The sequence below is a fragment of the Pongo pygmaeus genome, chromosome 15, assembly GCF_028885625.2.
Source record: "Pongo pygmaeus isolate AG05252 chromosome 15, NHGRI_mPonPyg2-v2.0_pri, whole genome shotgun sequence".
In the NCBI taxonomy this organism is placed as follows: domain Eukaryota; kingdom Metazoa; phylum Chordata; class Mammalia; order Primates; family Hominidae; genus Pongo; species Pongo pygmaeus.
In genome coordinates this window covers 105,466,696-105,538,784 of record NC_072388.2, presented here as the reverse complement: position 1 = coordinate 105,538,784, position 72,089 = coordinate 105,466,696, and the positions used below count along the sequence as shown (strand labels likewise).

At 40.9% G+C, this 72,089-nt stretch overlaps 2 pseudogenes and 3 gene segments (V, D, J or C); all 5 read left to right on the top strand.

Moving 5' to 3' along the window:
- The first annotated feature begins 7,986 nt into the window (after nucleotides 1-7,986).
- Nucleotides 7,987-8,610, top strand: LOC129012400 (immunoglobulin heavy variable 2-26-like). The segment is given in 2 exon segments: nucleotides 7,987-8,033; nucleotides 8,120-8,610. Coding segments are annotated over 2 exon segments (537 nt in total).
- Nucleotides 8,611-24,813: 16,203 nt separating this feature from the next.
- LOC129013247 (homer protein homolog 2-like) lies at nucleotides 24,814-25,418 on the top strand (annotated as a pseudogene).
- Nucleotides 25,419-43,347: 17,929 nt separating this feature from the next.
- LOC129013251 (immunoglobulin heavy variable 3-11-like) lies at nucleotides 43,348-43,968 on the top strand (annotated as a pseudogene).
- A 10,471-nt stretch (nucleotides 43,969-54,439) lies between these two features.
- On the top strand, nucleotides 54,440-55,063 carry LOC129012399 (immunoglobulin heavy variable 3-49-like). The segment is given in 2 exon segments: nucleotides 54,440-54,559; nucleotides 54,663-55,063. Coding segments are annotated over 2 exon segments (447 nt in total).
- Nucleotides 55,064-71,307: 16,244 nt separating this feature from the next.
- LOC129012398 (immunoglobulin heavy variable 1-3-like) overlaps nucleotides 71,308-72,089 on the top strand; it is an 8,070-nt gene continuing 7,288 nt past the window's right edge. The window contains 2 exon segments of the V gene segment in view: nucleotides 71,308-71,353; nucleotides 71,440-71,760. Coding sequence covers nucleotides 71,308-71,353; nucleotides 71,440-71,760 — 367 coding nt within the window.

Sequence of the window (72,089 nt, the reverse complement as noted above, 5' to 3'; positions counted from 1 at the left end):
ATGTTTACTGATGGAGTCAGAAGGGGAAAAATTGTACAGCCCAGCGGTTCACTGAGACTCTCCTGCAAAACCTCTGGTTTCGGGTTTACTGGGTACAGCATGAGCTTGGTCCAGCGTGCGTCACAACAGGAATTGGTGTGGATAGCAACGGTGAGAGATCATATGGGAGTTCTCAGGGTTACTCTCCATGAGTACAAATAAGTTAACATTCCCAAGCGACACCCTTTCAACTGCAGTCTACCTTACAATGACCAACCTGAAAGCCAAGGGCAAGGCCGTGTATCACAGTGAGGGACACAGGAGAGGGAAGATCTGTGTGAGCCCAGACACAAAAATCTCTGCGGGAAGACAGGAGGGAACTGCGTGGTAGCTGCTGCTCAGAAACACCATGGGGCACTCAGAACCACCATGGGGTGGTCAGGAAACAAAGGGGTGCTTAGGACCTCTAGGGAGTGCTCAGGACGCCAGGGAGTGCTCAGAACCACTACGGGATGCTCAGGACCACCAGTGGGTGCTCAGAACCACAAGGTGGCGCTCAGGACACTAGGTGGCGGTCAAGACAACACTACTGCGCTCATGTCACCACGGGGTACTCAGAACCACCAGAGGGCTCTCAGAACCACCAGGGGGCACTCAGGACACCAGGGGGCGCTCAGAAACACTCGGGGATGCTCAGGACAAGAGGGGGTACTCAACCAACAGGGGGCGCTCAGGACCACGAGAGGGCGCTCAGGACCACCAGTGGGTGCTCAGAACCACAAGGGGGCGCTCAGGACACTAGGTGGCGCTAAAGACAACAATTCTGGGCTCTGGTCACCAGGGGGTACTCAGAACCACCAGGGGGCGCTCAGAACCACCAGGGGGCACTCAGGACACGCAGATTCTCTTAGGAGGCAGCTGCACATCAGGAGCTTCAGAGGCTGTGATTTCCTTTTAGACCCTGGAAATTCCTGACCTGGTCAAGCAAAAGTCTTCCCCAGGATGTCTGACAGTTTTTTCCTTTTAATTCCATGATTTCTTTTACCTACAAAACACTAACTTAGAACAGGGATGTAATGCAACTTTTATTGCTGCGTATTTTCTGAGTAATACTAGCAATGATCTCTCAGGACAATTATTAAAATAGGTTATTTATATATTTTAATTATTAAAAATAATACTATTATTAAAATAGTAAAATTTTAAAAATCACACTTGTAATCCCAGCACTTGGGGAGACTGAGACAGACAGATTACTTGAGCTCAGGAGTTTTAGAACAGCCTGGCAACATGGTGAGATGCTTTCTATATATAAAAGAAAAAATAGCTGAGATTGGTGCAACCACCTACTTGAAAGGCTGAGGAGGGAGGATTCCTTAAGCCTGGGAGGTTGAGGCTGCAGTGAGCTGTGATTGTGCCTCTGCACACCAGCCTTGGTGACAGTGAGACCCTGTTTTAGAAAAAAAAATGCATATCCTCAATACAAACTATTTCCATGAGTAGAGTTTTGTGGTTTTGTGCTGTAATAGTCAAATGATTGTATATGTTTTCTAACTTTAACTCAGCATATGCATAGTGTTTTGTTTCTTTTTCTTTCATCTGCTGTTTGTGGAAAATAAATAGCACTTTAAAGGCTCTGTTTCTCCACTTTGTTTGGCTTCCAGTGTCCTGTTTTTCAGACTGTTTCTCCACCTTCCCTTCTTCTTTGAAAGCCTTTTATCTTCCTCAGTCTCCATGCAGAAAAAGAAAGTCCCTTTACTTTCTGTCTTCCAAGTCTGGTGAATCAGCTCCCTTCTCTTCATAATCACTGAAGCCAAACAAGTTTAGAAGTATAACAATTCTCCTTAGAATATGCTCATCTACCTGCACTCTCTGCCCTCCTCATCCTTTTCTAGGTCCCTGCAGACATCACCCTCATCCCATATCCTCCCTTCCTTAAGTACCACAGAGTGGGCTCTTCACCTCCTGCTGCCCTCTATGTGCTCAGGCCTGGGGCTCACTAGTCCTTTGATTATGAAGTCCAAATCCCCATGTGCTTGCACACTCTCACGCCACCCTCTAGAAAGCTGCCATTGTGAGAGAGTCCTGAAAAGCATGGGCTGGGTTTAATTTCATAATGCCGGATGGTCTCTATTATAAAGGCATATTGGCAAATAAAGACTAGAGTTTGTATTGAATATTCATGCCCAAAATTTCTTTTGCAAAACTTTTCAAATAAGGAATTTTTATCCTGCCTAGTTTGAGAACCACAATCTAAAACCAACAAATAATGTAATACAATTTAAAAAGTGATGCTTGCCTTATTAGTTATTCAATTTATTAATAACAGGCCAATATTTAAAATAAATACCATTGCACATTGAAGTGACATATTTGACAAGAATGGCATTTACATACAGTTTTACCAAAACATGTATTTAAGTGTATTTGTTTTTTTAAATATTGGAATAGGCAGACATACACATAGGAAAACATTATTTTGTACTACAATCTCAAACTGCAAACACAATTTAAATGCCATTAAATAATTAGAATAATATGAAATAAATGGGCATGGTGTTTTGGTGTTTAAATATACATTCATTTTGCCTGAGCGTACTTATGTGTCTTTGCTGGGCTGCTGTGCATGTATGTGTATTTGTATGACCATGAAGTTTTCAGATACATCATTAAATTACATAAAGTGCTACCATGCACTTCCCTCTTTTAGGGGACAAAGTAAATCTTTCAGGAAAATCACAGGGAAAATGTGTGGTTGGATCTTCCACACAGAGTCCCTACCATGACATTGCCAAGTGGAGCTATGGAAGGGGGCTACCAAACTCCAGACCCCAGAATGGTAGATCCACAGGCAGCTTGCAGCTCGAGTCTGGAAAAGCCACAGGTACCCAACTCCAGCCCATGAGAGCAGCCTTATGGGCTGCATCAGGGAGGTCACAAAGGTAGGGCTGCCCAAGGCCTTGGGCACCCACCCTCGTACCAGGTCACAAGACATGGAATCAATGATTATTTTAGAGCCTTAAGATTGAAGGACTGTCCGACTAGGTTTTGGCCTTCCATGAAAATCTTTACCCAATTTTTGGGCCAGTTTCTCTTTTTAGCATAGGACTCCTCACCCAATTTCTGACCCATGTACTTTCGATGTAAATAACTTATTTTTGATTTTCCAGTCTCATAGGTGAAAGGAACTTTTCCTTGAGTCCGAACTTTGGATTTTGAATTAATGCCAAAACAAGTTCAGATTTTCAGGGACTACTGGGGAACAATTATTGTATATTGCAATGTAAGAAAGATATAAGGGGCAGAATGATGTGGTCTGGATGTGTGTTTTCTCCAAATCTTATGTTGAACTGTGAACCCCAATGTTGGAGATGAAGTCTGCTAGGAGGTATGGCATTAGGAGCATATCCCTCATGAATTACTTAGCGTCATCCCCTTGGTGATGAATGAGTTATCAGTTCACATGAGAGCTGATTGAAAGAGCCTGGTACCACTCCCTTCTCTTATCTTCCCCCCTATTGTCATGTGACACTCTTGCTCCCCTTCAACTTCTGCCTTGACTGTAAGCTTTCTGAGGCACTCAACAGAAACAGATGTCAGCACCACACTTGCTGTACAGCCTGCACAACTGTGAGCCATATAAAACCTATGTCCTTTATAAATTACCCAGCCTCAGGTATTTCTTTACAATTCAATAATGGACGAACAGAGGAAATATTTAATTGTGCAGCAAATTAGGGGTGTGGAATCATTAAAACGGAATTAACGCCTGTAGAGGTAAAGACACCAGAATCTCTCTCTCTCTCTCTCCTCGAACCCTTCTCTCTCTTTACATACACACACACACACACACACACACACACACATGCTCCACGTGAAGATGTCATGTGACCAAATAGCGATATGGTGGCTGCTATGAGCCAACAGTAGAAGCCTCAGAATAAAACCTATCTTGCCAGCATGTTTATCTTTGAATTTCCAGAATTGAGGAACTGAGATAAAATTAAGGTTGCATAAGTTACCAAGTATGATCGTTTTTAATCTGTTTGAACTGACTAAAGAGAATTTGGGATGAAGAAGTGGAGTTCTGATGTCACAATTATTTCAACACTGTGGAAAGTACTTTGGAATTGGGTTATGTGTAAAAGGCTGGATAGTTTTGACACGCATAAAGAAATTTATATATTAAGGGTCATTCTGATAGATTAAAATGAGTAGAGTGCTATTGGAAACTGGATAAATGGTGATCTTTGTTATAAAGTGACAAAAAAAACTTGTCTAGACTATGTTGTGATATTTAGTAAAAGAGAACTTTGAGCAGCGAAATTGAATATTTAGCTGAGAACACTTCTAAGTAAAATGTTGAAAGTTTAGTTTGGTTTCTCCTGGGCATTTATAATAAGAAATAGATGAATTGAAAATGAAATTATAAGGGAGAAAGTATCCAAACTTAAAGGCTTGGAAAATTCTCAATCTATCTGTGTTGCAAAAATCAGAAAGTGTTTTCTGAAGAGAACAGTGAGTATGAGGCTGTAATATCACTTGATAAAGAATTTATTGTATTAAAAGAGAATAAATGCAGGTTTTAAAGAACAAGGATGGAGATGAGACAAAATGGACGAATACTGTCAGATTCTTCAGATTTAAGAGGATGGAGCTACTTGGTTGCAAATGTGCACCATTCTTCCAGAAGAAAGAAAAATAAACCTTGAATTTATTTAGAAGTAATCATGACCACTACCTTGGTTTCAACAGACCAGACCATCCATGCTTAAAACCTTGAGGAAAAGACCTCCTGCCACTGCCTGGAACTTAGGAACTCCCAGTTAGCCTTGTCTGTAGGGCTGCATGGGGTCTTTGGGATGGGACCTTAACCCAGCAGTTACCCGTTGGTGCCTCTACCTAAAGCATTGGAATTAATTCTGCTGCTGCAGTGAGCTGGGAAAGAAGAAGCTTGGCCCAGAGAAGATTCCACTTGAGCCTTAAGGCCAATGGTAATTTGTTTTGTTATGCGTTGTACTTGCTGGGGACATGTCACCCCTCTTTTCTTTCCTATTTTTCTCTTTGGGGGAGAAAATGTCTATTTTATGCCTAACTCACCACTGTATTTTGAAATCAAATAACTTGTCCAGTGCTATGGACTGAATGTGTATGCAACTCCAAAATTAATATTGTGGAACCCTAATCCCCAATGTGGTGTAATTGGGGTGTGGGCCATTTAAGGGGTGATTACGTGAAAAGGGTGAAGCCATCATAAATGAGATTAGTGCTCTAATAAAAAGTCATGAGAGAGCTTTTCTCTCTTGCTTCCCTGTCATGAGATGATACAATAAAATTACGGCCATCTGCAAATCAGGAAGGAAACCTTCACATACACATGATTGGCTGTCTTGAGCTTCCCAGCATTCGGCACTGCACGGAATAAATATGTCTTGTTAAAGTCATGCACTTGATGACACTTTGTTAAAGCAGCCCCAATAAAATAAGATATCTGGTTTTACTGGCTCAGAGTTGGAGAGAAATTTGTTTCAGAAATAATTGTACCTCAAATCTTACCCATGTATGGTTTAGTTAATATTTAAATTGTGTTTTAAACTTTAGAGTTTAGTGTTGATGATGAAATGAGTTAAGAGTTTGGGGACAGTTATGATCAAATGAATGAACTGCGAATGTGTAAATGCCATGCATTTGGGGGATGTTCTTTTCTATTCTGGGTCTTTCATGCCTACGTGTGAATTGTAGGATTGCTTTTCTTATTTCTGTGAGGAAGGCCATTATTATTTTGATAGATAATTTATCTAATCTGTAAATAACTTTGGGTAGTATGAAAATTTCAATACTATTAATTCTTCCAATCCATAAATGTGGAGTATCTGGGATATATGTCCTATTTATGTGTGTCCATTTCATTTTCTATTACCAATAATTTATAGTTTTCATCTAGAAATCTTTCTCTTATTTGGTAACATTTATTCCTAGGTATACTTTGCAGCTATTGTAAAAGGAAATGCTTCATGAATTTCATTCTCAGGTGTTTTGCTGTCAGCATATAGAAATGCCACCAATTATTGTATGTAGATGGTGAATCTTACAATTTTACTTAATTTGCTTATGAATTCTAATAGTTTTTGAGAAGGCTTTGTTTTTTTTTTAATATGAGATCTTTTTGTCTGCACACAGGAAATCTGACTTCCACAATTCCAAATTTGAGGTCATTTCCTTTTACTGCTAACTAAATACTCTGGCTAGCATTTCAGTACTATTCTGAATAAAAGTGATAAAAATGGGCATTTTTGTCTTCTTTCACTTCTTAGAGGAAAATTTCCCAGTTCTTCCATTCTTCGTGTGATGAAAGCTGTGTTTTTCTCATATATGCACTTTATTTTTTGAGATATCCTTCTTGTACACCTAGTTTTTGAGAATTTCTATCAGGAATGAATGTTGAATTTTATTCTATGATTTTCTAAAATATCTTGACTACAAAATAACACAGTAATATGCAGGTCAATACATCTCAACTGAATTTCACTTAATATCATCCCAACTTCTAGTATTTATTTTTTAGTATTAGAACATGCCTATTTCCATATTATATTTGCTCACAGGTATTGGTACACATTTTAGCTAATTTGTCATTATTTTACTCTAAGAAATAACTCAAAAAATCATTTTTATTATGAATTGAAAGGTAACATTGGCAAAATTTAGCCCAATCTTAATCTTTCCCAGACTATGAAACATTATTGAAGACAATGAGAGGGGAAAGTCAGCTTTAGTTGAGCTTCGAAGGGGTCAGTGAGGTAAAAACCCAGGGCTTATTGGCTACGACTTTGAATGTTACTGTCTTCTTTTCCATGAGCCACATCCAGACCATTTTCTAAATCTAAGAAAACTAATTTTATCTCTCTGCCTCTTAGTCTTGTTCCCTGCAGCTGACAACCAAAACTCTCAGCAATAGAGCCCAGTGTAAATCACCAGCCTTTAATTATTGCAGAACTATGATTTTACAACAACATTGTGAGTTACATAACGATCTTACTTTATGGCCGCAGTGCAAATGCTTAACTTCCACTAAATCACAGAGCTCAGAATGTCTAGCATGGAGGTGTATATGTATACGTGCATTGTTCTAGAAATTTCCAATTACTGTACACTATTGTTTGCAGTAATTACGTCAATCTGAACTGACAAAAGTCTCCATGGCCTTATGAGCACAGAGACCACCTCCAGGGCAGGTGGAAATCAAGGCTGGGAACAGTCTGCCAGCTGCTCCCCTGGGATTCCTCCAATTACCCTGTTTAAAGCCTCTGCTCACTCATGCGCTGGAAGAGGGATGTCCGAGATGCAGTCTACTCTTCCTAAAGGGCTGACAGGGCGTAAAGACAAGATTGATTATCCATGGAACATTCCTATAGGAATGCACCTATGTGCAGACACACTAATAAGCAGTGTGTCTTGCAGTGTGTAAATGGCTGAGATGCCATTTACACTTCTTTACACAACACATTTTTAAATGTTTTGTTGATGTATTCTCTATCATTTAAAAAAATCATCACTTTCCCCCTAAACAAAGAGGATTTTTATCAGAACACTTATGGGAAGCCCCTTGCTCTCCCAGATTCCCACCCTTATTTCTCCTGAAGGAAGAAAGAAAACCATCTCTATTGATTTCCACTCCCATCCTCTAGGACTAAAACCAGAAAGCTGCACGCTCCCTGGGTGAGCCTTAGAGAAGACCCTGTCTGTAAGAGCAGGAATCTCAGAGCCTTGGCTGAGAGGCACGGTCCTGAAATGAGATGGAGTCCCCCATGGAGAGCACACGTGGACGCCCACACCTGAGGGCTAACTGCTCCTCACCACAGATGCACTCCCCTACTGAGTCCTGAGACCTGAGTGCACCCCATAGAGTAGGACTCAGATGAGGGGATGCAAATCTCCACCAGCTCCACCCTCCTCTGGGTTCAAAAGCTGAGCATGGGGCCTTGCTCAGTGACTCCTGTGCCCCACCATGGACACGCTTTGCTACACACTCCTGCTGCTGACCACCCCTTCCTGTGAGTGCTGTGGTCAGGGAGTTCCTCAGAAGTGAAACATCAGTTCTCTCCTTTGTGGGCTTCATCTTCTTATGTCTTCTCCACAGGGGTCTTGTCCCAGGTCACCTTGAAGGAGTCTGGTCCTGCGCTGGTGAAACCCACAGAGACCCTCACGCTGACCTGCACCGTCTCTGGGTTCTCACTCAGCAATTCTAAAATGGGTGTGAGCTGGATCCGTCAGCCCCCAGGGAAGGCCCTGGAGTGGCTTGCACACATTTTTTCGAATGACGAAAAATCCTACAGCACATCTCTGAAGAGCAGGCTCACCATCTCCAAGGACACCTCCAAAAGCCAGGTGGTCCTTACCATGACCAACATGGACCCTGTGGACACAGCCACGTATTACTGCACACGGAGAGCACAGAGACACAGCCCAGGATGCCTCCTGTACAAGAACCCAGGCTGCGTCTCAGTGGTCTCCCTCCCTACCTCTGCAGAACAGGAAAGTGTAACTGAGATGCCATTTCCTGCCAGGGCTTGTGTTTCCTATAGCAACCAGACCCAGAGCCCTTTCTGTTTTCCTATTCTGTACTATTAAATGGCATGTTCCCTGTTAGTGATTCATGTAAGCAGAGGCTGTATCCTGTTTGACAAAGATTGAGCATGAAAGATTCCTGTTACCTGGGCCACATGCATCACTGATATATGGCCACTTATTTCTTGAGCTCATATCCTTCCAAGGGGCTGAATACAAATATCTATAACATATGGCATTCTTAAATTGCAGGAAATAATGTTGGAGAAGAATGTGGAGATAAAATAGCAGGATGATTAATTAAAATCCAGATACCATCTTTTTTTGCAGAGAAAAATTTACACTAATAAAGTAATTTTATGAAACAACAAGAAAGATGGAATGTGTCCTCATCATGGAGTGTCTCACTTGCAGTGCACAAATAAATTTCTAAAAATTTTATAGGGAAGGTGTGATAGATGAGGCTGATTTCCACACAGGGAGTGATTAAATACCCAGGTAAGTATAAAATCCAACACTTGGAAAGGAAAATGCCTCAGCTTGACATCAGAAACCCATCTCAGTAAGTCTGAGGAGCAATGTGGAAAAAAAATGAAAAATTCGACAACACTCTTCTTATGAAATCCCTAGCTCATGTTTGAACATGAAAACAGAATTGTCCACAATTTTAGGAAAGCCATCACATGACAACAAACCACTACAATGATAGGAGCATCACTGAGTCAACGGAGTTCAAGCAGTGAGCAGATCAGTACTGAGGCCCCAGGAGAATCAAGGCTCTTGGGTACATTTTACAGAACCCAGAACTGAGCCACATAATCTATGGCCAAGTGATCTTTGACAAAGTTAACAAAAATTAACCAACATATACACCAGGGAAAGGACACCCCATTCAATAAAGGGTGCTGGGGAAATTGGATAGCTATATGCACACGAATGAAACTCGACCCCCACCCTCAACATGTAAATAATTAACACAAAATAGATTAAAGGTTTAAATGTAAGACCTCAAACTGTAAACGTATTCAAATAAAACATGAGGACAACTCTTCTGGACATTGGACTAGGTAAATAATTTACAACTAAGAACTCAAAAGCACAAGCCAAAAACAAAAAGACAAAAAGCAAACAATAGACAAATGGGACTTAGTGAATCTAACAAGTTTCTTCACAGCAACAGAGTGAACAGACAAAGTGCAGAATGATAGAAAATATTTGCAGACTGTGCATTTGACAGAGTACTAATATGCAGAATTAACAAGAAACTCAAACAACAACAAAAAAAGAAAACAATAACCAAATAACCCCATTAAAATGAGCAAAGAACATGAGTAGACATTTTTGCAAATAACACATAAAAATGGACAATAGATATATAAAAAATGCTCAGCATCACTAATCATCAGGGAAATGCAAATTAAAGCCGTAGTGAGATGTACCATTCACAATGGCTATTATTAAAAAGTCAAAAATAACAGATGTTGGAGAGGATGAAATGTAAAGGGAACTCTCAGACACTGTTGATGAGAATGTGGACGAGTACGACCTCTATAGAAAACAGTATGGATTCAGTATGATATTGACTGTGCATTTGTCATAAACAGCTCTTATTATTTTGAGATACATTCCATTAATACCTAGTTTAATGAGAGTTTTTAGTGTGAAGTGTTGAATTTTATTGAAGGCCTTTTCTGCATCTATTGAGATAATCATGTGTTTTTTTTTCCATTGGTTCTGTTTATGTGATGGATTATGTTTATTGATTTGCATATGTTTAACCAGCCTTGCATCCCAGGTATGAAGCCAACTTGATCATGGTGGATTTGAAAACCGGCACAAGACAAGGATGTCCTGTCTCACCACTCCCATTCAACATAGTATTGGAAGTTCTGGCCAGGGAAATCAGGCAAGAGAAATAAATAAAGAGTATTCAAATAGAAAAAGAGGAAGTCAGACTGTCTCTGTTTGCAGATGACACGATTATATATTTAGAAAACCCCATCATCTCAGCCCCAAATCTCCTTAAGCTGATAAGCAACTTCAGCGAAGTCTAAGGATACAAAATTAATGTGGAAAAACCACAAACATTCCTATACACCAATAATAGAAAAACAGAGAGCCAAATCATGAGTGAACTCTCATTCACAATTGCTACAAAGAGAATTCTCTTTGTAGCAATTGTGAATGAGAGTTCACTCATGATTTGGCTCTCTGTTTTTCTATTATTCCTAAATACCTAGGAATCCAACTTACAAGGGATGTGAAGGACCTCTTCAAGTGTACTACAAACCACTGCCCAAGGAAATAAGAGAGGGAACAAACAAATGGAAAAACATTCCATGTTCATGGATAGGAAGAATCAATATCGTGAAAATGGCCATACTGCCCAAAGTAATTTATAGATTCAATGCTATCCCCATCAAGCTACCATTGACTTTCTTCACAGAATTAGAAAAAAACTACTTTAAATTTCATATGGAACCAAAAAAGAGCCCATATAGCCTAGACAATCCTAAGGAAAAAGAACAAAGGTGGAAGCATCACGCTACCTGACTTCAAACTATACTACAAGGCTACAGTAACCAAAACAGCATGGTACTGGTACCAAAACAGATATATAGACCAATGGAACACAACAGAGGTCCCAGAAATAATGCCACACATCTACACCCATCTGATCTTTGAAAAACCTGACAGAAACAAGCAATGGGGAAAATGATCCCCTATTTAATAAATGGTGTTGGGAAAACTAGCTAGCCATATTCAGAAAACTGAAACTGGATCCCTTCCTTACACCTTATACAAAAATTAACCATGATGGATTAAAGACTTAAACGTGAGACCTAAAACCATAAAAACCCAAGAAGAAAACCTAGGCGATACCATTCAGTACATAGGCATGGGCAAGGACTTTATGACTAAAACACCAAAAGCAACGGCAACAAAAGTCAAAATTGACAAATGGGATCTAAGTAAACTAAATTGCTTCTGCACAGCAAAAGAAACTATCATCAGAGTGAATGGGCAGCCTACAGAATGGGAGAAATTGTTTGCAATCTATCCATCTGACAAAGGGCCAATATTTAGAATCTGCAAGGAACTTAAACTTACAATAAAAAAAACAAACAACTCCATCAAAAATTGGGGGAAGGTTATGAACAGACACTTCTCAAAAGAAGACATTTATTCAGCCAACAAACATATAAAATAAAGTTCATCATCACTGGTCATTCGAGAAATGCAAATCAAAACCACAAAGAGACACCATCTCACACCAGTTAGAATGGCGATGATTAAAAAGTCAGGAAACAAAAGCTGCTGGAGAGGATGTGGAGAAATAGGAATGTTTTTAAACTGTGGTTGGTAATGTAAATTACTTCAACCATTGTGGAAGACAGTGTGGTGATTCTTCAAGGATCTAGAGCTAGAAACACCATTTGTCCCAGCAATCCCATTATTTGGTATATACCCAAAGGATTATAAATCATTCTGCTATAAAGACACATGCACATATATTTTTATTGCAGCACTGTTGACAATAGCAAAGACTTGGAACCAACCCAAATGCCCATCAATGATAGACTGGATAAAGAAAATGTGGCACATATACACCATGGAATACTATGCAGCCATATAAAGGATGAGTTCATGTGCTTTGCATGGACATGGGTGAAGCTGGAAACCATCATTCTCAGCAAACTATCACAAGAACATAAAACCAAACACCGCATGTTCTCACTCATAAGTGGGAGTTTAACAATGAGAACACAAGGACACAGGGAGGGGAAAAATATCACACACCGGAGCCTGTTGGGGAGTGGGGGGCTGGAGGGGATAGCATTAGGAGAAATACCTATTGTAGATGACGGGTTGGTGGGTGCGGCAAACCACTATGGCCTATGTATACCTATGTGACAAACCTGCACATTCTGCACATGTATCCCAGAACTTAAAGTATAGTTAAAAAAAAAAAAAAAAAGAGAGAGAGAGTGAGGAAACAGTATGGAGACTTTCCAAAAAATGAGAAAGAGTACTGGCCTTTATTCTACCAATCCCACTACTGGGTAACTACCCAAAGAGAAAGAAATCATATTTCAAAAAGATACCCACACTTCTATGTTTACCACAAATCTATCCTCAATAGCACATATGACAACCTGAGTGTCCACCAACAGATGATTTTATAAAAGAATATAGCATATATGCACAATTTAATACTAGTCAGCCACAATAAGGAATGAAATTGTGTCTTTTGCAGCAAGATGCCTAGAACTGGGGGACATGATAATTAGTGAACTAACTCACAAACAGAAAGCCACATATCACACATTATTACTTATAAGTGGGAGGAAAACAGTGTGTACACAAGGATATGGAGAGAGGGATTATGGACATCGGAGACTTAGCAGAATGGGAGGGTAGGAGTTGGGAGCATGATGAAAAATCACCTAATGGGTACAATGTACGTTACTTGGGTGTTGGGTACACTAAAGCCAATACCACTGTGTAATATTTCCATGTAACAAAGTTGCACCCATAGCCCTTAAATTTATACAAATAAAGATAAAAGCAATTACAATTGAAAATATAAAATTATTAATAGTTGACCAAAGATCTTGAAAATTAAAGTTTAAATCATGATCAATAAATGAAATTAATATCAGTTGAACTTCATTTAACTTAAAATCCTTTTGTACTCAAGTGATTTTAAGAAAATGAATGTCAAGTTTTAGATGAGGAGATTTGCAAATCATATCACCACCTATGTAATTATAGTAAGAACACTCAAAACTCAACAGTGAATAAAAGAAGAGGCAACCCATGGATAAAATAGGCAAAGGTTTGTGCAGGCATTTCATTAAAGAAGATGTACAGATTACACATAGGCATATAAACAGGATCTCAACAGGATTTTTCATCAGAGAAATTCAAATCAAGACCACAATAAGATACCCAAACACCCTTTTTAGAATGGCTGAAATTAAGAAGAAAGATAAATCATACCAATGCTGGTGAGCATACCAGGTTTCTAGAGTCTAAAACATTGCTAATGGGAATGCAAAAAGAAACAGCTACACAGGAAAATAATTCTTAGTTTCTTGTAAAATTATATATGCGCTTAACACATTACCTAAAAATCCCCCTGCTGAATATTTGCGTCAGAGAAATACAATTTTATATTCAAACAAAACCTCTATGCAAATATTCAACATAGTGTGTGTGTGTGTGTGGGTGCGTGCGCACGTGTTAGAAACTAAAAATAACATGAATGTATGAAAATTCGAATGGGCAAAGAAGGTAGGCACCATCTATACATTGAATATCACCAACATAAAAACTGACAAATGACCGATACACAAATGATTACAGGTGAACTCCAGACATTAAGCTAATTGAGACAAGCCAGTCTCAAAGACCAAAGGGACACAGTTGTAAGAAACACTGCCATTCTCAGATATCAGTGGTTTGGGCTGAGCTTTCTCTGTCTCTTTCCTGACCAGGCCCAGATGTTGCATTCCACCACTTGCAGATTGAAAATTCTGTTCTTTTCAACAATGCACTAAGGTTTGAATTGCATCACAGACTAAACCAGACAAAATTGGGCTCGTTTGAAGAGTGTCTGACATTTGTTCTGACCCCAGAAGAACTCCTCCAGGTCTCTCTCTCCTTGGTTTTCTCCAGCCAGCCAGCCAGCCAGCAGGCCTGCAGTTTAGCCATTGTCTCCCATGCATCCTCCCGTTTCTTTCCAAGGGCCTTCCTTTCACCACAGCCTCCAATGTTTTGGAGAGCACACTCAACCTTTGAGCTTTTCCACATTCTATTGCAAATGAATGCAGGTAGTTTAAGACCAGATTCAAGATTCTGTATTATGGCTAAATTCCAGCAGCCCCTCTTTCCTGGGACAGAGCTCCTAAGTAAAGTTCTGCAGGTGGAGACAAAGTTGAGCCTTTTTCTCCCTCAGCGTAGGCGCTGAGTGCTCAGTGGAGGGTTGGGGAGAAGCTTCCCACTTTATCAGCATGCAGTTCCTGCTTGGGTGGACTCTCGGCCATAGGAGCAGGGCTGGGAACCAGGGACCCAATGTCCTCCGTGGTGCTGCACCCAGGGAAGAGCCTCCAGCCATGAGTGGGGCTGTGTGGAAGAAGTGAGTCTCTTATCAGTAGCTCTTGTCCAGAACTAAAACCTCAGCAGCTCGTTCTGTCGGCAGGGTCAGAGGGCCAATGTCCTGGTTCCTAGGGAGCAGCATCCTAAAATGGGAGCTGGCATATTTGAGAATAACAAAACCTACAAATTCAGAATCCCTTTGGTTTTCTTTTCAGAAAATATAATTTCATTTTTTGTGTGTGTAGGAGAACACCCTAGCAAACCATATACACACCCACATTGATGTGTACAGGTCTATGACACTTTTATCTCTGTAAGTAAAAATTATTGATCACTGTGATCTTTTCTGCAACTTCACCATTTCCCTGAAGGCAAGGACAGGTCCTTCTGCACGGGTTCAAACAAAAGGCCCAGAGACCACCTGGTAAGTGAGGAGCTCACCTGGTTCTGGAAGTTTGGTCTGTCTCTTCCCCTCTGTTGCCCCACGTACGGTCAGCCCACTCTTTCCAGGTACTAAGAAGAGAGCTCAGGTTTGTCCTGATTATATGACTCACCCAGCTTCTGATGACTATTCTGTTACCAACATCCATGGATGCATATTTCTTATGTAATTCACTAAACTAATATCAAATACCAAGTTGCAATGCCCCACACCAGAAGGTATGTTCATGCAATTCAGTGGAGGAGAGGGCCTTTCAGAGACAGAGGGATCAAGATAGATTGGTCAATATATGAATGAGGACAATAGACTTGAGTCTTGTTGTCCTCAAGTCCCCGTGTCACAGGTGTGATCTGTCAGGGCAGGACCAGAGTTCTTTGTGTGCTCAGATGGGAGGGCTCACGGAAGTTCTGCCTGGTTCCCAGGAAAGGTAAGTGAAGTAATCTTGGTGATAAGACTATTCTCCAGTTATGACCTATCATAGAGTTTACATATGAAATTGTCACTGCAGTCCTCCATGTACATCTTTTAACATGAAAGTGTACAGAAGTCAGGCCACATCCTCAGGATCACACGTTGAGGAGAATGCAGATAGGCCCCACTGCTTTGTCCGAAGATCTTCAATAGATCCCAGGGTTCAAAACTGCTCAGAATGGCAGCTCTCAGGTGCTTCAGGTAAAACCATCCACTTCCTGGGACTGGAAGTTTCCCTTCCAACCAGGATGGATAAAAATAAATCACACTCTTGATCTTGTCCACACATTCAAAAATTCCTAAAGGCAGAGCTGATTGATGTCCTCACAGATAGACCACTGCCTTTCAGAGGTGACCTTGGTATTCAAGTTCCAGCAATTCTGAGAATTCAAGGACACCTCCATCTCTCCAGTGCTTTGCACCTCACATAAAAACAGCTTTCTCATTGGAGTGTCTTGTGTTTCCTGATGTAAATATGTCACAAAATTATTTTAAATAGAATGAGAAATAAAACCCAAATTTATTCAAAACACCAATTCCTTGGAAATTATTTTGAGAGTTGGGAGTTCATGAAGAACTCCTAATTGTTATTCTAACCCCTCATTGCCATTGTCAGTCTATGAGAAAATCAGCACCACAGGCCAAATCAGTAAACCAAAAGTCTTCCATTGAAGATCTTAGGATCTCAGGCAGGTGCTGAAGACACTGTCTCTGGAGCAGCCAGCAGATCTCAGAGCTTGTCCATGTGACCTGCTGGACACTCACATGGGACATCCAGCTGTCACTTCATGGGAGCCACCAGTGGGCTGTGCTAGTGCCTGATGAAGCCAGGATGAGGCAAAGGCATCTGCTCAGTGTCATAGACAGTAATGGTCCCAGAAATGATCCCAATTGTCTCCATGCTAATCAAATGTGGGTTCACTGTGAGGAGCGTGTCCTATGGGTGCTTGTTCTTCAGTGAAAGGACCTCTGTCCACAAAGTGTTTGGAAGTGGAGCAAGGCATGCATTTCCTCAAGTGAGATTAGGACTTAGACTGTCAGCATCTCACTCTTGGATGGCTGATGTGTCATTTATCCTCCCTTTCTTGTCTGGGATCAGGTCTTGAGTTATGAAATTCTATGTCTCATGAATATGCAAATAACTTGAGATCCACTGAGGTGAATATGGAAATGACGGTGCCCTGAGAGCATCACCCAACAACTACATCCCTCCTCTAGAGAAGCTGCTGAGAACACAGCTCCTCACCAGGGACTGGACCTGGAGGATGCTTTTTTGGGGGCAGCAACTACAGATAAAGGACCACCTAGTCCCAGGAATGAGAAGGGGACTCTTTTCAGTCAAAGAGAATTTCATCCACTCCTGTGTCCTCTCCACAGGTGCCCACTCCCAGATCCAGCTAGTAGTCTGGGGCTGAGGTGAAGAAGCCTTCAGCCTCAGTGAAGGTTTCCTGCAAGGCTTCTGGATTCACCTTCACCAGCTACAATATTCACTGGGTGTGACAGGCCCCTGGACAAGGGCTTGAGTGGATGGGCGGGATCTACCCTGGCAATGGTAACACAGGCTATGCACAGAGGTCCAGGGCAGAGTCACCATGACCAGGGACACGTCCATGAGCACAGCCTACATGTTGCTGAGCAGCCTAAGATCTGAGGACATGGCCGTGTATTACTGTGAAAGAGGCATAGTGTGAAAACCTACATCTTGAAACCCTGAGGGAGAAGGCAGCTATGCTGTGGCTGAGGAGATTTACAGGGATTATTTGATTAAAGACTTTTTTATAAAGTGAGGTTAAGTCAGCCGGGCGTGGTGGTTCACACCTGTAATCCCAGCACTTTGGGAGGCCAAGGTGGGTGGATCACGAAGTCAGGAATTTGAGACCAGTCTGGCCAACATGGTTAAACTCCATCTCTACTAAAAGTACAAAAAATTAGCCAGGTGTGGTGGTGTACACCTGTAATCCCAGCTACTCTCGGGGCTGAGGCAGGAGAATCTCATGAACCGGGGAGGCTGAGGTTGCAGTGAGCCTCACTGCACCCTAGCTTGGGTGACAGTGCGAGACTCCGTTTCAAAAAAACAACAACAACAACAAAAAGAAAGCGAGGTTGAGTCATTGAAAAAAAGGAAAATATAAATGTGTATGCACTCTAATTATTTGGGAAATTTTCCATACCGCTTGTATTCTGTAAACAAAATTCAGGGAGTGGAAAACAAATCAAATTAATAAAACTGATATAAGAATTCCTCTGAAGATATTAGTGTGAGCACTAACACACACTTTTGAATGGGTGTTGTAAATATTTTGGAACACAGCTGTTAGATCACATTTTAATTCTACATTTATGTAAATTATATAAAATATCAAATTTTTTTAATGTCTCCATTTTGTGCAGTTATAATTTTGGTTTCATGCCAGCAATGCATGATAGATTCCGTTCTTCCGCATCCTCGTTGCCATGTGGCACTATAAGTATTGTGTATTTTAACCATTCTAATATATTGGTAGTGATAGCTCATTGTTGTTTAAATGCACGTCTCTAAAATTTTATATTTAATTATTTTACATAATTGTAACGAAGTGTCTGTTATGGTATTTGGCTCATTTTTGATAGCATTGTTTATTTTTGATCAGTTGTAAGTTTCTTTACATACCCATTATATAAGTCACTTAAAAAAGTACTTAGCTGGTCATGAACCCCAGGATGAAATGCAGACTGTATAGAAATCTCTAGCAATGTTACTCAGTGTGGGCAGGGATGGCAAGAGATACAGGGAATAAAGAATAAAGTAACTTTCTCCGTTTGGATATAAGATGTGTCCATTCACTAGAGAGTTTTCTTTCAGCAGGTTCCCACGTGAGCCAGTTTCCTTCCTGACAAGGAAATCACTCAGAGGATTCTCATAATCTCTTAATTGAGAAAAGTTTTCCTCAAACTCCAGCTCAGTCTAGCTCACACTGTCTCTAAATGGGCAATTACTTTCAGACATGTACACACATCTGTCCCAGTGTGGACTCCTCCCTCAGACAAGCACACACATTGCAATGTGGACTCTTCCCTCAGAAAAACACACATGCCCCACAATGACTCCTTCTTCACATAAGCATATATGCCTGATGCTGAACTGCTGTGTAGCAAAATTAGCTCAGAATACAAGCACTTATGGACTCTAGCCATAACAATGTGTAGATCTGCATTTTATTTTAAATTCTACATGAATATTTTGTCTTGTTAAGAACAGTGGTTACAGCTCTACACGCAGAGACTACAGACAGATATATGTTTCCTTTGGGAAAAGTTTATTTTCATGTAGTTTCTGGGTTATTTTGTTGATAAACATTCATCTATAAAGACACCTGAAAAGTGCCCTCATTAGAGAAAAAGAAAGTGTAGTTTGCAGATTAACTCTGAGCATCCAATCCCAGGAACCCTTTGATCTGCCCTCCCTGAAATCCACAGGTGGAGGGGGGATGATCGCTGCTGAGTAGCAAACACATGTTCACAGGGAGGAAGACATGGAAATGTGGTCACTCCCACACTCAAGAGGAGCAGCTCACCCCCTGTCCCTAGTGGTGCTGGTGAGAAGCCACCCAACACCTGTGCCTTCCTCAGTATCCATACCATGGGGTCTGTGCTGATCTGGGCTTCCCTTCTCATCACTCTCAATATTAGTGTCCTTGTGAATCAGGCTCAGCTGTGGCTGCTCCAGATGAGGCTGTTCTCAGTCTGTTCCCTCTGTGTTTGCAGAAGTCCTGTGTGAAGTTCACTGGCGGAGACAGAGGAAATAATGGTACAGCTGGGGGCTATCTGAGTCTCTCCTGCAAAGACGCTGGATTCACCTTCACTGATTGCAGCCTAAGCTTGGTCCAGCAGGCTTCAGGACCAGGGTTGATGTAGGCAGCAACGGGGAGAAATTGAAGAAGTTCCCAGTGGTGCCCTCCATGAATACAAAGAATCTTCACAGTCCCCAGGACACCCTTACGTGCATGGTCTCACTGACATCTTTACTTCCTTTATCACTTTTGTTCTGTAAATCACAATGAATAGTGCATTCTTCATCTATTATATATTTGTTGTCTTTTTTGGTGTCTTTAAAAAAACTGATAACTTTATAGTATGTAATATCCTTGTTAAGTCCTGAAAGTGTTTTTTGATGTCTACCTTGTCTTAAATTTACACAGCTACTATAGCTTTTCTTGGTTCATGTTTTTATAATCCATGTTTTCTCATATTTATCTTTTCTATTTGTGAATATGTAGAGTAACTTTCTTGTACATAGGTAATAGTTGTGTATTGCTTTTTAAAATCAACTATAATAAATTTTTTTTTTTTTTTTTTGAAAAGGAGTCTCGCTCTGTCACCCAGGCTGGAGTGCACTGGTGCGATCAGGGCTCACTGCAAGCTCTGCCTCCCGGGTTTATGCCATTCTCCTGCCTCAGCCTCCCGAGTAGCTGGGACTACAGGTGCCCGCTACCATGCCCGGCTAATTTTTTGTATTTTTAGTAGAGATGAGGTTTCATCGTGTTAATGAGGATGCTCTCAATATCCTGACCTTGTGATCCACCTGCCTCAGCCTCCCAAAGTGCTGGGATTACAGGCATGAGCAATAAATTCTATTTTTAAACCAACACTATTTTTTTCAGTTAATTTTTGTTTAAATTAACATTTTATAATGACGTTTATTTCTCTATTAACATGGTATTTAATTCCCTTTTTATAAATATTGTATAGTTACCATAAGATTTAAAATAAGAATTGTATGTAATTAGATTCTAATGTAAGTCCTGTGATGGCCTTGATATGAAGAACAGAGACAGTGTGACTGTGTGCTTTGAATTCCTCCTCTCACCTTCTTGCTTGTTTATTTGCAGTTTGCACTTACATATGCTGTAAAATACAATATGTAAATTTTTATTGCTTTATACAGTTATATCTTATAGCACTTACAAATGTTAAAAACTGCAATTCATCTTGATTTTTCCATTTTTACAGTCTTTATTTCTTTGTAGAGATTTCTATTTTGAGTGCATATCACACGGCTACTCGCAGAGAATCTTTGTAAAATGTGCCCTGAAACATGAATGTGCTACAACACATTTTCTCCAGATCTTTTTTCAGACAGAATTTTATTTGCCGTTCACCTTTAATGAAATTTTAATGCATGTAGAATTTCAGTTTGCATTTCACCTGTAATTTATTTTCTTGTAATTATTATTATTTTTTCCTGGAGATGATCACACATTACATTCTGCTGGGCCTTTATTAACCACGTTTCTGTGAACCTAGTCAGGCTTGGGTTTCAAGTGTATGGTTGCCATGGCTATCAGAGTTGAAATCAGCTTCTCCTGTTCACAAAAAACTTCAGGTTCCTCTGGTGATAACTGTGTTTGTGCCCCTGTTTGGCTTTGGGTCTTCACACTTCATTCTCCCCAGAGAAAGGTTGTCTCTTTCAGCTGTGGCAGGTGCATCCTGCTGACACATTTACTTGGTGATTCTTTGTGGGGTGAAGGGGCTTGGACATGGGCACGTTTTCCAACCTTCTGACTGAGCCTCCTTTTTCGCTATGGGTGGTGAGACTGGCTCTGATGCATGATCTTCCAAATGTTCCTGTTCCTTCCCTTCCCCAGTGTCACAGTGTCTCTTCCCAGCCACACTGTTTTTTCGTCAGTGTCCTCAGCTTCTGACCCACTGTCCTTACCCCACAGACTCAGGATTTCATTCCTCAGGAAAGAGAAGGGAGGTGATTCTGGGTAGAGTTTCCTTGAAGTCCTCTGTTTCCTTGTATTCTAGTTGATTCTACCAGTGCCCACAGGACACAAGATTTAATAAATGTCTCCTGCATATAGTGAAGGGGGATTCTGCATTGAACGGAGCTGCTGTTCTTCCTCCCCAGTCAACACCACAGGACAGCTGGTGGGTGAGTTGTTTGGGGATTTCCCCAATTCTGTAGGAAAAGCCTGCAAGTGCCAGGAGTTTCACACTCTCACACCATTAGCACACACATCCTCAACAACTCATAAAACATTTCCAGGTTAGCTTTTTCCTATCTTCAATAACATGCCATGAGCGGACACCTGCCCCAGGTACTCTAATAAATGCGCCCTAGTTCTCTCCGCAGGCCCCTATTGTCTCAGATTTCAGGGATATTTTTTCTCTCTGTGACATCAACTCAGATATGGTGAGGGGTTTATTTTTTGTAGTTCTTCATGTTTTTTGTTAACGAGGTCAGAATATCATTTTCTCAATTTTTACATTCTAATGCTTAGTATCTGATTTCTAAATAAAATTCAGAAACTAAGACAACAAATGAAGTATCCATTATTTGGTGCATTGTTAAACAATTTGAGAAATATTCACGTACTGAGATACAATGAACCACTGAAATCAAGGCATGCCTCATTCACATAAGAACATGAGGACATTATCAAATAATTTTGCTGAGTGAAGGAAGCTAAAGAATTCACCGTCACTTTCATGTGATTTCATTTGTACAAATTGTAGAAGATGCAATATTCTAAGTTAACATAGACAAGATCTGAATTTTTCTGAAAATAGGGTGGGGAGAGTAACAATGTGGTGAAATAAAATTACAGACAAGTGAGATAAAATATTAGAGGTTAACTTAATTGCTAAAACATGATTGAAGTGCTGATTCAATGACTGCACACATATATCAACATTTTCCAAATGCTGCACTATCAATTTGATTTCATTATTGACTTTTTTTAATAAAGCAGTAACAAAAATGAATATATTGGCTGAGAAACAGCAAGAAATGGATAAATATTGACACTTGAATAATCAAGGACTCCTGAAAATACACACATGTGAACACTGATTGTAGATTTCAGGTAAACACTAGAAAAGGCAAAATTACACAAAGTTGTTATGACAGGAGGGACATCCTGAAAACCTCTCTAGACATGTCCCACACCACCCTGGAGTTGTCTCAGAGGAGCAGTCTCCTCCAGTGTTTAGAGGCACAGGCACAGATAATAGGGCTAACTCTGGCCAGATGTGTGATATTGGACACATTGCACAACAGCTTTGTTCTGTATGTAATTTATCTTCTCTAAAAATGTAGCACTGACACTTGCATTAAATATATTCTGCAAATATGTAAAAGTTAAAAAAGCTGATGTCTGCTAAATGATTACCAAGGCACAATCACATAATCTGAAGTTATATTTTCCAGAGAGATAGGATTACCTCCAGTGTTTTCCAGGACACTCTAATCCGCTCTCGGCACTGCCTTCTCCTCAGCCATCCCACCCCTGAGCTTGCTATATAGCAGGAGACATGCAGATAGGGCCCACTCTCTGCTGATAAAAACCAGGCCAGCCCAAACCCTGCAGCTCTGGGAGAGGAGCCCGCCCCAGAATTCCCAGGTGTTTTCACTCGGTGATCAGCACCAAACACAGAGGACTCACCATGGAGTTTGTGCTGAGCTGGGTTTTCCTTGCTGCTATTTTAAAAGGTGATCTATAGAGAACTAGAGATGTTGAGTGTGAGTGGACATGAGTGAGAGAAACAGTGGATATGTGTGGCAGTTTCTCACTGGGGTGTCTCTGTGTTTGCAGGTATCCAGTGTGAAGTGTAGCTGGTGGAGACCGGGCGAGGCTTGGCAAAGCCTGGGTGGTCCCCGAGACTCTCCTGTGCCGCCTCTCGATTCACCTTCAGTAGCTACTACATGAACTGTGTCTGCCAGGCTCCAGGGAATAGGCTGGAGTTGGTTGGACAAGTTAATCCTAATGGGGGTAGCACATACCTCATAGACTCCGGGAAGGGCCAATTCACTACCTCCAGAGATAACGCCAAGAACACTCTTCATCTGCAAATGAACAACCTGAAAACCGAGGACATGGCCCTGTATTAGTGTACTAGAGACACAGTGAGGGGAGGTCAGTGTGAGCCCAGACACAAACCTCCCTGCAGGGCCATGCGGGTGGTTTCCTTTCTCAGCTGCAGGAGGCGGGCTCATTTTTGCAGGACTCTGGAGTCTTATTAGGTTGCGATATTTTACTATGGTTATTTATTATGAACTTTTTTATTGGGAATTGTGTTTTATTAATTTTTAATTTATTTGTAAGGTTATTTTTTAAAAATACATACCTTCAAGAAATAATTCTTCCTAATAATTTGCACTTGTTCTTTTAGAGTTTTGTTAACATCCGTTTATATCGGCTACTACATAGCTATAGGGACATTAATTTACATCTATAGACATATGTGTAAATACACAAACTTATACATATATGTGTAGTCTTTTATATTTAATATTATAATAAAATTATAATATATAACAATTATAAAATATGTCCTAAACAATGAAACATACAAATTATAGTAATCCATAACTCCTTTCAATCATTGCCTATAGTATACATAAACTGATGTCTATTTGTAACCTTAAACATAGTGTATTGGTCATTTTCAAACAGCCAAGAACAAATTTCAAATGTCCTTGTCACACACACAAAAATAAAAATTTGAGGATTTGAGGTGATATATATGTCAATCAGCTCGATTCAATTATTCTATATTGCATTCATAAATCATAACATAGCTTTATTCACTATAAATACAACCAAAATTTCTCAATTTTCAATGTAATTTTAATTATACATATTTTATCTGTCCTAGGTCATGAATGTTTTTCTCCCTGTCCGGATGTGATTAGATTGTCCTGAGAGGCAAATTCAGCCTCCTGCCTCCTGAAGGCTTCAGGAAGCAGCTCCTAGATGGGGAGAAGCAGGCAACCCGTGTGTGTCCACAAGACCCGGAGCCTCTCTCTCCTGTATTAGGCCCCCTCCTCAGGATTACAGGGCTCTTCAGTTTTCTCAAAATGCTGTTATACCAGAGAAGCACAAAACACTTAACTTCATTATACTTTGCTTCAGTTTTTCAAAACAACACAAAGGTAATAATTTTAACAATAAACATATTACAACCTACCATACATGAGACCCTTCCTGTGCTTCGAGGTTTCTTCAATTGTATGTATTACATATTTTCAGTTTTTTTCTGAGATGGAATGTTGACGTCTCCTTATTACAGATTATTCTTTTAATTTGTCTCTTAGAATGATTTTTTCCAGAGCCCCTGCCCGCCCGCACCTGGCGGAATGGGGCGGCGCCAGGGCTGAGCCAGGCGCGCAGGGGCCGCCGCATGTGCCGCGCGGGGAGCGGATGCCCAGCGGGCGTAGAGCCAGCGCCAGAGGCCGGGTCGGAGCGGCCGCCGGAGCAGCGTCAGAGATGGGAGAACAGCCCATCTTCACCCCCAGAGCGCGGGTCTTCCAGATTGACCCCAACACCAAGAAGAACTGGATGCCTGCAAGCAACAGGCGGCCACCATTTCCTGCTTCTATGATGTCACAAGGAACATCTATGGGATCGTCAGTGTGGACGGAGCCAAGGTGACCATAAACAACACAGTCACACCGATTATGACCTTCACCAACACGTCACAGACGTCTGGGCAGTGGGCCGACAGCAGAGCCTGCACGGTGTTTGGTTTGGAGTTTTTCTCTGAGCAGCAGCTGACAAAGTTTGCAGATAAATTCCAGGAGGTGGAAGAAGCGGCCAATATAGCCAAAGACAAGAACCAGGAGAACATGGAGCCCTCGAGTAATCATTCCCGAGAATCCGGGCATGGAGCCCCATCTTCTACTCCGGCATCCAGTGTCAACGGGACGGACGACGGAAAGGCCTCTCAGGCCGCTGCAGCCGACACGCACCTGCAGTCTGAGAACCACAAGCTGAAGACGGCCTCAACGCAGAGCGCTGCCCGCGGGAAGAGGTGGGAGATGGAGCTGCAGACCCGGCGGGAGAGCGACTTCCGGCTGTCCATGGCGCTGTAGGAGTCGACGGCCAGTGCGGAGCAGAGGAAGAGGCCGTGAGACAGAGTGCGACTGTGTCTCTGAGAAGATGGAGGCGGCAGAGAGAGGATCAAAACCTGGAAGATAAAGTGCGTTCCCTAAAGCTAGGCCCTGAGGAGAGCAAATCCCGACAGCGCCACCTGGAGGTGGAGGTGAAGAGCTTCCTGGAGGCGCTGGACCAGAAGATCCAGGCCTGCATGACTTCCGCCCAGGCCTCCCAAGCTGGGCACCAACAACTAGGGCTGGCAGAGGCCTGGGATCCCCACCTTGAGTCTTAAGCATGTGTGCGAGACCAGATGGCGCTAGGACGTTCCCTGTGTGCGTTGCTTCTGTAAATGCAGGCGCAGTGTGTCGTGCACTCACTCCTTTCCAGAATAGAAATCTCCTCTCGCTTCTCTGGCCTTGTGAGGTTGTGGACAACTGGAAGATTCTGACTCAGGAATCCAGAACCAGGTCTACCTTCAACATTTACGCAGTCAGGCCAGGGATGTTTATCTCTTTGATAAGGGTTGTTGGAACCATATGAACTGAAAAAAAGCATTTTCTCATCCAAATATTGATATTCTTTACACCAGGCCATCGGGCTCCTTTTATCCAATAGCATTCAGAGTATTTGAAGGTCCTCCAGGTGCCAGCCTTGGGGCGCACAGAGAGAACGACAGTCCTCTCCGAAAACATCGGGAAGCTTTAAAATACCTGTTTCGTGGAGACTTACCCAGAGATGGAAAACAGGTTTCTTGTGAGTACATTTTCTGGCTTGGGAATCACCTGCATCCCCGATCCTGCCCCCTGCCCCCCAGTTTGTATGGTTGCGACAATGTTCCATTTCTTGGTTCTAATTTCTGAGCAGATGACTGTGGTGTGGGAACAGCACACAGTGAGGGTGCCTAGCACGATGCCTGGCACAAAGTAGGTGCTTAATAAATATTTGTTCAATTAAAAAAAAGAGGGAGGCTGAGGCAGGAGAATCGCTTGAACCTGGGAGACAGAGGTTGTGGTGAGCCGAGATGGCGCCACTTCACTCCAGCCTGGCAACAGAGCAAGACTCCGTTTCAAAAAAATAAAATATAGTAAATAAATAAAATAAAAAATATTTTTTCCAAGCCCCACTCAAAACCATGGTATTGTTAGAGGTGTAATAGTTGGACCAACATTGAAAATACATTCCATTTCATTCATGTGCGTCAAATATCCTTTTTTCTTTAAAAATTGTTCTCAGTTGTAATATTACAAAAAATATTGGTAATTTATACCAATGACACAGGTTAAAATATTGTATAAATAACTTAATGACATTTGATTGGAAAAAATACATGTTCCACATGTCTTGACAATTTTTTCCTTCTCTATGAAATATATATTCATTAATAAGTTTCAGATGTTACAGTTATCTTTTTGATTTCTGGGATTTAATTTTAGTAGGTATACTTGAATGCATTTTATTAATTCCTATAATGATGTTGATATTTCATGTAGCATTTTAATATTAATTTTACTGTTTACTGAATTTTAAACTATTCTACATGTTTTATTTATATAAGAAAAAAATTACACATGAGAAAAAATGCGTAGACCTGAAATCTATCACTAGAGAGTTTCTGTCAAATGTGAATACCCTTGTTCCCAACACCTAAGGTAGCCTGAAGAGCAAGTCCTTCCCCCCGCAACATGCGTCTTTTTCTGTGCTTGCGGTCAACTCCTGCATGGGGAAATGTTTTGATTTCTGACACTATAGATCCATTTTTTTTCTGTTTTGAACTTTATATAAATGCAATCAAACATTATAGACCTTAATTTGGTAATGGGCTACATTGCTATTTTTTGAGGTTATTTCATGCTATTTAAGGTATTAAATTAGATCAACATATTCTCATTTATTCAAGTAATGGACTGACTCTGATATGAAACCTCAAAGTTTTCACATATATATGGAGACAGAGAGAGAGAGAGATAAGGGAGAGAGGTTTTATATCTGAGTCAGTCTGTTAAAAAAGTAAATGACAATATTTTGATTTATTTTCCTGTAAATCGACTTTAAATTTGCTTCCAGTTTATGAATATTATAAACAAAGCTGTTACAAATGTCTTAGTGTAAGTTTTCCTATGTTGTCTTCTTTTTATTGGGAAAATATGAAGTATGCATTTCTTTATTATAAGTTTAAATGTTTTCAGTCTTATTGAGGTATAATTGAAATATTTTAATAATGTATAGGTTTAAGGTGCCCCACTTGATGTTTTGATGTTGTATTAATCCATTCTCACAGTGCTATAAAAAATGCCTGAGACTGAGGGATCTGAGAAAAAAAGTATGTTTAATTGGCTTACGGTTCTGCAGGCTGTACAGGAAGGGCAGTGGCTTCTCCTTCTGGGGAGACTCAGGGAAGTTAGGATCATGGCAGAAGACAAAGGGGAGCAGGTGCGTCACATGGCCAGAGCAGGAACCACAGGAAGCGGGGAAGGTCTACACACTGTTAGGCAACTAGATCTTATGAGAACTCACGCACTGTCATGAGAACAGCACCAGGAGTTTGTTCTAAACCATTCATGAAAGCATGTCCCAGTCATCTCCCACCGAGTCCCACCTTCACAATTGAGGATTATAATACAACATGAGATTTGGGCCAGGACACAGATCCAAACCACATCAGATACACATTGTGAAATGCTCATCATGGCCAAGGTAATTTGTATATCCATTTTCTCATGGAGCTACCATTTTATTTTTTTTTTAATGTACTACGTGTGTGTATGTGTGTGTGTCTCACGAGAACACCTACGATCTACCCGTTTAGCAAAAATCACATTTACAATAAAGTATTAAATACAAGAACATTGCAGTACATTAGGTCTGCAGAGCTCATTCACCCTGCACAACTGAAACTCTGTACTCTTTGACCAACATCACCCTATTTCCCTCTCCTCACAGGCCTGTGACCCACTATCCTACTCTCTGCTTTCAAGAGCTTGAATATTTTAGATCCCACACGTAAATGAGATCATTAAGTCTGTCTGCATCTGGCTTATTCCACTAAGCATCATGTCCTCTAGCCCCATCCCTGTTGTTGCAGATGTCAGAATTTCCTTCTTTTCAAAGCCTAATAAAATTCAGTTTTATGTATACACATTTTCTTTATACATTCATCAATCTGGTCATTAAATTACTTTACAAATCTACACTGTTACAAATAATCTTGCAGTGAACATGTGTTTGACATAATAATTTTATTTATTTTGAATATATGACAAGAAGTGGGATCACCAGAGCACATGATATCTTTATTTTTCAATATAATGAATAACCAAACCTACCACACCATGCTTTTGAAGTCTTAGTCATATTTTATTTGCCTAGGCCAATGTCCCGAAAAATTTCTCCTACATTTTCTTCAGTTTGTACATTTAAATATTGAATCCATATTCAATTAATTTTTGTCTATGGTGAAAAACTAGAAATCTAGTTTTATTCTTCTATGTGTGGCTGTCCAATTTTTTCAGCACCACTTATTGAATAGAGGGTTGTTTCTCCATTGCATATTTTTGTCAGTTTTGTCAAAGAACAGGTGGTTGTAGAAACTTGTCTTTATTTCTTGGCTGTCTATTCTGTTACATTATTATTATTATTATTATTATTATTATTATTATTATTATTTTTAGTAGCAGTACCATGCTGTCTTTCTTACTGTATCTGTGTAGTATAATTTGAAATCAGGGAATGTGGTGCTTTCAGCTTTGGTCTTTTTCCTTAGGATTGCTTTTGCTATTCAGGCTGTTTTTTGATTCCATATATATTTAAGGATTTTTTTAGAAACGTAATCAATTATATTGGTTACTTGATAAAAATTGCATTGAATATGTATCTTGCTTTGGGCAGTGTATTAGTCTACTTTGCATTGCTATAAATTAATGCCTGAGGCCACGTGATTTACAAAGAAAAGAGGCTTGTTTGGCTGACAGATCTGCAGGCTGTGTGAGAAGCATGGCACCAGCACCTGCTTCTTGTGAGGGCCTCAGGAAGCTTACAGTCATGGTAGAAGGCAAAGGGGAAGCAGGCAGTGTCCTGTGGTGAGAGGGGACACAGGAGAGGGGAGGAGGGTCGCTAGACTGTTTTCAACAATCAGATTTCAAATTAGCTAATAAAGAATTCACTAATTACCATGGGGTTGATACCAAGCCATACCTGAAGGATCTTTCCCCACGATCCAAAAACTCCTAGTAGGACCCACCTCGAATATTTTGGATCACATTTCACCATGAGATTTGGAAGGGACAATCACCTAAACTATATCATTTCACTCTTGTGTGTAAGATTGCAAAATCATCTTTTTTTTAAATAGTTCCCAAAAGTGTTAACTTGATCAACCTCCAGCTGAAAATTACAAAGTCTCGCCAGGGTCTTAAGGCAATTTCCCTCCAGCTGCGTGCCGGCAAAATGTTTTAAAGAGTTATGTACTTCCAAGGTGCAATATTGCCGCAGGCATTGGGTAAATATTGTCAATACAAAAGGAATAAATTGGCCAAAGGCCCCACACACACCTAAAGCCTAGCAGGACAGACATTAAATCTTAAAGCTACAAAATAATCTATCTTGACTTTATGTTCTTAGTCAGGGTACACCGGAACAAAGTGGGTCCCAAAATCCTCAGGCATCTCATCCTTATGGCTGGGCACATTCCATGAGGCTAATATCACAGGCCAGAGTCAAGCGCCAGAAGTATTTCCAGGTTGGGAGTACAAGCTGCCTTTGGATCTACCATTCTGGGATATTGAGGGTTGTGGCTGCATTTCCGTAGCTCCACTATGAAGTGCCCTAGTGGGGACTCTGAACGGGGCTCCAACCCCATCTTTCCCCATCTTTGGCACTACCTTAGTAGAGGTTGTTTGTGGTGGATCCAGTCCTGTAGCAGGCTTCCTCCTGGACACATAGGGTTCTCTACACATCTTCTGAAATCTAGGTAGAAACTGCCCAGCCTCCTTCACTCTTGCATTCTGCATATCTGCCAGAATCCAGTTATCCCAGCACCATTTACTGAACACAGAGTTTTTTTCCACATTGTTTGTTTTTGTCAGCCTTATGAAGTATCAGACGGTTTAGGTGTGCAGCTTTATTTCTGTTTCCTATTTTGTTCCGTTTCTTCTGCATATCTGCTCTTGTACTAGTACCAAGCTGTTTTGTTACCATGTCATTATGGTGTAGCTTAAAGTTGGGTATCATGATGCCTCTAGCGTTGTTCTTTTTGCTTAGCATTGCTTTGGCTATTCAGGGTCTTTTTTGGTTCCATATAAATTTTAGAATAGATTATTTTTTCTAATTCTGTGATCAATGATGCTGATAGTTTTATGTAAATGGTACTGAATCTGTACATTGCTTTAGACAGTATGATAATTTTTACAATATTGATTCTTCTAATCCATAAACATGAAATGTTTTCCCATTTATTTGTGTCATGTATGATTTATTTATTTATTTCTGCTGTGTTTTGTAGTTCTCCTTGTAGAGATCTTTCACCTTGTTTGTTACCTGTATTTCCAGGCATTTCATTTGTGTGTGTGTGAATATTGTAAGTGGGATAGGACTGTGTTCTTGATTTCACTCTCAGCTTGGACATAGTTGGGTATAGAAATGTTAGTGATTCTTGTACATTAAGTTTGTATCCTGAGACTTTACCAAAGTTATTTATCTATTTTAGAATTATTTTGGCAGAGTCTTTAGAATTTTCTAGGTATAGAATTATATCATCAGTTTGGACAGATACATCCACTTCTTTTCCCATTTAGATGTTGTATTAGTCTATTTGCACACTATAAAGAAACACTGAGACTGCATAATTTATAAAGATTTTTAATTGTCTCATGGTTCTGCAGGCTGTACAGGAAGCGTGGCTGGGGAGGCCTCAGGAATCCAACAATCATGACAGGAAGGGAAGCATCATGCCTTATGTGGCTGGAGCAGGAAGAGAGAGGAGGGAGTTGACACATACTTTGAAACCAGATCTCCTGAGGGCTCTATCATGGGAACAGCACAAAAGAGGGTGAAGCATCCTCATGATCTAATCATCTCTCACCAGTCCCCACCTCCAACACTGGGAATAACAATTTGACATGAAATTTGGGTGGGGATGCAAATAAAAACCATATCAGCTCCGTTTTATTTTTTCTATTGCCTGCTTGCTCTGACTAGGATTTCCAGTAGTATGCTCAATAGGAGTGGTGAGAGAGAGCATCCTTGTCTTATTTCAGTTCTCAAGGGGTTTGAGCTTTTGCTCACTCAGTATAATGTTGAGTGTGGTTTTGTCATAGATGGCTGTTATTATTTTGAGGGTTTTTTTTTTTTTTTTTTTTTTTTTTGAGACGGAGTCTCCCTCTGTCCCCCAGGCTGGAGTGCAGTGGCGCCACCTCGGCTCACTGCAAGCTCCGCCTCCCGGGTTCACGCCATTCTCCTGCCTCAGCCTCCCGAGTAGCTGGGACCACAGGCGCCCGCCACCACGCCCGATTAATTTTTTGTATTTTTAGTAGAGACAGGGTTTCACCGTGTTAGCCAGGATGGTCTCCATCTCCTGACCTCGTGATCCGCCCGCCTTGGCCTCCCAAAGTGCTGGGATTAGAGGCGTGAGCCCCCGCATCCGGCTATTTTGAGGTATTTTTTGATGCCTAGTCTTTTGAGGGTTTTTATTATGAGTGAATGTTGGATCCCATCAAAAGCTTTCTCAGCGTCTATTGAGATAATCATTTTTTTTTTGCTTTTATCCTGCTTATATGGTGAATCACAGTTACTGAATTGTGAATGTTGAATGAACTTTGCCTTCCAGGGGTAAAGCCTGGTTTATCATGAGGTATTACATTTTAAAGTGCTTCTGGATTCTATTTGTTAGTATTTTGTTGAGAAATTTTAGGTCTATGTTCATTAGGAATATTCATCTGTTGTTTTCTTTTTTAATTATGTATCTTCCTGATTTTGTATCCTAAGAACACACAGTGAAGGATGGACAGTCTCCCAATAAATGATGTAAAAACTGGACATCCATATGCAAAATAAATAAAATTAGACCTTCTCTAACACCATATACAAAAATCAACAAAAATACACATAACATGAAACCATAAACTCATAGACAACATGGAAAAATAATTCATGTCATTGATTCAGAAATGATTTATTTGAAGTTAATCCCAAAAGCAAGCCCAGCAAAAAACTATGTGCAATTATATATCTGACAAGAAGTTCTATCAAAATGTATAAATAATCCATACCACTCGATAGCAAATATCAAATGACCTCATAAAAACAGCAAAAACCTGAATAGATTTTTTTCAGAAGACACATGCATGAAAAACAGAGCATAAAAATGTCCTCAAGATTACTAATTGTCAGAGGAATTCAAATCAAAAGCACAATGACATATCACCTCACACCACTTAAAATGGCTATTATCAGCAAGACAAAAGATAACAAATGTTGGCAAGAATGATCCACAGCCATAAAGAGAGCTTTGATTGGCCAAGAGACTGATTTCAGTAACTTTCTCCTGTGAAGAGACCACTGACCATGGACTCGTCCTGGCTAATTTCTGGAGGCTGTGCACTGTGTGTCTTTCTGCCCCTGCACAAAGCCCTTTTGATACACAGGACCCAACTGCAATTCATTTAGTTCTTAAGTCCTCACCCCAAAGCAAACCTGAAATGCATGTATCATGTGTGTTTGCTTATTAGACATGAGAGCCTGCACGCCATATGAATATCCATAGCTCCTTCTATAGCCTGCTGAGTGTGTACACTTGACCAATCCATTTGCACAAATTCATTTCTCGTCTTTCCCTCTCTTAAAGTGCCTGCTCACAGTCTCTGTGGGAGGCTTTCCTTCCCAGCCTGTTAAGATGGCCGTCCTGCAGCTTCAACCCTTTCTGAGAAATAAAGTCTCCTTTCTAAATTTATAAACTGGGTGATTCTTCCGTTGAAAGCACAAGCTGTTGGGAAGAATTATATGGCAATTCCATAAATGCCTGGAAGACAGGTGTGGATAGAGTAGGGTAAGAAGTCCTGGGGGCCACACACCCCCCTCTGATGGAATTTCCCTCCAGAAACTTCTCGGTTCTCAAGATGAGAATCCAAACAGATTCCCTCATGGCTCTGTCGTCAGGAGAACTATACTCTGATAAATATGCCCAGAGGTTCCTCCAGACAGACCCTACAGGGAAAAAATGCTTTTCAAGATCTCTATTCTAGGTGAGGGGAAGGGATTCTTTTCCATCCCAGACAGCTTCATGTTAGCCTTCCTGAGTCATGAAAAGGGGTATAATTAATAAAACATCTGGGGTCAGATTCAAGAAAATAATCTGTGGATGCTGCAGCCTGGAGGGGGAGTGGAGGATGGAGGAAAATCAGCTGTACCACTGGAGACTCCTTGTAAATGGTGCAGCCTAGAGAAAGAACAGCAAGAAATCATTGGAATTAAATTTCCAGAACATATACTGCTCCCCTACCCACCACATCACCTCACCACCAGTATGATTAAGCTGGATTAAAGAGAAAAGTGTGGAAAGGCACAGACTCCATCTAAGGACTAGAATTTAGGGAAACCAAAGGCAGTGGGAGAGAACAAGTCAAGGACAGTAAAGTGACTTAAAACCTCTTAGACCAACAGCTTCAGGAACAAGGTCACATCCCTTCCCTCAATGACATTAGATTTACCTCTCATGGGGCATCTGCAGGGTGCACAGGTGAGAACTGGCAAAGAGAACATGAAGGCACTTTCCAAATCTCCATTAGTACCGAGCTTGCTTTAGCTCTGTTTGGGAAAAAACAAAACAATGAAACAACAACAAACATAACCAGGACTAGGATCAGTGTTGGAAGCACTTTTCATTGGCAAGACACTAGGAAGGAGGGCAAATTCCAGGCCAGTTACTATGCAAATATGCCACTGTGAGTGTGTGTGGTGGTGAGCTTTGAGACATAGGGTCTGTGCGTACAGTTATAATCGATATAATCTTCAACCACAGAATCCTAAAAAAAATGAGCCTCCCCCAAAGTCCCCATCAGTTCCTGGACTCGCCATGTGTCTGGACTGAATCAGTGGATCTGGAGCTCCAGGGAAGGGGCTCCCTGGTGGCTTTTGTGATTCCTTGCTTGCTGTGCTGAGGTCTCCCTGTAGATTATGTTGGGTTTTCTAAGGCCTATTTTCTATTGTAAGAGGTGGTGGGAGAAGCAATTTCTGTCACTGAAAGAGCATTCTGAGCCAGGGCACAGCCCCTTCCTACTGGGCTTGAGATTCTGGGAGGAAAAATTTCTCTGACAGGAGGAAAAATTTCCCAGACAGGAACTTCCCTGCAGGGCGGGAGCTGAGCGGCAGGGGGCGGGAGCTGAGCGGCAGGGGGCGCTCAGGGAGCACCCAGCACAGGATCCAGCCCTGGAGGAGGTGCACAGGAGGCTGGGGCAGGGTTTTCTCTCAGGAATCGAATGTTCCTTATTTCAAAGCAATAATGACCTAACATTTAAATAAGAATTTAGCAAGTACTGATGTGCCTTTAAGTATTTTATTGTATATGCAGCCTATACCTAACCCAATAATTTAATGCAAACCGGATTTAAAAGGAGAAATGTCTAGGTCTTTCAAATGTATTTGTAGTTAGGAATTGAGGGGTAGTTTTATTACTTCAATGGGTGTTACTATCTGGAGACACACTCATCCCAGAAGTTAGATGTGCAGAGGGCAAGGCTCAGGAAAAGTTCAGGTAGACAGTGAGCCATATGAACAGGGAATCACGTTGAGGACCATGTCCTGTGAGATTTCTGTGAGAGGAGTTCTGTCTTCACAGACTTCTGGGCATGTCAGAGGACAAATATCATTAAACAAATTCAGGGCAGGGAGCTCAGCATTCCCACTGTGGCATGGTCCACGTGTCACCTATCTTCTTCCTCAGGGTGGCGTGGCCTGAGCTATGAAAAACCTGCCTCATGAATATGCAAATGCAGTGGTGTCTACTGAGGTAAATACAGATCTGTCCTTGCCCAGAGAGCATCACACAACAACCACATCCCTCCCCTACAGAAGCCCCCAGAGCACAGCACCTCACCATGGACTGGACCTGGAGGCTCCTCCTCTTGGTGGCAGCAGCTACAGGCAAGAGAATCCTCAGTCCCAGGGCTGATGAGGGGACTGGGTCCAGTTAAGTGGGGTCTCATCCACTCCTCTGTCTTTTCCACAGGCGCCCACGCCGAGGTCCAGCTGGTACAGTCCGGGGCTGAGGTGAAGAAGCCTGGGGCCTCAGTGAAGTTCTCCTGCAAGGTTTCTGGATACACCTTCACCGAATTATCCATGCACTGGGTGCGACAGGCTCCTGGAAAAGGGCTTGAGTGGATGGGAGGTTTTGATCCTGATGATGGTGAAACAATCTACGCACAGAAGTTCCAGGGCAGAGTCACCATGACCGAGGACACGTCTACAGACACAGCCTACATGGAGCTGAGCAGCCTGAGATCTGAGGACACGGCCATGTATTACTGTGCAACAGACACAGTGTGAAAACCCACATCCTGAGAGTGTCAGAAACCCTGAGGAAGGAGGCAGCTGTGCTGGGGCTGAGGAGATGACAGGATTTATGAGGTTTAAAAGTATTTAGAAAATGGGTTAAGTAATTGAGTAAAACAGCAATGGAAAGATGTGTACACTGTCATTATGTAGGAAATAGTATTTTCTACTGTCACCATATAAATAACACTCACAGAGTGGGAAAGGCAGCCATCAATCAAGCTGATGCAAACATTCCCATGGAGGGCTTGTGGGGACATACATTTTAAAATTGGATGTATAAATCATTAGAAACAGGATTGCTTGATCTCATGGTAAGACTAAATATAGTTTCCAAGAAGTGGCCGAAATTTCTTCCAAAATGTCTTTGCCCTTCCTTTTACATTGAATTTATTTTAAGGGAGTTTTAGGATCACGGTAAGTTTGAGTAGAAGAAACAGAGTTCCCATGCACTCCTACCCCCCACGCTCAGCCTTCTCTGCTATCAACACACTGCACCAGTGTCATAAATCGGTTACAGTGGATGAATCTCCACAGACACATTGGTTGTTTCCTTTTCTGGTGGTCCCTGGTATAACAAGCCTCAACTATCTTGAAGCACCCCAGGTTCAAGTGCATTCTTCAAGTGGGTTACTGGGAATGATGCCAGGTAGAGGGAAAGTGGGTGGGGCCATTCCTCTTTGCACTCTTTCCTCAAGGATCCATAAAATGTACATTTACGTGGAGCTCCTCTTTCTCCTGGTTTTATATGCCCCTTCCCCAAGGGTAAGGTTTCCCAGTGTTTACAGCGGGAGTCCCCAGTCCCCATGCTGTGGATCTGTTAAGGTGTGCAGTGTGTTAGGAACCGGGCCACACAGCTGGAGATGAGTGGGGGTGAGCCGGCATGGCTGCCTGAGTTCCGTCTCCTGTTGGATCAGCTGTGCATTACATTCTCCTATGAGCTGAATTCATTTTTATATATATATATACTTTAATTCTAGGGTACATGTGCATAACGTACAGGTTTGTTACATAGGGTTACATGCGCCATGCTGGTTTGCTGCACTCATCGAAGTCTATTGTGAAGTGCGCATACAAAGGACCTAGGTTGAGCGCTCCCTATGAGAATCTAATGCCTGATGATTGCAGGGGGAACAGGTTCGTCCCAAAATCACCCGCTGCCATCATCATGGAAAAATTCTCTTCCACCAAACTGTTCCCTGGTGCCAAAATGGTTGGGGACACTGGTGTAGAGGCAGGTCTGTACCTCGGAAAGCCAGCAGCTTCTGGTGAATCCCATAATTAATGTCCTTTAATGAGAAGTGGAGACTTTGGTCATGAGGGCCTTCGTGAATAATGCCCTACAGTTGGATTCAAAACATTGTAAGCTCTTGGGGGGTGTTTCTGGATAAAGCCCTTTGTGCAGAAAATGCAGACACATCCATGGGATCCATGCAGGAAAAAAGCTTCCTTTACAAAGTGGTTTGGCACCTGGAAGGAGCTCTCAGGGTTGGGCACTGTACCCTTTGCTGGCTGCACTTTAGCCAGAGACCTGAGCCTGATTGGTCTTGCAGTGGGAGAGCCTTCCTGGGGTCAAAGGTTACAAAAATGCCTATCATCTTCCAGCTGAGCAAGCCCATCTGCGTGCTTGTCGGTGTCAACCGCATGAGGGGTGCACTCTGGAAGATGACAAGATGCACACAAACCTCCTCCCACTGATTATCCACCACCACACACTCAGCTACAACCCGTGCTCCAGAAAGGGACAGGGGCCTGCAAGGATAAACAGAACGGAAGTATTCTATTACCCGGGAAAGCACATTTCAGGAAGGTTAACTCATAAGTGTTCAGGAAGTGACTGAAGGGCAGTGGTAGGTGAAGTGATGGGACAGCCTCAGGGCTGCACATGTGGAGGGCTCCCTCCCCACACAGCCTTTTCCTCCAGGAGCTGCACCAGGAAATCACAGAGGATCAGGAAGGATTCTGAGAACATTCTTCTGTGGTGCTGCCTAGAGGGGCAAAATAAATTATAAAAAATAAATCAATTCTAAATATAGTATGATATTTGTTATTAGAAACTACTTCTGGATCCTGTGGGAACCCTGACATAAGCCACCATTCTCTGTGAACAAACATTTAACCCCTCCTTCCATGGGGAGGTCGATGAGCTTGGATCGGTTCTTTCATGGATAGTATCCCCCAAACTCCTCTCCACTCCCTGCCTATCCCCGGGTCTCTCAGTGACAAGTTCTCCTCAGTGGAATGTGGTTGATGTAGTGAGATCTTCAAATTTCCCGTCTTCTGTGTTCTCATGTTCTCCCCTTATCTGAGATTAAGAAACTCACCTGCATGTAGTACATTATAGCCTACTGTCTCTCACGGACAAAACAGTGGCCACGCCAACCAACCCTGTGGCTGACAGCAACCACCGGCGGCCACCATCCCCTCCACAGCCTGTGTTGGAACATCACCTGAGAGACTGTATTAGCAACTTTCCTTCAGAATCATCTTAAAAACTTTGTGTCCCATTTCACATGGAGATGTCATTTTTCCATTTCATCTTCATAGAGAAATAGAAGGAGAATAATACCAAATACACTTCCTATCTCCGGATTATTCAAATATAATTGTCCCTTTATCACCTTCTGATTTCTGGTCTTCACAGAATACGAATTTTTCTCACTGATGTTATACCAAAAGCTGTGAAGCGCCAGATACTGGGATTAATTTAACCAACATTATTATTCTAATAATTCTTAGAATTTAGAATTACAATTATCCTCTTTTCGTATAGGGATAAACTAACCTATGCCTTTGAAAATAAGCCCTTACATGAGAGTGAAAAGCCATAGATTTGGAGAATTTCCTTGCAAATCCAATATTTGGAAAAGGGATTTTATCACAAATATACAAATTAACTTACAATTGAACAACAAAACCACAGAATTTAATTTTAAAATGGGCAGAGACCTGAATAGAAACCATATCCAAAAGACAAACATAAAAAGTGATCAACTTGATTTTCATTAAGTGTACTTATGTTTAATATTTAAAAAGTTCTACTAAACTATGAGAATGGGTAAAAATTACAAGGTAGACAATATCAGATGGTGATGAGGAAGTTGAAAAACAGGAACTTTCACCCCTTGCTGGTGGGAATGCTGAAATGGCACATAGAAAACTACAGTTAATAATTTATTGTATATTTCAGAATAGCTACAAGATAAGATTTGGAATGTTCATAACACTAAGAAATAATCAATGATAGAGATGAAGGATATCCTAGTTATCCAGATTTGATCACTGCACATAAAATGCTTTTATCAAAATATCACTTGTACCACCTAAATATTTTGAAATATTGTGTATCTATATAAATCAAACATTAAAAAACACCAATGCGGTGGAATCCAGCTAATTGCAGATTCCCATTAGATGGGATGTTCTACATAATATGTAAACTAATCAGAATCTGTGGGTTTGTAAAGGACTTTAGAAATCAACTAGGCTGCTTGTTTCTAAAGATAAGTCTCCCAAGTTTAAATATTTTCCTAATGGGTGGCGATTTTGAACATAGAAGAAATGTTAATATTTGTGTCTGGTAAGTTTTCTTCTTCTCGTGTTACGAGAAAAGGTTTGCAGGGAGGAATCTGGGACCATCTTTCAAGTCTCAACTTCACTGTGATTACCTCAGTAAATATTTTCTGATACCCCTGACTAAGATAAGTCTCATATCTGTCCTAGAAACTAAAAGTAGAATTATAAGCATCTACCTGACCAGATGGACCCTTCCTCTTCTCCAAGGAGTTCCAGAGACACTTGAAAACCTAGCTCAGGCCATGTTAGAAATAGAGGATCAGAAATGCCTCATTATACACTCCTCCCTTTGGAATTCAAGCACATCTAACCAGCATTTTTTTGAAAACAGAGCTTAAGGCTCAGAAAACAGATTATTTGTAGCAGTAAGATACCAAATTCTAACCTTACTCAAGAATATCATCACATGACAGAGAGCAGGCATTGAAAGGAATCAAAGGCTTTTACCCTAAAATATATTCCTTTGACATATTTTAAAATAGCCCGGCACAGTTATCTTTTGTGAGAGAAATTTACATTCTGTAGAGAATCTCCTTCCGTTTCCAGGTCTTTTTCTTATACCAAGGAGATTAGCTGAGAACCTAGCTTCTTTTAAAGGTCTTAGGAGAAAACATTTCCCATCTATTGCCTCTAAAAGTGGTCACATAAGAGACTTCATCTACATAGTAAGAATCTTGTTCTCCAAAACCTGTTTTCTTAACCTAGAAACATTTTTCTACTGGTTTCAGGTCTTTAGAAAAAAGCTTAAATCTTTCAATCGTCAATCAGAAAATATTTGAACTCACTCTAAGTTGTAATCCCCGCCCCACACTGCCTCACTTCTAGCTGTATTGTCTTTATGGACCAAATCAACATATATCTCACATGTATTGGTTGGTGACTGTCTCTCTAGTACATTAAATTTAAGCTGCCATCAAGCCACTTTGGGCACATGTTCTCAAGATCTTCTGGGGCTGTTCACAGTTCATGGTCCTCACATTTGCCTCAGAATAAATCTCTCTAAATATTTTGCAAGGTTGCTTTTTCATCAGTAGTTCTAACAGAACCTACTCTGTGGTTTTTGTTAAAAGCATGATATTAATATAGTATTAGTAATATTAGTATTAGTTATAACACATGTTGGAAAATTCTTATGAAGTTATGAATAGACTAACAATGGGATCAAGTGTAAATGTTTCACAGTATTTATGCAAGTTATTTCAAAATTTATCTTCTGCAGATACTTCTATCAGATTCATTATATCAGCTAATTACTTGCTTTATGATTTTTGCATTTTATTGTAGATGATCACACCCTATATTTTCTCGGTCTTTATTGTAGAAAATTGTGTGAAACTAGTCAGGGCTACATTTGAAAGTCATTGTCGCAGTGGCTGCAGAATCAAAGTGTGTTTCCTCTGCAGCCACCAGACACTCAGATTACTCCAATGACACCTTAACTTTGTTTCCTGCTTGGCTTTGGGCCTTAGTCTTGTCCTATCCAGACAGACTCTGTCTTTCATCTCCCCCAGGTCAGGCCAGAGCCACGTGGACCTGACAATTGTCAATTTGGTGGGAAGGGTTGCACTGAATGGGCACTCTCCGTCCTTCTGAGGGAGCCAAACTGCTGGCAAACATGGCAGTCCTGGCTCAGGGTGTGTCCTTCCAAGTATCCCTGCCCCTCCTGCAGGTGCGATGCTGATCCATGCATCTTCCTCCCCTTCTTGGGTAGAGGGTCTCCTTGTTCTTTCCCCAATCTTCTCCCAGTAGCCACTATGTCTTCCCACTGATGTCTTCAGCTTCCTCTTTTTTGCCCTTCCCAGCAGGATGAGGCTGTTATTCCTGAGGGAAGAGAGAGGAGGTGGGAGATGAGGCTGTTATTCCTGAGAGAATGAACAGAGCTTTGGAGCTTTTCTTTCTTCTACCCCAGTTTCTATGAGTTCCTCCAGTGCCTGTAACACAGAGGTGTTAGTGGCTTTGCCCCTGCGTGTTAATTCTTTCGTCATGTATTGGTGGCCCGGGGAGCTGGGTCTGGATGCATTTCAGCCACAGCTGCTGTTCCGCTTCCCACACAGAACCATCTCGGGAGGGAGAGGGTAGAGATTTTTGTGATGTGTCCTCAATCCTGGCAGAAAAGGTTTCAATAGCAATAGGATTCCCTCAGTTGTACGTCCTCTGATAATTTAAACAATAACTTCTTTATTATACTCAACTCTAAACGGTCTAAAGAATATGTCTAATTTAATTTCGCATTAGCTTATATGACATTTGCTGGCCTCTCCACCAGATAAGGTCATATTCTCTTCCTGTTTGTTCCTTCAAGTCACTGACTTTCACAAGATGTAAGCTCTCTTGATTATACTATAACATCAATAATCTGGTGTACTAAAGAAAATATGCTAATTTGCAGCTTACTAAAGTTAGTTGTTTTAGTAAAAATAATATATTTTTTATGGCATGCCTACATCTCCAGGCTGAGTAGAAGCTTTATTTGTAATACTCAGAAACTGCAAATAACACAAATATTAAGGAGCTTTCTAAATAAATACTATGGATGCATTCTTTAACTGGAATACTGTTACTCATTAGAATCAACACATTCTTTATACACAACCAAATTACTGACTCACAAGTAATTATTCTGAGCAAGAAGCCACACAAATGAAATTGAAAATATAAGATTCCACTTTAACGAAATCTTGAAAAATAGATCTGAGTTAACAAGATGAGAGGTTGACTCAGTATGGTGAGAGGGAAATAATGGGGAGGCAGGAATGAGAGGAACACAGGGAGGCTTTTAACTGTAATCATCGTTATCTCAATTGTTATTTTGGACGCACAGGTGAGCACATGTGAAATTACATTTTTTTTTCCTTTGGAGACATGGTTTTGCTTTGTCATTCAGGCTGGAGGTCCGTGGTGAGATCATAGCTCTCTGCAGCCTCAGACCCTGGGTCTCTAGCAATCCTCCTCCCTCTGCCCTATGTAGCTGGGACTACAGGTGTGCACCACCTTGCTCAGCGTCAGTGCATATTAAACTGCACACTTTAATTATGCAGTATTTATTATATAGCAATAATGCCTCAATAAGGGTATTACAAATAAGTGGATAGATAATTTGTTAAAGACTGATTGAAAAATAGATACCAACATGAGAAATGTATGACACTCAAGAAAATAAAACTGTAGGAAACTTGCTTTTCTTTATATTTGTTAGGTAATCACAACAGTGCGTACACATCACACCATGTTCCCATTACAGAGAAAAGGTTCTGCAGACCTTCACGAGCTGCGACCCCTGTGTGCTGGGCTTGGTTCAGGGAGAAGTCAGGTCCAGTGGTGAGAAGCACAGGCCGTGATACCCAGGCTCACTCTGACCAAACGTGAGCTCTGGGGACATTGTAAAACCCACCTGTGCTTTTGCTGATAATTTTTCATCTTTATCATGGAAATAATATTGATACTATATACCATGGTTTCTCTGCATATGTAAAAATAAAAGATGATTGGTGCTAACTTTAAAAATATGCAGTTTATGTAGATGTATTGTACCTCAATAAAACTGTTTTAAAATAAAAATTACAAAATTATAAGATTTTTAGGTTTTAAGGTTTAAGTTTATCACAAAACGAACTGACAATAGGAAACCACAATTTCCCAATGCTATCAATATCACAAATCTCCCCGAGGACACTCTGACATGCTCTGAGCCCCACTATCTCCAAAGGCCTCTCACCCCAGAGCTTACTATATAGTAGGAGATATGCAAATAGAGCCCTCCCTCTGCTGATGAAAACGAGCCCAGCTTTGACCCTGCAGCTCTGAGAGGAGCCCCAGCCCTGGGATTTTCAGGTGTTTTCATTTGGTGATCAGGACCGAACACAGAGGACTCACCATGGAGTTTGGGCTGAGCTGGGTTTTTCTTGTGGCTATTTTAAAAGGTAATTCATGGAGAAATAGAAAAATTGAGTGTGAGTGGTTAAGAGTGGGATAAACAGTGGATACGTGTGGAAGTTTCTGACCAGGGTTTCTTTTTGTTTGTAGGTGTCCAGTGTGAGGTGCAGCTGGTGGAGTCTGGGGGAGGCTTGGTACAGCCTGGGGGGTCCCTGAGACTCTCCTGTGCAGCCTCTGGATTCACGTTCACTAACTACTACCTGCACTGGTTCCGCCAGGCTCCAGGGAAGGGGCTGGAGTGGGTCGCATATATTAGTAGTGGTAGTGGTGGTAGCACAAACTACCCAGATTCTGTGAAGGGCCGATTCACCATCTCCAGAGACAACGCCAAGAACACGCTGTATCTGCAAATGAACAGCCTGAGAGCCGAGGACACGGCTGTGTATTACTGTGCGAGAGACACAGTGAGGGGAAGTCAGTGTGAGCCCAGACACAAACCTCCTGCAGGAACGCTGGGGGGAAATCAGCTGCAGGGGGCGCTCAGGACCCACTGACTAGAGTCATCCCCAGAGGCAGGTGCAGATGGAGGCTATTTCCTGTCAGGATGTGGGAATTTGTCTTCTTCTGACAGTTTCTCAAGGGAACCTCTCTAAACTCAGAATTCTGTGCTTACTAGTGTCATCTCTACGTATTTTTTAAAACATCATTTTAATATGAGGACCTATTCTTACATGCACCAAATGCAGATTGACGCTTACAGAGAGGAAAAGTCCTCAACCATGATCACCAGGATGAGAGTCCTAAGGAAGCTCAGGGGTGCCTGGTGACTCTTCTGCAGTCAGTCCTGGGACAGAAACCTCAGGGAGATTCCCTGACTAGAACAGTCTTTAGGAATTTTTATCACAACCAACAGAGAGGCTGCGCCAGGGGCAGTGTCATGTAGAAACTCACAGGTTCCACGTCTGACCCTTCTCCTGACACTAAAGCCAATCAGCACCAGCACTGACCCTGCTCCTTTAGCTCCCAATCCATGTTCTTTCTTTAGAGTGTTTGTTCTCCCTTTTTTATTTGCTTTTCCTGCTTCCTGAAACACAAACAGATTGTCTCTGTGGTCCACATTCCAGGGCTCAAGGCATTTTCTCGGAGCTCAGGTGGGGCTTAGGCTGCGGCTCCTGCAGCCACCTGGGAGAGGCTGATAGGACTTCCTTCTCTCCCCATTTTCTCAGGACCCTCCACTGTGTTGTGTGTAGGCTCATCTGGGAATGCAGTTGACCATTAATACTGAAGGGGATAAACTTATTTGATCAAAATGGGATGTGGATGTGGAATTAACCCTGTTCCATGAACAGTGTCAGAGTCATCTGCTTCAGAAGCAGTGTTAGAAAGAGCTGGTGAAATGTGTCAGAATCAAGATGGAGCCACTTGTGTTAAAACCCTAATGAATGAAGCTGGAGAAGGCCATGAAGGAGGGTTCTAACACACATATTCCTGATAACAAGAATTATCATAAAGAGACTCTGCACAACCATAACCTTGCACAGAGGCCACCACATTAAAAGAATTACTTCTCCCAGTGTATCTGCCCAGCAACTGCCTGTTCAGCCTTATACCGATGTCCCCTCTGTTATTGATCCTTCTAGCCCAGCACAATTGTCTTAAACAGCTGATGTGACCCTCCTCATTTTTCCTTTATTCTTTATCTTCCTATACCAACCTGAATGCACCCATACACATTTCAATTGCAATACACATCCTAGAATAAATATTATTATATTTTAGAGTCTCTCTCTGTCTGTTATTCAGGGTTGACAAGCTACAGACGGACATGCCACTTTTCTGTGAGACGTGGAAGATGACAGTTTTTGGAGATGTCTGGGAATACCCAGTGTCCAGAAGATCATCCATCATTAAGTGCAGGCTGGAGGTCCCAGAGAGAGGCGAAGCTGCTGAAACACCATGGAATTTCATTTTCTCCAGTTCTTCTCTGATGGAATCAGGCCCACCCATTTTGCTTGTCTTAAGTAAATTCACAGCACCACATATATTAGTGTTGCAGTGAATAACTACAAAGTCTACCCTAACCAAGTGTACCATCAAATTTACCATTACCCAGAGTGAAGAATCTTTAACGTGAGATCTATGTTCATAAATTTTTTTAAGGTGAAAAACTGATCACTATCCCAACAGGCAAATATGATTTTGCTAATGAGTGGTAGATGTTGCATGTATTTTTGGATGTCAACCCTTTTTCAGATGCATGGCTTGCAATTATATTTTCCCATTGTGTAGGCTGGAATTCTTTCCACACTTTGTAGAATCTTTTTGTTTTGATGTAGTTCCACCTGTTTAATTCTGCTTTTGTTTTATGTGCCTTTAATGTGAAATATAGGAAATCATTGGTAATATTATTTTCTGGGTGGGGGAAATTTTACAATTGCAGGCCATATGTTTAAATATTTAGCCCATTCAGAGTGATTTTTGTGTTTATTCTAACCTAAAATTCTTAACTCTTGGCATGTGTACATCCAGTTTTCCTAACACATTCTTAGGGAGAGACTTGGTTTATCTGTTTTGTATTATCGGTTCTCATGCTGAAAATCAGTTTTCCATTGATATATTAGTTTATTTCTGAGCTCTTTCTACATGTTTATGCCAACTCCATCCTGTTTTTGTTATTCTACTTTTGTTATTACTTTTGAAGTCTGGAAGTAAGATGTCAAGTTTATTTTTGCCTTTTTACAGATACTATAACAAAATATTTTAACCTTTCACTCTTCCATATGATAAAAGTATGGCTTTAAATAATGACTTTTATTATATACAGATTATACTCTTGTATTCCTAATTTTTAGAGGTTTTATTATGAGATCTTGAATTTTTTAGATGTTATTTTCTGTGTCTGGTGAGAAGTTAACTGATTCTTTTCCTTTATTCTCTTAATTTACCACATCAGATATATTGATTTGAAGATGTTGAATCATCAGTGCATCTCAAAAATAATTTGGAGCTTCTCATGGTGTATAATCCTTTTAAAGCCTTATATAACTTAGTTGACTATGAATTGGGAGTAGTTTATTTATATATACTAAGAACATTTGTCAGAAGTTTGATTTTCTTCTTTTGCCTTTGTCTATTACTGGTAATACAGTGATCGGAGCCTCTTAGAAAGAGTTTAGAAGGTGGGGACCTCACGGATGTTTTAAAAAGTTAGAGAATGGTTGTCATCACTTTTTTAAATGCTGAGAGTCATTTGTTATGTAATATATAACCCATCATAAGGAATATTTCTAGTGTGCTTGGGAAGCATGCATATTACACTGCTGTTGGTTGGAATGTTCTGTAGATGTCTATTAGGGCAGTTTGTTCAACAGCGCTTAAGTCCACAGGCTTCCTAAGAATTTTTCTGTCTATGCTCTATATATTATTGAGAGCAAGGTTTTGAAGTCTCCTCATTTTTTTATTGTTTTCTATTTCTCCTTTTATACATCTTAAAGTTTCATAAATGTAGTTATATTTCTATTTTTTCAAATATGTGAAAGAGAAATAAAAAATATTTGCTTAGTAATTTTAATGAGAAAATCACATAACAAGAAATTATATTTTCCAAATGCTGCCATCAACACTAAACTCCTCCAGGAGTATCACATCTGCCCTGGGCTCTGCTCTCTCCTCAGGCATCCCACCTCAGCGTTTGCTACAGAGGAGGGGACGTGAAAATAGGGCCCTCCCTTTCCTGATGGAAACCATCCCAGCCCTGACCCTACAGCTCTGGCAGAAGATCCCCAGTCCAGAGTTACCAGTACTTTTGATTTGATGATCAGCTCTGAACACACATAGCGCACCATAGAGTTAGGGCTGAGGTAGGTTTTCTTGTTGCTATTTTAAAAGGCAAATAATGGAGAAGTAGAGATATTGAGTGTGAGTGTATGTGAGTGAAAATACAGTGATTATATGTGGCAGGTTCTGACCAAAATGTCTCTGTGTTTGTAGGTGTCTAGTGTGAGGTGATGGTGGTGGAGTCTCGGGGAGAGGCAAGAGGCAGAAAAGTGTGCAGGAGGCCGGGTGAGCTGTAGACACTGTCAGCCCACTGTGCCGATCTCACAACAGTGCTGGAGAAGGTGGGAGTCTGATGGAGCTTCCTAACAATGCTGTGGTCCAAGCTAATCCATCAAGGCCATTGGCTCTTCCCCGAGCATAGCTGTCCATCAGGAATCCCCCATGTGCCCCGCAGCAGCCACGCATTAGCATCTTCACTGTGCACAGTCATTGTTTGGGAGGAGCTCCAGGATGTGTCTCTTTGTCAAAAACTGGGTGATGATGTCAGAGAGCTGTGCCGGGTACCTGGTCCAGGTGCTCCCTGACGTTGGAGGTATAGGAGGTGCGTTCTCAGGGTGGAAACACCTTTTATGGAAATGTACATAAGAAAACACGATTTTCCTTGGTTCTCTTAGATGACATGGAGAAGCAAGCACGCAGCCTGCAAACAATTGTAGTTTCCTGCTTTATCCCAAGTTCACGATTTCTGTAAACTTTGATTTCTGTCCAAGTACAGAGATATTGATTAGAGTGTGTTTGGTTCTTTCCACACACTAACCCTCACCTCCCCCAGGTAAAGAGCACGCTGTCCTCACTCTGAGTCTGAGGGAGGAGCTGTTCCTGTACAACTAAGGGCCTGCAGAGACCCCCGTGTGCAGCTTTGCAGAGTCAGATCTTTCCTCATGTGAGGCGACCTGCCCTGTCCATGATTGCTGCTCAGGTCTAATTGTGGATTCAGGATTACGACACCCTTTAGGCTATCACAGGTCAATCTTATTCCGAAAATCACCCTTATCATAGATGGAGGTGATAATCCAATACCCATTCTTCTGTCAGCAGTTTGTCTTTCTTATTTGGTTGAAAGTTTGAAGAAAAAACGTGACCATATATTTGTCTAATTCTAACTTCTGAATCTGCTATTTGGTCTCGGGGAGCTACAAATTGCAAAACAGTGAGTTCTTCATTTTCATCCAAATGTGCATATTTGTGAATTTCAACATGTTGTTCAGAAACTGTGCGTGCCAACAACTGTGATTCTCGGTGCACTCCTGGCCTGGTGAAGCCCTCACAGATCCTCCCCCTCGCCTGTGCCATCTCTGCCTCTCCATTACAACCAGTGCTTCCTGCTATAGCTAGATCCGTCAGCCCGCCAGGGAAGGGACGGGAGTGAAACAGGTGCACAATACATGAGGGAGTGCACAATCCAACCCACTCCTCAAGAGTCCAGTCGCCATCTCCAGATCCACACCCAAAAAGCTGTTTTTCCTACAGCTGAGCTAACTGAGCAACGAGTACACAACCATGAATTTTTACACAAAAGACAGGGTAAGGGGAACTCATTATGAGCCCAGACACAAACCTCCCTGCAGGAGAGCTCAGGAGCAGCCCGAGACTCTCAGAACACCAGGGGGCGCTCAGGACACCCGTCAAGGCAGGTGGAAGAGGGAAAAGGTGCTGGAGATGGGGTTTTGCATCACCATCATATTTCACCACTGGACACCCGCCACTATGTTTATTCTCATGTACGTGATTCTTTGTATTATTAGAAAATGGCATTTATGTAAATATATAAGCAAATGTAGGTGCATCAAGTCGTCCTCTCCATCTTATGTGGACCTTTTCCATTAAGAATCTGAGTCTCTGTGTTTATTTGAGCTCCTCATAAATTATGGTCAATTATGTAGGATCTCCTTCTCTTCTTTCTCCTTTTTTCCCTTCTTCTCTCTCACTCACAAACTCACTCACACACACAGATTTCTAGAACTTCAATTACCTGATGTGTTGAAGACAATTGATTAAACTGCAGCTTTTCCAGTTTAGCTGCTGTTCATATTGCTGCAAGAATAAGAACGTTGTATTTCTCAGCTGTGTACTTCTCTAAGATGAGTAGCAGCTTTTTAAATAATACCCAGATACTGAAAGCAATCCAAATATCAATCAACAGTTTAATCAGTAAACAAATTGTGGTAAATTAATTCACTGGAAAAATACCCACTGTTACAATCAGGTACTGCTGGATACACTCAACAGCAAGGGTACATTCACAAGTACGTATGATGAGTAAAAAAGGACAAACAAATACAAGTCCATACATACTATTCCACTTTTATAAATTCTATAAAATGAATACTAATGTAATATTACATAAAGAAAACCAGTAGTTGACTCTGGTTGTGGTGTGAGAAGGGAAGGTGGAGGAAGCAGGAGTTATAGGAAAACGAGGAAATTTTGAGGATGATTGATTTTTTTTCTATACTGAGAAATGTAATGGTTGTGTCACTATTTGTCAAACTGTACATGATACGGGATGGTTATTATTTGCTACTTTCACCTCATTAAAATATTACAAATTTCAACACATATAATTTGATAGAAAATGAATTAGACAGAGATGAATGAAACATAAGAGAAGTAAAAAGGAAAATCACAGAACAATGGCATAAGGACTTCACTCACCAAACTGAAGAAATTTTAAATTTCTCAACACAGAATTAAAGATTTAATTTTATATATATATGAAATCAGAGAATCTGGAATATACCTGTGAATCAACCCTACACCTATCTATATTTTTAGGGAAACACTAGAACACAACTAAGTAATTTCATGATTTCATTACATAAGAGGGGTTAATCAACCACACCAGGCATGTCTAGCTCTGTCCTGGAGTTGGTTCAGGGAACAGGTGCATCCTGTGGTTAGGAATCGTGGCACCAAGCTCGCAGCATCAGTTCTAGTTCAAACAATGCAAAGGCCAAGAGATCTCAACTAAAATATAGTGTGGATGTCACATCCGTGGGTGCCGCACACTCCGCCATGTGAATGTGGAAAGGTTAGTTACTTCAGGAGGTGTCTGCGGAGATTAGTGCTGGTCTCTCATGAATGTCCAAAACGGCTCCATAGAGCAAGAAAGGAGACTGGCTCAGGGTTTCTATAGTGGTTTGGTGGTGGAGATAGAGTGAGGGTTCTCACTCAGGAAAGGAGTCTGTGGGGCTTGAACCTCAAAATGGTATCAAATGGGGGAGTTCCTGTGATTCCTAACTAGAGTACTCACCTCGTGTGGGAAAGAAAGAAGAAGATGGAGGAAGCGGCCTTAAGTAATCAGCAGTCAGACTCAAAACAATAGTCTGATGACTTATTCTATACAGCAACTATAAAAATCATGAACAAAAAAAATCAGTGTCTAATACGGGTGGACAACAACCAGGTCTACAAAAAAATGAGAAGACTGCTTATAAGAATAAGCAATTAATAATGAAAAGGATGAGGAAAATCAGGCGAAAAGGGTGAAAGGCACAGGGCAGGGGATTACACAAGGGTCCTTGTTCCCTTGCGTGGAGACTTTTCACTATCTAAAATCATCGGCTTATTCTGAATGTCTTAGGTCTGCTCCAAAACATCAGAAGCGCCAGAGGATTCCAGAGAATATTTAGTTTAATATGTTCTATTTGAGGTGCCTTACAAGTGTGTAAAATTCTTAGTTGTTATTATTATAATTAGAGATAGGCTCTCACTCTGTTGCACAGGTTGGAGTGCAGTGGCACAATCATAGCTCACTGTAACCTTGAAATCCCGGCTCACAAAATCCTTCTGTTTCAGCTTCCAGAGTAGCTAGGACTAGAGGGCTGCACCACCACACCCAGCTGATTTTTTTAAAAAAATTCTTTCATAGAAATGGGGTCTCTCTATGTTGCCCAGGCTGGTCTCGATCTCCTGGTCTCACGTGATTCCCCTGGTTTTGCTTCTCAAAGTGGTGGAATTATGGGCATGAGCCACCACATCTGGTCGATCTGATTCTTTAGTTGCAAAATATCACACAAGAATTGATTCCATGATTTTTTTTCTGCAGTGTTTTGGTCAATAGTGCCTGATAAGATTTATTCCAATATGTTTCAACAGCAGAATTTTTTCCTGATGTTTCTTCCAGCATATATAATGCCATGATTGAAGATTACAAAACCCTGGTAAAAGATGACATAAAAAGACGACCTTAAACTTTTGGTGATTGGAGTGAGTATAATACAAAAATTACTTTCAATATTGTGTAACACATGCATGCAACAGGACGGAGGTGAACAATGAGGGTAATATTTTTGAATGTATAAATCCTACAGATTCCAAGTCATAGGATAGTAACTGATGTGTCCTGAGGGAGGGACCATAATGCCATAGTGCTAGTGGGATAACTCTTGACCAAAAGAGTCTTCATATTTTATTAGAAGTTTTATATTTTTTATTTAAAGATGTCATTTTTCAACACACCCATTTTGCTAATCTAGATTAAATAGATGTGAACACACTCTTAGTATCCAGCCATGTCTCCTGTCTATCACATTATTAACCACACAGTAACTGACATCACTTGGGGCTCATTCTAATTATCCAATTACTTACTGATTTATCTCAATGCCTCTGGATTATCATGTGCGACTACTTTAGCAGAGAGTGAAGAAAGACAACCTAGGCTGATTAAACAATGAGGAAAATCACAACCTAATGCAACAAGAAGCCTGGAGGTGAGTGGCTCCAGGATTGAATAATTTGACAGCTCATGTGCCCAGGAAGTTTCTTTTCTCAGTTTTCCACACTGATGCATCCAGAAAGTCAGCTTCACCCCCCCCAGGTGACTCCCATCATGCAGTGACATGGTGACAACATTCCCATGGTCACATACATATATTAAATATTGGCTGGAAAAGGGGCAGAGACATTTCTGCAATTCTCGTCTGAAGGACCAGGAACACCTCAACAGACCATCTCCCCTGCCCGCATGACCAGAACTGCACCACGTGCCCACATGGATGCTTATCCCTGATGGGGATAATAAGACTCCATTGAAGAGGCTGACAATTTTATCACATAAATTACTAAAGACTGATATAAAGGTTTCAAAAACTAATTGAAGTCTGTCCTTCTATGCCCACCAGAGACTACAGATCCTCCAATGGTACCTTCTTTGTCTTTTCTGCTTGACTTTGTCTCTTCACCTTGTTCCGTCCTCCAGAGAATCTCCTTCAGCTCCCTCAGGTGCATTCCTGTGTTTTATTTACTGACAAATTCTAACTTAGACTAAAGGGTCCATATTCCTAGGTCCATATTCCTTGGTCCATATTCCTAGGAAGGCATTGTGACCTGGACTCTGGGTGTGACCTTCTAAGTGTTCCTGACCCTCCTCCAGAGGAGATGCTGCTCTCTGTGTTCTTGCCCCTTCCCCTGGGATAGAGTCCTCCTGTTTTCCACACATGTTCCCTCCCCCAGCTCCAGTGTTCTCCATCAGTGTCATCACCTTTCAGTTCTGCTACCCTGCCCTGCAGACTAAGGCTCTGATTCCATAAGAAAAAGAGGGGAGCTGCTTCTCAATAGATCTTTGGTGGCGACCTCTGTTCCCATCTCAATTCCTGCGGGGTTGAACCAGTGGCCCTAGGATTCTGGTTTCAGTGGCTTGCCTTTGCAGAATAAATTCTTAGTTCCATAGTGGAAATAAGGGCATTGGGTCTGAATACCTTTTAGAAGTGTGGGCTCTTCTTTTCTCCCTGACAGACACTTCGAGAAAGGAAGATTTTTGTGACTGACCCCTTTCTTGGGGAAAGGATTTCAAGAGGATAGGTTAGCTTTTTAGTATTTGGTCCCTTAAAATTTCACACTACAAAACACTTGCCACATTGTATTTCAAGCAATCCAATACATATTTTTATTTTTTTATTGGAATAGCCTATATTCCAGACTCTGCCTTAGATAATTTCATACCCTGGCTTTGTTACTTTCTACAAGAACTTGCTTCTTCCTAAACTTCAGGTTTATTGTTTGTTTTGAAACTGTACTTATCAGAAGTATTAAAGAAAATTTGCAAAATTCCATCTTCCATGTTTATCTGTTATTGTTGATGCAGTTTTAAAAATTATGAAAAATATATTCATTTTGTAAGTACATTTCCAAGCTTAATAGCAGATTTTTAAGATCCAGAATAATACAAAATTCAAATGTTGTTCAGCTGCTTAATAAAAAACAAATTATGATAAACTTTGTTTGCTAGAATACTACCCAGCATTTATAATGAGTGAATGTCTGATATACACAACTACAAGGGAAAATATCTAATTATTTGTGCTAACCAAAATAAGCCAAACAAATAAGAATATATACTATGTTAGTTCATTTTTATAAATTCTGATAAATTAAAATGAATCTGCAGCAATATAAAGATTAGTAGTTGCCAGGGAAATGGTAGAAGAAAGAAACGGAAAAGAGGAAGAATATAGAAGAACAAAAGGAAATGCTGAGAATTCTCTTGTCCACCTTGATAACGATGGCGGTTACATCGTGTTTATCAACTGTAGACTTTAAATACGTGAAAGTTTATTATCTCCAAATGGAAACTTATAAAATTTCTTACAAGCAACAAATGGAAACTTAGACAAGGAAGGAGTGACAGAAAGATAGAAAAATGTATATTAAATTTCAGAAATACTTAAGAATTTCTCTACCTGAACCCTAGTTCTCACCATATTTTAGGTGAATGCTAGAATGCAGCAAAATCACACATGTTCTCAATACAGGAAATGGGTTCCACAAACCACACTAGGCACACCCAGCTCTGTCCTGGGGTCGGTTCAGGGAGTCATTGCAGACAGTGATGAGGAGCACAGGCCCAGGTACCAGGGCTTACCCATCCCAGACATGAGCTCTTAGACACATACTGAGCATGTGTACATGGAGAAACCATTGGCTCTGACGAAACATAATTTACACAAGTATGTAAAAATAAAATAAGGTAATCTTTTCAAAGTGTTTATCACAGTATAATTTTATAACAAGACAGCATATTTCCCAAATACCATCATTGTCACCAAACTCCTGCAAGGCACAGTCATCTTATCTGGGCCTGTCCTCTCCTCAGGCTTCCCACCCCAGAGCTTGCTATATAGTAGGAGACATGCAAATAGGGTCCTCCCTCTGCTGATGAAAACCAGCCCAGCCCTGACTCTGCAGCTCTGGGAGAGGAGCCCCCGCCCTGGGATCCCCAGGAGTTTCCACTTGGTGATCAGCACTGAACACAGACCACCAACCATGGAGTTTGGGCTGAGCTGGGTTTTCCTTGTTGCTATTTTAAAAGGTAATTCATGGTGAACTAGAGACACTGAGTGTGAGGTGACATGAGTGAGAGAAACAGTGGATATGTGTGGCTGTTTCTGATTACAATGTCTCTGTGTTTGCAGGTGTCCAGTGTGAGGTGCAGCTGGTGGAGTCTGGGGGAGGCTTGGTACAGCCTGGGGGATCCCTGAGACTCTCCTGTGCAGCCTCTGGATTCACCTTCAGTAACTACTACATGCACTGGGTCCGCCAGGCTCCAGGAAAGGGGCTGGAATGGGTAGGTTTCATTAGAACCGAAGCTAAAGGTGGGACAACAGAATACGCCGCGTCTGTGAAAGGCAGATTCACCATCTCAAGAGATGATTCCAAAAGCATCGCCTATCTGCAAACGAACAGCCTGAAAACCGAGGACACGGCTGTGTATTACTGTACTAGAGACACAGTGAAGGGAGGTCAGTGTGAGCCCAGACACAAACCTCCCTGCAGGGGCGCGCGGGGCCACCAGGGGGCGCTCGAGACCCACTGAGGACGGGACAGGACAAGTCCCAGGAGCAGGTGCTGGGGGAGGTTTCCTTTCTCCTCAGCTGGAGGTCAGGTTTGTGTTTGCCGGACTTTGGAGCGTTCTAGGCTGTGACGTTTTATTACTTGTGTTTATTATGAATTTATTATCGTTAGTATTTAAATGTTAGTAATTTAAAAATTATATATATATGTTTACATTTTAATGAAATAAACATTCCTATTTGCACCGATTCTTCCAGAGTTTTATTAACATTTGTTGACATCAGCAGCTACAAAGCTATAGGGACATAAATTTATAATCATAGAAAGATGTATAGGCCAGGCGCGGTGGCTCACGCATGTAATCCCAGCACCTTGGAAGCCCTAGGTGGGCTGATCATTTGAGGCCAGGAGTTCGAGACCAGCCTGGGCAAAACAGTGAAACTCCATCTCTACTAAAAATGCAAAAATCAGCTGTGCATATTGGCGCGTGCCTTTAATCCCAGCTACTCGGTAGGCTGAAGCAGGAGAATCACTTGAACACGGAAGGCAGAGATTGCAGTGAGCTAAATGGCGCCACTGCACTCCAGCCTGGGTGACAGAGCAAGATTTGATCTCAAAAAAAACAACAAAAAACAAAAACAAAAACAAAACAAAGAAATAAAAAATATATAAATACAAAGACATATGCATATATGTGTAGGAATCCATAATAAACATTACAATAAAGTAATTCCAAAAATATGTCCTAAAGAATCAAACTTAATGATGAGCTAAATGTAAATTATTTGAGTATTTCACAATTGATTTTGGTTATTTTTAATTATTTACATCAATTGATTTATATTTGTTCATTTAACTACTGTTAACGGTTATTTCAAATGTGGTTGTCACAATAAATAATAAGAATTTGAAGTGATAAATGATAATTATCTTAATCATTTCTTAATTATCTTAGTTATTCCGTATGGTGTTCACAAATCATAACATTGCTTCTTACCTTGTAAATATAAACAACCATAATTTGTGAATTTAAAATAAAATTTTTTATTTTAATTTTTAAAAATTTATCCCAGATCATTATCTTTTTCTTCAGTTCCAGCTCTCATTTGATTGTCTCAAGGGCCCATCCGCACCCCTGTCTCCTGAAGGCTTCTGGGAGTGGCTGAGGGACAGGCAGAAGCAGGAGCCCCGTGTGAGCCCACACGACCTGGAGCCTCCCTCTCCTTGGATTAGGCCATCTCCTCGGGATCACAGGCTCTTCATTATCCTCACCCCGCTGTTGTACCAAACAAGCAACATCACACTTCAATTCACCACGCTTTGCTTTAATTTTCTAAAACATCGTGAAGGTGATAATGTTAACAGTAAATGTATCACTAACAAATAGGATAAGCCCTTTTCCATGGGACAGGGTTTCTTACAAGGACTTGACATGTATTATGTATTTTCCATTTCTTTATAGATGAGATACTAATATCTCCATATTGGAGACAATTCCTTTAGTAATTTCTTAAAATTAATTTTTCCTAGGACTCCAAACAAATCCATGATATAGTTGAAAATTTCAGGTGTAAGAGCTGGGCCAACATTGAGAATATATTAACATTTATAACATGTGCTTGCAAATATTGTTATTTTTCTGTCGGCTGTCCCCAGTTATGGTTTGACACAAAATGTTAGTAATTTATCCTAATAAAACAGTTTACAATATTATATCAATAGTTTATTAACTTTGTATAACTAATAATATAAAATGTTCAACATATTTTAGCCATGTTTTACTTATTTGTGAAATGTGTGTCTATTAATTTTTCATTTTAAGATGTCACCTTTATTTTTTTTATTTCTGGGATTTTATTCTAGTAGATATAACTGAATGTCTTTAAATAATTATTGTAATAATCACATTTACATTTTCTATTTGAATTTTCATATGCATGTTATTAAGATTTAATTTCAATAAAAATATTTTCCTACAATTGTCTATTTTCTGTTTTTATGAGATAACATACAAAAATGCATAGCTCTTCAATGTACAGTTTGAGGGTTTCTGGCAAATGTGCACGTTTGTCTCCAGCACCTAAGTTAGGGTGAGGAGCAGGTCCATCTCCACAAGTGTCCTCTCAGTGCTTCCAGTCAGCTCTATTGTAAGGATTTTTTTTTTTAAATTTCAACTTTTAATTTAGATACAGAGTGGACATGCATGGACATTGTCACATGGGATTATTGAGTGATGCTGAGGTTTGGAATCCAGATTCCATCACCCGCTCCCTCCACTCTCCAGCAGTCCACGGTGTCTATTGTTCTTCTATTTATGTCCGTGTGTGCTCAAGGCAGAGTTCCCACATAGGAGAATATGTGGTATTCGGTTTTCTGTTCCTTCATTAATTTGTTTATGATTAAGACCAACAGCTCCATTAATTTTGCGGCAAGGGACATGATTTCATTCTTTATCGTGGCTGTGTAGTATTGTATAGTGTAGATGTACCACATTTTCTATATTCAGTCTACCAGTGATGTGCATCTGGGTTGAACTACGTCTTTGCCACTGTGAATAGCACAGCAATGAATATGCATGTGTAGGTGTCTCTTTGGTAGAATTATTTGCTTACTTTTTAGTGTATACCCTGTAGTGGAATTGCTGGGTAAAATGATATCTCTGTTCTAAATTCTTTGAGAAATCTCCAGTCTGCTTTCCAAAGTGGCAAGACTAATTTACATTCTCATCAACAGTGTATAAGTGTTCTCTTTTCTCCAAAGTCCCACAAGCATGCTTTGTTTTTTGACTTTTTTGTGATACCATTCTGAGTGGTGCGTTGCTGCTCACCTACAATCATCTCATATTTGATAAGGCTGATGAAAACAAGCAATGAGGAAAGGACTCCCTGTTCAATAAATGATACTGGGACAACTGGCTAGCTATATGATGAAGATTGAAGCTGACCCTGTACTTTCAACATATATAAAATTAACTCAAAATTGATTAAAGCCTTAAATGTAAGACCTCAAACCATAAAACTCCTTGAAGACACCCTTGAAAACACTCTTATTGACACCAGTTTTGACAAAAAAATTTTGGCTAAGTATCCAAGGCCAGTTGCAACAAAAAGAAAAATAGACAAGTGGGACCTAATTAATTAAGGAGTTTCTGCACAGTAAGACAAACAAACAAACAAGCAAGCAAACAAAACTATCAGCAGTGTAAGCAGACAATCTACAGAATGTGAGAAGATATTCACAAGCGTTGCATCCCACAAAGCCCTAGTATCCAGAGTCTATAGAGAACTCAAACAAATCAGAAAGCAAAAAATAAATAACCCCTTTAAAAATGGGCTGATATGATTTGGCTGTGTCCCCACCCAAATTTCAACTTGAATTGTATCTCCCAGAATTCCCACGTGTTGTGAGAGGGACCCAGGGGGAGGCAATTGAATCATGGGGGCTGGTATTTCCCATGCTATTCTCTTGATAGTGAATAAGTCTCATGAGATCTCATGGGTTTATCAGGGGTTTCCGCTTTTGCTTCCTCATTTTCTCTTGCCACCCGCCAGGTAAGGAGTGACTTTTTCCTTCTGCCATGTTTCTGAGGCCTCCCAAGCCATGTGGAACTGTAAGTCCAATTAAACCTCTTTTTCTTCCCAGTTTTGGGTATGTCTTTATCAGCAGTTTGAAAACGGACTAATACATAGGCAAATGACACAGACACTTCTCAAAAGAATACATACAAGTGGCCAGCAAATATATTGTAAAAATGTTTAACATCACTAATCATCAGAGAAATGCAAATAGAAAAATGTTCTGATTTCTGTCACTATAGGAGGTCCCTTTTTCTTGTTTAGAACTTCATATACATGGAATAAAATATTATAGATCATTTTTGTAAGGGGCAACTTTTACTATTTGTGAGGTTCATTCATGTAATAGCATCTATCAAGGTTTTGTCATCATATGTATAAATATGTATGTACTCATACACATATAGATATTTCATATCTAAATCAATTACGTTAATAAATGGCAGATTGTTAAATAAATAAATCAGTTTATTAAGTAAATAAGTGACAATATGTATATCTATTTTCCTGTTGATGGGATTTAAATTTGTTTCCAAAATAAACATCGTAAACAAAACTATTATAAGTATCTTTGTACAAGTTCTTCTGTTTATATTCACACATTTTATTGATAAAATATGTAGAAATATAAGTATGCATTATAACTTTTCAGCTTTATGGAGCAATCACTGACAAATAAAATTGTATATATTTAGGGTACACCACTTGATGTATTGATGTACCTGGGGAGATGCTCATCATGATCAAGGTAATAGGCATGCCTGTCATCTCAGAGAGTTATCATTTTATGCCTTTAATTTACTCTGTGTGTGTGTGTGTGTGATAAAAACACCCAATATCTACTCTTCTGGCAAAAGATACCTTTATAATACAATATTCATTAGTATAGTCACATTGCTGTACATTTGATCTCCAGAACTATTTCAACCTGTGTTTTAGTCCATTCTCACCCTAATGTAAGGAACTACCTGAGCCTAGGAAATTTACGAAGAAAAGTGCTTTAGTTGACTCGCAGTTCTGCAGGCTTAACAGGAAGCATTATTGGGAGACATCAGGAAACTTACAGACATCATGGAAAGTGAAGGGGAAGCAAGGACCTTCTTCACATGCTGGCAGGGGAGAGAGAGAGAGAGAAAGAGCAAGGCGAAATGAGCCACACTTTTAAACCATGAGATCTTCTGAGATCTTGCGAGAATCACAAAGGGGAAGGTCGCCCCCATTATTCAATCTCTCCCCATCAGACCCCTCCTACAACACTTGGGGATTAAAATTTAACATGAGATTTGGGTGAAAATGCAGAGACAAACCATATCATTCCACCCCTGGTCCATGACAAATCTCATGTCCTTCTCACATTGCAAAATATAATTATCCCTTCTCAACAGTCTCCCAATCTTAACTCATTTCAGCATAATCATAAAAATCTATAGTCTAAAGTCTCTTCTGACAAGGTCAGTTTCTTCCCCCTATAAATCTGTAAAATTAAAAACAAGTTAGTTATTTCCAAGATACAATGGGGGTGCACGTACTGGGTAAATGCTCCCAATCCAAATAGGAGAAATTGGCCACAGAAAAGGGATTACAGGTCCCATGCAAGTCCAAACACCAGCAGGGCAGTCATTAAATGTTAAAGCTCCAAAGTAATTTTTCTTTTACCCCATGTCTCACATCCAGGACACACTGATGTAAGAGGTGGGTTCCCAAGGCCTTGGGAAGCTCCACCCTTGTGGCTCTACAGGGTACAGTCCCCATGGCTGCTTTCATAGGCTGGCATTGTGTTCCTATGGTTTTTCTAGACACACCGTGCAAGCCGTTGGTGGTTCTACCATTCTGGGGTCTGGAGGATGGTGGCCCTCTTCTCACAGATCCACTAGGCAGTGCCCCAATGGGGACTCTGTGTGGGGGATCCAACATCACACTTTCCTTCTACACTGGCCTAGTAGAGGTACTCCATTAGGGCTCAGCCCCTTCATCAGACTTCTGCCTGAATATCCAGGCATTTTCGTACATCATCTGAAAAGTAGGAGGAGGTTCCCAAACCTCAGCTCTTGCCTTATGTGCACCAGCAGACTCAAAACCATGTGAAAGCAACCAAAGCTTAGGGCTTGCACCCTCTGAAGCAATGGTCTGAGCTCGACCTTGGTCCCTTTTAGCTATGGCAGGCACGAGACAGACAAGGGTGTAAGGTGCCACGTCTCAAGGCTGTACAGAGCAGTCAGGTACTGGGCCTGGACCATGAAATCATCTTTCTCTCCTGGGCTTCTGGGCCTGTGATGGGAGGGGCTGCCGCAAAGATCTCTGAAATGCCCTGGGAACATTTTTCCCATTGGGCTCCTCATTACTTATTCAAATTTCTGCTGCCAGCTTGAATTTCTCCCAAGGACATGGGTTCTTCTTGTCTGCCAGATGGTCAGGTTGCAATTTTTTTCCAACCTTTTATGCTCTGCTTCCCTTTTAAATATGAGTTTCAATTTCAGACCATCTTTTCATGAATGCATATGACTTATGTTTTCAGAAACAGCCAGGGAAAATCTTGAATGCTTTGCTGGTTAGAAATTTATTCTGCCAGATACCTTAAATCATCTCTCCCTAGTTCAACATAGCACAGATCTCTAGGGCAGGGGCAATATGCCACTAGTCTTTTTGCTAAAGCATAGCAAGTGTGAGCTTCACTCCAGTTCACAAGAAGTTCTTCATCTTCATCTGAGACCACCTCAGCCTGGACTTTATTGTCCATATCACTATCAGCACTTTGGTCAAAACGATTCAGTAAGCCTCTAGGAAGTTTCAAACGTTTCCACGTCTTCCTGTCTTCTTGTGTGCCCTCTAGGCTTTCCCAACATCTGTTCATTACAAAGTCACTTCCACATTTTCAGGTATCGTAATAGCAGTACCACACTCCTGGTGCAAATTTTCTGTATTAGTCCATTTTCCCACTGCTATAAAGAACTACTTGAGACTGGGTAATTTATGAAGAAAAGAGGTTTAGCTGGCTCACAGTTCTGCAGGCTAAACAGGAAGTGTTACTGGGAGGCATCAGGACACACAATGATGGCAGAAGGTGACACAACATACCAGAATCTCTGAGACATATTTAAAGCAGTGTGTAGAGGGAAATTTATAGCACTAAATGCTCACAAGAGAAAGCAGGAAAGACCTAAAATTGACACTAACATCACAATCAAAAAAGCTAGAGAAGCAAGTGCAAACACATTCAAAAGCTAGCAGAACGCAAGAAATTACTAAGACCAGAGCAGAACTGAAGGACATAGAGACACAAAAAACCCTTCAAAAAAATCAATGAATCCAGGAGTTGGTCTTTGGAAAAGATCAACAAAATTGATAGACCACTAGTAAGACTAATAAAGAAGAAAAGAGAGAAGAATCAAATAGATGCAATAAAAAATGATAAAGGGGATATCACCACCGATCCCACAGAAATACAAACCACCATCACAGAATACTATAAACACCTCTACACAAATAAACTAGAAAATCTAGAAGAAATGGATAAATTCCTGGACACATACACCCTCCCAAGACCAAACCAGGAAGAAGTTGAATCCCTGAATAGACCAATAACAGGCTCTGAAATTGAGACAATAATTAATAGCCTACCAACCAAAAACAGTCCAGGACCAGACGGATTCACAGCCAAACTCTACCAGAGGTACAAAGAGGAGCTGGTACCATTCCTTCTGAAACTATTCCAATCAATAGAAAAAGAAGGAATCCTCCCTAACTCATTTCATGAGGCCAGCATCATCCTGATACCAAAGCCTGGCAGAGACACAACAACAACAAAAAGAGAATTTTAGACCAATACCCCTGATGAACATCGATGCAAAAATCCTCAATAAAATACTGGCAAACCAAATCCAGCAGCACATCAAAAAGCTTATCCACCACAATCAAGTTTGTTTCATCCCTGGGATGCAAGGCTGATTCAACATATGCAAATCAATAATTGTAATCCATCATATAAACAGAACCAAAGACCACAACCACATGATTATCTCAATACATGCAGAAAAGGCCTTCGACAAAATTCAACAGCCCTTCATGCTAAACACTCTCAATAAACTGGGTATTGAGGGGACGTATCTCAAAATAATTAAAGCTTTTTACGACAAACCCACAGCCAATATCATACTGAACGGGCAAAAACTGGAAGCATTCCCTTTGAAAACTGGCACAAGACAGGCATGCCCTCTCTCACCACTCCTATTCAACATAGTGTTGGAAGTACTGGCCAGGGAAATCAGGCAGGAGAAAGAAATAAAGGGTATTCAATTAGGAAAAGAGGAAGTCAAATTGTCCGTGTTTGCAGATGACAAGATTGTATATTTAGACACCCCATAGTGTCAGCCCAAAATCTCCTTAAGCTGATAAGCAACTTTAGCAAAGTCTCAGGATACAAAATCAATGTGCAAAAATCACAGACATTCCTATACACCAATAACAGACAGAGAGTCAAATCATGAGTGAACTCCCATTCACAATTGCTTCAAAGAGAATAAAATACCTAGGAATCCAACTTACAAGGGATGTGAAGGACCTCTTCAAGGAGAACTACAAACCACTGCTCAATGAAATAAAAGAGGACACGAACAAAGGGAAGAACATTCCATGCTCATGGAGAGGAAAAATCAATACCATGAAAATGGCCATACTGCCCAAGGTAATTTATAGATTCAATGCCATCCCCATCAAGCTACCAATGACTTTTCTTCACAGAATTGTAAAAAACTACGTTAAAGTTCATATGGAACCAAAAAAGAGCCCACATTGCCAAGACAATGCTAAGCCAAAAGAACAAAGCTGGAGGCATCACGCTACCTTACTTCAAACTATACTACAAGGCTACAGTAACCAAAACAGCATGGTACTGGTACCACAACAGAGATATAGACCAATGGAGCAGAACAGAGCACTCGGAAATAATACCACACATCTACAACCATCTGATCTTTGACAAACCTGACAAAACAAGAAATGGGGAAAGGATTCCCTATTTAATAAATGGTACTGGGAAAACTGGCTAGCCATATGTAGAAAGCTGAAAGTGGATCCCTTCCTTACATCTTATACAAAAATTAATTCAAGATGGATTAAAGACTTAAATGTTAGAGCTAAAACCATAAAAACCCTAGAAGAAAACCTAGGCAATACCATTCAGGACATAGGCTTGGGCAAGGACTTCATGTCTAAAACACCAAAAGCAATGGCCACAAAAGCCAAAATTGACAAATGGGATCTAATTAAACTAAAGAGCTTCTGCACAGCAAAAGAAACTACCATCAGAGTTAACAAGCAGCCTACAGAATGGGAGAAAATTTTTACAATCTACCCATCTGACAAAGGATTAATATACAGAATCTACAAAAAACTTAAACAAATTTACAAGAAAAAATCAAACAACCCCATCAAAAGGTGGGCAAAAGATATGAACAGACACTTCTCAAAAGAAGACATTTATGCATCCAACAGACACGTAAAAATGCTCACCATCACTGACCATCAGAGAAATACAAATCAAAACCACAATGAGATACAATCTCACACCAGTTAGAATGGTGATCATTAAAAAGTCAGGAAACAACAGGTGCTGGAGAGGGTGTGGAGAAATAGGAACACTTTTACACTGTTGGTGGGACTGTAAACTAGTTCGACCATTGTGGAAGTCAGTGTGGCGATTCCTCAGGGATCTAGAACTAGAAATACCATTTGACCCAGCCATCCCATTACTGGGTATATACCCAAAGGATTATAAATCTTGCTGCTCTAAAGACACATGCACACGTATGTTTATTGTGGCACTATTCACAATAGCAAAGACTTGGAACCAACCCAAATGTCCAACAATGATAGACTGGATTAAGAAAATGTGGCACATATACACCATGGAATACTATGCAGCCATAAAAAATGATGAGCTCATGTCCTTTGTAGGGACACAGATGAAGCTGGAAACCATCATTCTCAGCAAACTGTCGCAAGGACAAAAAACCAAACACCATATGTTCTCACTTATAGGTGGGAATTGAACAATGAGAACACATGGACACAGGAAGGGGAACATCACCCACTGGGGCCTGTTGTAGGATGGGGGGAGTGTGGAGGGATAGCATTAGGAGATATACCTAATATTAAATGAGGAGTTAATTGGGTGCAGCACACCAACATGGCACATGTATACATATATAACAAATCTGCACGTTGTGCACATGCACCCTAAAACTTAAAGTATAATAATAAAAAAAAAAAGAAGTGGAGTACTGCTATAAAAAAATAAGTGAAAATATGGAAGCAGCTTTGGAACAGGATAACAGGCAGGGATTTGGATGATTTAGAGGTCTCAGAAAAAGACAGGAAGATAAAGAATAGTTGGGAAATTTTTAGAGACTGGTTAAATGGTTGTGTCCAAAATGATGAAAGAAATATGGGCAGTGCGGCCGCCCGGTCTGGGAAGTGAGGAGCACCTCTGCCTGGCCGCCCCCTCTGGGAAGTGAGGAGCGCCTCTGCCCGGCCGCCCTGTCTGGGAGGTGAGGAGCGCCTCTGCCTGGCTGCCACCCGGCTGGGAGGAAGTGAGGAGCGCCTCTGCCCGGCCGCCCCGTCTGGGAGGTAAGGAGCGTCTCTGCCCGGCCGCCCCGTCTGGGAAGTGAGGAGCGCCTCTGCCCGGCGGCCCCGTCTGGGAAGTGAGGAGCGCCTCTGCCCGGCCGCCCTGTCTGGGAGGTGTACCCAGCAGCGACCATCGGGACAGCGACCATCGGGAGTGGGCCATGAGGACGATGGCGGTTTTATTGAAAAGAAGAGGAGGAAGTGTGGGGAAAGGAAGGAGAGATCAGATTGTTGCTGTGTCTGTGTAGAAAGAGGTGGGCATAGGAGACTCCATTTTGTTCTGACTAGGAGAAATTCTTCTGCCTTGGGATGCTGTTGATCTATGGCCCTTCCCCCAGCCCCCTGCTCTCGAAACATGTGCTGTGTCAACTCAGGGTTAAATGGATTAAGGGCGGTGCAAGATGTGCTTTGTTAAACAGATGCTTGAAGGCAGCATGCTCTTTAAGAGTCATCACCACTCCCTGATCTCTAGTACCCAGGGACACAAACACTGCAGAAGGCCGCAGGGACCTCTGCCTAGGAAAACCAGAGACCTTTGTTCATGTGTTTGTCTCCTGACCTTCTCTCCACTATTATCCTACGACCCTGCCATATCCCCCTCTCCGAGAAACACCCAAGAATGATCAATAAATACAAAAAAAAAAAGGAATTGAATTAATTTAAATCTAACTAGCCACAGGCAGCTAGTGGCCACCATATTGATGGAGTAGTTCTAAATTTTCTCCTATCTCCAATGTTTGATTGTGTCACATCTTGTTTATTAAACTATAGTTTAATAAATAAATACTCTTTTCCAAAAAAAAAAAAAAAAAAAAAGAAATATGGGCAGTGAAGTCAAGGCAGAGAATGCCTCAAGTGGAAATGAGAAAGTTATTGGGAACTGAAGTAAAGATCGCCTGTCAAGCAAATCACTTGACTGCATTATGTTCATGTCCCGGGGATCTGGAGAAGTTTGAACTTAAGAGTGATGATTTAGGGTAACTGACAGAAAAAAAAATTATAAGTAGCAAAGCATTCAAGATGGAGTCGGCTTACTTCTAACAGTCTATGATCAGATATGGAAGCAAATAAATGAGTTAAAGATGGAACTTATATTTAAAAGAGACGTGGAGCATGGAAATTTAGAGAATGTACAGCCTGGTTCTACGGTCAAGAAATAATCCAGGTACACTGTGAAGCAAACACTTGCTAGAAAGATTAGCTTGACTAAAAAGAAGCTGATTGTGAAAATCCAAACAATAAGTAAGAAAACGGCCTCAAAGTCATTTCAGAAGTCTTTGAAACCAATTCTTCCATTACGAGATGAGGTACAGGAGGACAGATTTTTTGGCGGGGTGAGACCCAGGGTGTCAATGTGCTGCAACATTTCAGAAGTCTGCTCACCACATTCCCACTGCTGCATCTCCAGCCAGTGCTGAAAGGCTCAAAATTACAGCTCAGTTCACCACCTCTGATGGTGCAAGTTGTAATCCTTGGTGTCTTCTATATGGCATAAGGCCTGGGTATACACAAGATGCAAGAATGAACACAGCTTCATGGCTTCCCTCTAGATTTCAGAGGATATTTGAGAAAGGTTATGTGCCCAGGAAGGAGCCTGCCTTAGGGTCAGAGTACACACAGAGTAACTTTTTTCAGGGCAATGCTGAAGTAAAATGAAGAATTAAATCCCCACAAAAGGTCCACACCAGAACATTGTCTAGTGGAGCTGTGGGAAGAAGGTCACTGCCCTCTAGAACCCAGAATGGTAGATCCAATAGCAGCTTACGCCCCAAGCCTAGAAAAGCTGAAGCCACTCAACTCTAAACTGTGAGAGCAGCCATGTTGGCTGCACTGAGAAAAGTCGCATACGTAGGTTTGCTCACAACCTTGGGAGCCCATACTTTGCACAAGGCTGCAAGACATGGAATCATTGGTCACTTTGGAGGTTTAAGATTGAGTGCCTGTCCTGCTAGGTTTTAGCATTGCATAGAGGCTGTTACCCATTCATTTAGCAAATTTCTCTCTTTTAAAATGGCACTGTTTATGCAATGTCTGTACCAACATTGTAGCTTTGAAGTAAATAACTTGTATTTAATTTTACAAGCTCATAGATGGAAGTAATGTGGGCATGAGTCTCAGATGAGACTTTGTCCCTTGTACTTTAAGTTAATGCTGGAACAAGTTCAGATTTAAGGGGCAGATTTGAGGTGGGGGGAGGAATTGGGAAGAAATGATTGCATTTTGGAATATGAGAAAGACGTAATATTTTTAGTATAGTCCATTGTGAAAGTTTTAAACTGTATTTCATAACTAATTCAATGAAGTCTTTATTCACTGAAGATTGATTATTTTTTAAAAATCAAAGTCTTAAGTAAATATTGTATTCTCGTTTTTGTTTTTTGTTTTTTGTTTTTTTGAGATGGAGTCTCGCACTGTCGCCTGGGCTGGAGTGCGAAGGCACGATCTTGGCCCACTGCAACCTCCGCCTCCCGGGTTCACGCAGTTCTCCTGCCTCAGCCTCCAGAGTAGCTGGGATAACCAGTGCACGCCACCACACCCCGCTAATTTTTTGTATTTGTAGTAGAGACGGAGTTTCACTGTGCTGGCCAGACTGGTCTCCAACTCCTGATCACTTGATCCCCTCTCCTCGGCCTCCCAAAGGGCTGGGATTACAGGCGTGAGCCACTGCGCCCGGCCTGAGTTATTCTGATTTATTTGTGTTGGTTCTCAACATTCTTTTGGATTTAATTGAGCTTCTTTAAAATCAACATTTTGAATTATTTGTCTGACATTTCAAATATAGAATGTTGTTTAGATTCTATTGCTGGAGAGCTAAGGTGATATTTGGAGTGTTGTAATTCTGTTTTTTCATACTTCCAGAATTGCTTATCTGTTTGCTTTTCATTGGCTAAACCATCTCTTATTATTTTTGAATTCATTTTGATTTTAATGAAAATTTCATTCCCCTTAGAATGTGAATATAATGTATACTGTGTGTGTCTTTTGATTTGGCTCTTGGTTTACTTAGTGGCAAAGATTCTGTAAGAGTTCCTTGTCTACAGACAGCCATTATTTAGTGGTTTTCTGAAATCATGATTTTAATAACAATGTACTGGGCTTGTGAGCAGGCTCACTGCTTCCCGCAGATCCTAGATATTGGAGGCCTCAGGAACTGTTTCTCATTTGAAATGCATTTGTTTCAGCAGATTTTTTTACTGGGCTGTTAAGTTCACCCTCCACATTAGTAGATGTCCTTACAGATTAGAGCTGACTGTGGTAGAAGCAGTTGAGTACATGCTTGATATCTGTGCACAGGAAGAAGCTCTCTGTTGGCTCAGGCAATGGACTGGTCTATGAAATGCACAGTGACTTGAGTTCTCTGCTCAGCCCCTGAGTGGGGGACAAAGCTGGGTAGAGATGAGCCATCAAGCCTGGCAAGCAAAAGGACTAGGCTTGATGGAAATGGCCAAGTGAGGGGCATCTACTCTGTGTGATTTCTTTTGTTGTTAGTAGCTTTAGTGTGGTGGCTTTTTCAAATTCCCGCTGTAGTAGTAATATACTGGGCATGTGAGCAGGCCCATGGTGTTTTGCGGAGCTGGAATCACAGATGTATTGAGAAGCTAATCTCAAGTTCAAGTGCTGTACACTGGTGATAGTGACTTTGTATTAGGTCATGAAGTTTGAACATCAGGCCAAAAGGTGGTGCTCGCAGGTAAGAGCCGACTACGGTGACAGCTGAAGGGTTTATGCTTTACCAGTGGTTAAAGTGGGAAATTTGTCATGCTCCAGATCTTAGAGAAAAGACTTTTAGTTATTTCTCATTCAGTCTGATACTACCTGAAAGTCTCTCGAGTATAACTCTTATTATGTTGAGATGTGTTCTTTCTACAGCCATTTTTAAAAGTTATTTTTTAATGAAAGGATGCTCAGTTTCATCAAATGTTTTTCAGCATCAATTAAAAAATATTATACGTAGATTAAAGATCTAAATGTAAAACCCAAAACTATAAAAACTCTGGATAATATCCTAGGAAATACGGTTTAGTACATAAGAACTGGCAAAGACTTTATGATGAAAATGCTAGAAGTAATTTTAACAAAACCATAAATTGACAAATGAGACCCAAGTACACTAAAGAGCTTCTGCATAGCAAAAGATACTATCAACAGAGTAAACAGGCAACCTATAGAACGGGAAATAAAATATTTACAACCTATGCATCTGACAAAGTTCTAATATTTAGAATCTACAGAACTTAAACAAACATACCAAAAAAAAAGTGTCCAAAGGACATAAAAAGATACTTTGTAAAAAAGACCTACATCCAGCCAGCAAGCTTAGGATAAAATGCTGAATATCTCTATCATTAGAGAAATACATGTCAAAATCACAATGAGGTACCATCTCACATCAGTCAGAACGGCTAATCTTAAAAAGAAAAACTAACCGATGCTGCTAAGGTCGCAGGAAAAAAAGAGAACATTTATACACTTCTGGCGGGAATATAAATTAGTTCAACCATTGGGGAAAGCAGAGTGGTGATGCCTCAAATAATCTAAAACAGAAGTTTCATTTGACCCAACAATCCCGCAACTGGACGTATATCTAAAGGAATATAAACATGTAGGCTCATTGCAACACTATGCACAATAGCATAGACATGGAATTTTCCTAAATCTCCATCACTGGCAAAATGGATAGAGAAAAATGTGGTACATAGAACCATGGAATACTATGCAGCTAAGAAAAGAATGAAATTATGTCCTTTGTAGGAACATGATGGAACTGGAGGTCATTACTCTTAGCAAACTAATGCAGGAATAGAAAACCAGACACTATATGTTCCCACTTATTTGTGGGAGATAAATAATGAGACATATTCTCTCAGGACCCAAGTCTTCCTTATTCAAAAAATTATTCTAAAATAAGTGTTCAACAAGTTGCTGATATGCCTTTAAATATCCTGTTTCATCTGGACCATTTATATCACTCAATAAGGCAATGAAAACTATATTTAAATGTGGGATCCTACGATAATAAATATCTTAATAGTGAGAATACGAAGGATATGGATGGTTTTATTAATTCAATGGGCACGTGAATGTGGGAGACACTATATTCCTATGAATAAGATATTCAGATTTCAGAGATAAGTAATGTTTCGTACAATGTTTGTGTGACAGGACAGTGGTGGATTCGAGAGCGTGCGCGGTGGCAGGTGCACAGACCAAGTGGATCAGAAATCAGTATGTCCAGATGAGAATCCACGGATATGAACGAAGAGTATGTAAATACTTCAAATAATTCATTTAATGGAGTTTGAAATAAAACCCAAACTTATTCAAAACACGAATTACTTAGTAATTATTTAGAGAACTATGAGTGTATCAAGAAACTCAAATTCCTATTTCTGTTTCAACCCCGGATCCCTACTGTCAATGGGAGGAAAAACTCAGAACAAATCACACACCACAGGGCAAATCTGTCAACCAAGACTCTTTCCACTGAAGTGCCTGGGAGCTCAGGACTCTCAGGCAGGTGCTAGGGACTCTGTCTTGGGAGTGCCCAGCAGATCTCAGAACTCTCCATGGAGCCTGTTGGATACTCATGTGGGGTAACTAGTGGCCACCTTTTCAGTGTTACCAGTGAGCTCTGACTGTTCCTAATGGGACCAGGATGGAGTCAAGGTGCCTGATCAATGTCAGAGACAGCGATGGTCCCAGAAACAACCCAGGTAAGCTCTATGCCAATAAAATGTGGGTTCACAGTGAGGAACGCATCTTGGGGTTGGGGCTTGTTCTTCAGTGGGAAGAATGTTGTCCACAGAAAGCTTAGAAATGTGGCAAGGGATGAATTTCCTCAAGCAGGATTAGGGCTTGGTCTCTCAGCATCCCACTCTTGTATGGCTGATGTGGCATCTGTGTTTTCTTTCTCATCCTAAATCAGGCTCTGAGCTGTAAAATACCCTGCCTGGAGAATATGCAAATAACCTGAGGTCTTCTGAGATATAGATATGTTGGTGCCCTGAGAGCATCACCCAACAACCCCATCCCTCCTCTGAAGAAGCCCCTGGGAGCACAGCTCATCACCATGGACTGGACCTGGAGGTTCCTATTCTTGGTGGCAGCAGCTACAGGTAAGGGGCTCTCAAGTCTCAGTGATGAGGAAGGGATCCTGGTTCCGTCAAAGAGGATTTTATTCGCTCTTTTGTCCTCTCCATAGGTGCCCTGTCCCAGGACCAGATGCAGCAGTCTGGGGCTGAGGTGAGGAAGCCTGGGACCTCAGTGAAGGTTTCTTGCAAGGTTTCTGGATATACCTCAAGCAGGTTACGTATCAGCTATCGTATCAGCTGGGTGCAACAGGTCCCTGGACAAGGGCTTGAATGGATGGGATGGATCATCACTGGCAATGGTGACACAAACTATGCACAGAAGTTCCAGGGCAGAGTCACCATGACCAGGGACACGTCCACAAGCACAGCCTACATGGAGCTGAGCAGCCTGAGATCTGAGGACACGGCCGTGTATTACTGTGCGAGAGACACAGTGTGAGAAACCACATCCTCAGAGTGTCAGAAAAACTGAGGGAGAAGGCAGCTGTGCTGGGCTGAGGAGATGACATGGGTGATTAAGTTTAAGCCTGTTTACAAAATGGGTTATATATTTGATAAAAAGAACAATAGAAACAAGTACACACACTAATTTTAAGAGAAATATTCCATTCAAGAGACATCGTAGAAGCCAAATTCAGAGTGGGAAAGGCCACACTCAATAAAGTTGATACAAACATTCCATGAAGGTGCTACTATGAACAAGTTTTCAAATTAGATGAATAAATAATTTTGAACAAGGTTATTTAATCGTGTGTTGAGA